This window comes from Miscanthus floridulus, chromosome 8, assembly GCF_019320115.1.
Source record: "Miscanthus floridulus cultivar M001 chromosome 8, ASM1932011v1, whole genome shotgun sequence".
In the NCBI taxonomy this organism is placed as follows: domain Eukaryota; kingdom Viridiplantae; phylum Streptophyta; class Magnoliopsida; order Poales; family Poaceae; genus Miscanthus; species Miscanthus floridulus.
The window spans coordinates 98,959,888-99,031,976 of record NC_089587.1 but is presented as its reverse complement, the minus strand read 5'-3'; the positions used below and the strand labels follow the sequence as shown (position 1 = coordinate 99,031,976).

Here is a 72,089-nt window from a genome sequence, read left to right as displayed (position 1 = left end):
TGCAGCCTCTCATGCCATATTCGTTGCCCGCCCTCTTGCATGTGGCCTCCCAGGTGCGGCCTGTCCCGGCGAGCGGTCCCTCCCTGTGAGGTAGCCTTGTGGGTGACGGCCTCCCCCACCTTCGCCAGTCAGCCTCCCACACGCTAGTCCTCCTGGGTCGAGGTGAGCCGACAAAACTAAGCACCAGAACCCTAATCTATTTGGCTATCAGTATTCACTGTGGATCGATCTGATATAATCCCAATTGTATGCCGTCCCTTTCGCTTATGCTTGCGAGATTCCTGATCGGAGGTTTCCGTGCGTGCGTGCAGTGTGTTCATGGGTGGATCTGCATTGGAACTTCTGGGATTCATGTAATGGAGACGACGTTGTCCGTGGTGGCTCCGGTTTGCTCCTTGGCTCTAGATCTGGAAGGTATACACCCCCTAACTTCCTTTTTCTTTCCTTTTGATGAAAGTCTTTTTTTTGGCCATCTTAGCTATTCGTCCGTTAGGGCAGGAGCCCAAGTACCAGGAGTTCTGTTGAAATCTGGATTCAATTTGAATTTGAATTTGAATATTGAAACTGCTAGATCCTGTATTTTATTTTTTTAAGCAAAAACATTAACCGAGGCGGGCATATAATAACGCCCGCCGTGGTTAATCGGTTAACCACGGTAGTCTCTTTATGCCGCCCGCTGCGGTAAATCTATTAACCGCAGCGGGCACGTTACGCCACCCGCCGCAGTTAATCAATTTACCACAGCGGGCATCGGCGCCCGCCGCTGGTGACGCCACGATTAACCGTGACGTCTTGGCCGCGGTGGACGCGTTTGACCGCCGCGGTAAATCCAAAACAACCGCCGCAGAAAAGATTTCTATAGTAGTAGGAGTTAGAGGGTCTAAAATGTAAAAGGACCACTTGTTTCCAAAGAAATTTGAAATATTCTTCTAAGGATAAGTATCCCCTAGCCCCCAAGCCTACATCTGAGTACTCTGAACATGGTTGAAGGGTCTAGAAATTATCCTCACAATGAATACATACCACCAAACCAGAAGCCGCGATGTAATTCCACTAGCCCCAGGGAAAAAATATTCACCAAACTCAAAAGCCTCACTCAGGATATGGTTCTTTCAAGTTCAACAAATTTTGACACACACATGCATATAAAAACAAATCCTATGGCAAAACAAGTGGGGCGGACTGTCCTTTGGTTTCTAAATTTGCATGTCCAAAATAAAAGAGATAGCCAGAGGGAGTGCATTCGATCATAACATTTGAAACCATGTATCAGTAGTAGTAGTAATCATGAGTGGCTTTGATCTGTGTTGAGCCCAACTCGTGTCTTTGATAGGATTTGTTGAACTTGCAAGAAACATGCACCGAGGAAATTATCTGACCAAGTCTCGCCTCTATCTAATGCAGAGCATAGCTGTTGAATTTTACTCCGAATGCTAGAAAGTCCAGGGGCTGTGTATTTGATCTTGTAGGATAGTGTAAAGTATTGTCAGCTTTCAATGTCGAAGCAATCAGTACGTTTGCCCCTCGAATGTTGTTACTGCTTGGACTAGAGTGAAATAAGTACAGAAAAGACCTATCACGACCGCACCAGGCACTCAAATTTCAAGCGTGACATGGTGATTAAAAGCTCCTTTTCTCGATTCACTTCTTCTCTACTTATTTCATAGAAAAGAACCTATGAAATCTCTAGCTAGCTGCTGACTCTGCAAAACCACACAAGAAAGATTGCTTTACGGAAGCAAGAGCAACTCTGCTATGTCTACCATCTGTTACAACTGAAGGAACTTGTGACGCCTAAGAGGGGGGGGGGTGAATTAGGCAACTTAAAACTCTACTCAAAACTATGGCCTCTAATTCCACCTTAGCAAAACCTATGCAAGAAAGTAATCTATCTAACTGTACAACTACGGTTTTGCTAATGTGTTGCTATCTCTACCGCAAAAGAGTCTTGCAACCTAGGTTCTAATCCTATCAACTAAGCTAGGAAAGTAAAGCACGCAACCTAGATACAGATGTAAATGCAGAAGGTAAAGATGGGGTAGAGATGCAAACTCCCATCGAAGACTCCGGTATTTTTACCGAGGTATCAAGAAGCGCTCGAGTTTCCCCCTAGTCCTCGTTGGAGGCCCTCGCAAGGAATCCCTCGCAAGGGCCAAGCTCGTAGTCGGGTAACTCTATGAATAGCCCCGGGCCTTCCCCATGCGCAAGTGGGTCTCTAGTGTGCCTTCCGGCAAGCCTCTCCTAGACCGCTCCCCGCCGTCTTCACTATCAAGCTTCTGGCCAAACCATTGTGGGCCTTGTTCCCTTTGATACACGGTGGCGGCCAGACCACAAACACGGTTGGTGTGGTCTCGCAAGACTACAAGCCTCGCCAAGTACAACAATGGTGCGCGCAAGCACCGATAGATAAGAGGTGTGCAAACCTCACTAAAATCAAGGCCTAAACCTAGAGCAAGTGCATAAGCGGTGGTCTAATCAACCTAAGCACTTCGCAAAACATCTACGCTAATCATCTAATAAAACACTAAGCACTATGCAAGTGGAGATCACTAAAATGGTGTAGCAACCCCCTTGATATGTTTCCTCAGCTCTCCCTTTCTCAAATGGCCAGGGGGGCCCTATTTATAAGCCCCAAGTCAAAACTAGCCGTTGGAATCAAAGTCAGCAAATTACTACTGACCAGATGCTGATTACGTCCTGACCGGACGTGTCCGGTCACTTCCCAACGGTCGACTGGCCACTGGCGTGCTCCACTGATCTGACGCTCAGCCGAGTCCGGTCACTTGTGATCGGACGCATCCGGTCATGTTGGAGCCACTCTAGAACCTCTCTGGAGTTGATCAGACGCTGCTGCTGGCGTGTCCGGTCACTCTTTTGCCGCTGCGTCCGGTCATCGCTGAGCATGCCGCGCTGGTGAACAGTAACGCCTGTGCATCTGGTCATCTTGCGCCCTCAGCGTCCGATCACTGTGTTGACGCCCATTGCTGCCGGGCAACTAATCGAACGCGTCTGGTCCTTTCGAAAGGCGCGTCTGGTCACCTCTACCAAGCTTGTTTCTTCGTGATCTTGCGTCTGGCTTGGTTCCCATCTTTGTGCTTGGACTTTGCTTGATATCTTGTATCTTCTCTGGTGCTAATTTAGGTCTTACTTGAGGTGTTGATCATCAGATCACCTTGTCGCCTTCGTCCAAGTCACGTCTTGCACCTATTGAACTACAAAACAATTACTTGCAAACACGTTATTCCAATTTGGTCTTGTTGATCATCAAACACCAAAATCCAAAGTAAATGGGCCTAGGGTCCATTTTCCTTACAATCTCCCCCTTTTTGGTGATTGATGACAACACGACCAAAGCAAGCAAATAATAAAAAATTCAGAATTGAAAAACTATCTACTTGCTAGGATGCAATGCAAAGGCAAGTTTATATGATGCAAGAAGATAACACTTGTAGTATTTCTATGAAAACTTATCTTGCCCTTGCAAAATGTCCCCACATGGCATTATGGATTTAAGCCTCCCCCTAACTCCATAATCCACTATTCTCCCTTTCTCGAACCATTACCACTTGTACATTATTATGACTGGGCTTGCTTTTGGTCCTACAAATTCTCCCCCTTTGGAATCAAACACCAAAAAGGAAGACATTAGTAGCACAAGGGAGGGTCAAATTTTGTGATCCTTTGTATGTGGAGTGGAATAGATCATGAAACTTGACTCTCACATTACATAGACTAAGCTCCCCCTAAATGTGTACATACATATGATGGAGGGTGAAATATATGCATAATCAACAAATTAATGCACAAGGGAGTTTAATCTATATAATACACGAAAAAAAGCATATGAAAATCAAATTGAAGTCAATACAATGATATCGGTTGGAATACCACATTTAGAAACCAATTTGATTGACACCACTTGAAATGGGTGGTGGTCATTTGAAGTTTGATGCTTATCTCCAGGGACTCCATTTTCCTTGCAATGAGACTACTACACATATGATAAGCTTGAAATGGTGTTAGTCTCAAAGCATCCAACTTGTAGAGTAACCTCCCCCTAAATTTGTGCACACAAGCATGGAATACTTGTAGGAGACATGCACAATGATTTTGAAGTCAAAAATACCACTTGCAAGATGACATCTCATGAAGGTGAGAATCATTTTGAAGGTGATATTCGGGGGAAATTATTTACTAATTTGGACTTTGGCACATATTAATTGACTACTTGTAAAAGAAGCTATGTGTCCGTGCTCCTAAACAATTTAAACCATGTAGGTTTGCTCCAAGGGTAAGAGTGATACCGAGCAAGTCCTACCATATGAAATACCTAGTGCATGCAAGACAAAGATTTAACATGCAAATGCAAACCTAGGCATGAAAAGGAACTAGATGCTAATTGAAATTACAAGAATTTAAATCTAGTTACTTAACATGGGAAGGGGAATTTGGGTCCATAGTATTCACTAACTCACTTGGCAATTACTTGAACCGATGTGATGCACCCCATGAAATGCACCCAAACTTTGCCAAGTCTCCAAATTCCCCAAACGTCCATTTGACTTCTCATTTCCCCTTAGGGATCCAAACCTTCTTGGTGCTCTTCATATTGGAAATAATCTCATTTGGCACCCAAATGCAGTTTGGCCCCATTGTTGGCTTGCTTGTTCACCTTGATGGCCACCACCTTGTCATTTTTCTTCTTCAAGAGATAAGGTGTGGAGGCCTTCTTGTCCACCTTATTGGTGTAGGTGTTGGAGAGCTTGCTAGTTTGTTTTTTATTTTTCTCTTTCTTCTTTGCTCCTTCCCCATTCTTCACCTTGCACTCATAGGACTTGTGGCCTTCCTTGTGACATACGTAGCAAACCATGATTTGTCCTTCATCAAGCTTCTTCACTCCCTTGATGGTGTTATCTTGATGAAGTTGGGCTTGCTCTGTCATGCCTTTCACTTGAGTCAAGTCCTTGGTGAGGCGAGCCACTTCTTGCTTGAGCTTCTCATTCTCCATTGCTGACCTCTTGTGTACATGTTTCTATAACATCTTTCTCAACACAAGCTTGGTTGCACAAGGGTGAGTTTAGACAGAAATAATTGCAAGAAGTGGAGGCATCCCTTTTAGGCATGTCAAAAATTGAACTATTCTTCTTAGATGCCTCGGTGGGGGTTGTACCAATGGCTTCGAGATTAGCAACTTTATTAGTTAGCTCATCACAATGTTTGCACATGGTTTCCATTTTAGCAAGCAAACTTTTATAAGCATCTTGTGAGCAAGCTAACTTTTCTTTTAACTTTTTATTTTTCTTTACAAGTTGCTCATCATTGATTGTGAAATTATTTGTGTTTGCACTAGCCTCAAGTTGCTCAATTTTAGTAGATAGCTCCACATTAAAATTGGCAAATGTTTCATATTGTTCAAGCAAGGTAGCATAAGCTTGTTGAGAGCTATCTAATTTTTCTTCCAACAAAGTAAGCTTCTTTTGTTGGCTAGTGCAAACCTTAGCATATTTAAGATTTTCTTGCACAATTTCATCATAAGAAGGTAGCTCATCATCACTATCACTATCATTGTCACTATCACTAGGGATAGGCTTTTTGTTACCTCGTGCCATAAGGCACACATGTGAAGTGCTTGATGATGAAAGCTTGTGCCCATGCCTCTTGTGATGGTCTTCTTCTTCAGTTGAAGAATCATCCTATGACCTTATTGATGTTAGGGCTTGGTCCTTGCACGCCTTCTTCTTTGTCTTGGATGTGGGCTTGTTTGGACAAATTTCTGCAAAGTACCCCAACTCGCCGCATCCATAGCATCCTTTCTTTCTTTGCTCATTTCTTTGATTGGTGAAATTGAAATCTTGAATTTGGATGGGCACACCCTTGACATTGAGCCTTTGGATCATCTTCTCCACCTTGTTGATAAGTTTGATTGATTCTTCATCAAGGTCGGAGGTGGAGGAGGAAGATTGATCATCATCACTTGACTCTTCATCATCTTCATCTTCTTCTTCATCTTTACTCGAGGAGCTTGAGCTTGAGCTTGTATCTACTTGCTTGCCCTTCATCTTCTTTTTCTCACTACATGCAAGAGCTTTGCCTTTGCTTGATGAATAGGCTTCTTCTTGACCCATTTTGCATGACATCTCAAATGCCACAATTTTACCAATCACAATGGCCGGGGTCATGGTGCTCAAGTCCTCTAAGTTATGGAGGATGGTGATGATGCTTGCATATTTCTTTTGAGGTAGCACGGAGATGATCTTCCTCACGATGTCCGCATCGCCTAGCTTTGTTAATCCTATAGAATTGAGCTCATTGATAATTAGATTCAAACAAGAATACATATCTCGAACAAGCTCATCATCATTCATTTCAAAAGAATCATAACTTTGTTGAGCTAGGCAATGTTTTTGCTCACGGACATTACTTGTGCCATCATGGAGCTCTTGTAATTTTAACCAAATTTCATGAGCCGTATTTAGAGTGAACACTTGGTTAAATACATCCATGCTAAAAGATTCAAACAAGCAATTTTTAGCTCTAGCATTGAAATGAATTTCTTTTTCTTCACTCTTTGTGGGTTTATCGGGATTCTTAATAGGGTTTCATCCCGTCATGAGTGACTCTCCAAACACCTAAGTCAACCGCCTCAAGGTGACAAGCCATTCTAGCTTTGTAGTAGGGGAAGTTAGTGCCAGTCAAAGTGCGGAGGCCTAGAGGTATCCATCCCTACCAGTCTTAGTAGCGTCGGCTCAATGGCGGTTAGGCCAAAAGTCCAAATTGAGGCCAACCAGGCTATGATACCACTTGAAGAAACTTGTGACACCTAAGAGGGGGGGGGGGTGAATTAGGCAACTTAAAACTCTACTCAAAACTATGGCCTCTAATTCCACCTTAGCAAAACCTATGCAAGAAAGTAATCTATCTAACTGTGCAACTATGGTTTTGCTAATGTATTACTATCTCTACCGCAAAAGAGTCTTGCAACCTAGGTTCTAATCCTATCAACTAGCCTATCAACTAAGCTAGGAAAGTAAAGCATGCAACCTAGATACAGATGTAAATGCGGAAGGTAAAGATGGGGTAGAGATGCAAACTCCCGTCGAAGACTCCGGTATTTTTACCGAGGTATCGAGAAGCGCTTGAGTTTCCGCCTAGTCCTCAGTTGGAGCCCCTCACAAGGAATCCCTCACAAGGGCCAAGCTCCTAGTCAGGTAACTCCGTGAATAGCCCTAGGCCTTCCCCATGCGCAAGTGGGTCTCTAGTGTGCCTTCTGACAAGCCTCTCCCGGACCGCTCTCCGCTGTCTTCACTATCAAGCTTCCGGCCAAACCGCTGTGGGCCTTGTTCCCTTCGCTACATGGTGGCGGCCAGACCACAAACGCGGTTGGTGTGGTCTTGCAAGACTACAAGCCCCGCCGAGTACAACAATGGTGTGCGCAAGCACTGATAGATAAGAGGTGTGCAAACCTCACTACAATCTAGGCCTAAACCTAGAGCAAGTGCATAAGCGATGGTCTAATCAACCTAAGCACTTCGCAAAACACCTACGCTAATCACCTAATAAAACACTAAGCACTATGCAAGTGGAGATCACTAAAATGGTGTAGCAACCCCCTTGATATGTTTTCCTCAGCTCTCCCTTTCTCAAATGGCCAGGGGGGCCTATTTATAAGCCCCAAGTCGAAACTAGCCATTGGAATCAAAGTCAGCAAATTACTACTGACCGGACGCTGATTACGTCCTGACCAGACGCGTCCGGTCACTTCCCAACGGTCGACTGGCCACTGGCATGCTCCACTAATTGGACGCTCAGCCGAGTCTAGCCATTTGCTGATCGGACGCGTCCGGTCGTGCTGGAGCCGCTTTGGAACCTCTCTAGAGTTGATAGAGTGCTGCTGCTGGCGCGTCCGGTCACTCTTTTGCCGCTGTGTCTGGTCATTGCTGAGCATGCCGCGCTGGTGAACAGTAACACCTGTGTGTCCGGTCATCTTGCGCCCTCAGCGTCCGGTCACTGCGTTGACGCCTGTTGCTGCCAGGCAACTGATCGGACATGGTCCGGTCCTTTTGAAAGGCGCAGTCCAGTCACCTCTACCAAGCTTGTTTCTTCGTGATCTTGCATCCTGGCTTGGTTCCCATCTTCGTTCTTGGACTTTTCTTGATATCTTGGATCTTCTCTTGTGCTAATTTAGGTCTTACTTGAGGTGTTGATAATCGGATCACCTTGTCGCCTTTCGTCCAAGTCACGTCTTGCACCTATTGAACTATAAAACAATTACTTGCAAACACGTTAGTCCAATTTGGTCTTGTTGATCATCAAACACCAAAATCCAAAGTAAATGGGCCTAGGGTCCATTTTCCTTACAACAATAGTTCATAAGTAGCTTAAAGTAGCTTTCATACATCGGAGTTCAAATAAAATATTACAAACCAAGTTTAAGTAGCAGGAAGCAACATAGTTTCGAAACATAACTTTAGGAGTTCAAATACATTGCCACTTCAGAGTCACATCCCACAAAAGCATCTTAGATAAGAACATCTAAAGAGACCGCGCCCATCGGTCTAATCCTTGTCCCCAGCAGGGAGAGGACAATACTTGCAACAACCGTAGTAGAGAAGGTCATCTGCAACAAGAGGGAATAAACCCTGAGTACGTGAAGGTACTCAGCTAGACTTACCCGTCAAAAACCAAAAATAAATGACACCAAGGAGTGTGCAAGGTTGATATAAAGTGGAGCTCACTTGACAACATTTTGCATAAAAGCTTAGTACAACTAAGTATTCATTTACTGCTTAAGCATCAAGTTAATAATCATTACCGGTCATCTAGATTAGCACCTATACTATAGCACTCACTTGATTAGGATCAAACAATAATAACCATATCTGTTATAATAAGGCTGTCATCATCATATCATCATTCCTGAACCATCATCATATTTATTAGAGATAAACCCATCAAGTTCTCACTAACCAGGGAGAGACGGTGACTCGAATTGAATTACAACTCAGCTGGTGGGGTATTCCTAACTCTCACCCTTGATTTCCCCTTGTCGGGGAGCATTGGGTCACCTTAGGGACAACTCAGGAACCAACTTTGTAGGTTCGGTCAGCGCTAGCACTCTCAGGGATTACCCTTCTGCTAGGATGTTTAGGACTTTTAAACCACCTGCCCTTGGACTCACGCCTATGGCTCCCTTCCGAGGCATACTTTATACTTTTCGGAGCCCGGCCTGAGTTGAGCTACTCAAATTCACAGTCAAACACTCGAGTCCGGCCAGCCAAGAGAGAGGCATGTGTTCAACATGATTAGGTAAGGCTCCATGAATCTATGGCAGAACCACCCAAATTATATGGCCCACATGCACCTGTCATTGCCCTTAAGGCCTTTGACTGCTGCACACGAGAGCCACATAACTTGAATAGTATGTCGGGTGTCCTTGGGAAACCCGAATCATCCACATTTTACAACTCATATAGGATCAACGAAGGAGTTGCTACAACATTACAACATTTGATACAAAATATCTTTACATCAGAGTGTGGAATAATTATAACATTAGTTTATAAAATATGTATAAGTTAAATTCCTCACTTAAGCTTCAAAAGATGAGTAAACTGTGGAAGCATCTGAGAAGAAACATCTAAGGTAGAAGAGGTAGCCAGACCATGTCGAGCCCACTGACATGACCTTACTAAGCTGCTCAAGACAGTATCTGCAATAGGGGTTAACAAACCCTAAGTACTTGAGGGTACTTAACAAGTCTTACCCGACTAAACTAAAAAGACTCCAAGGATATGTAGGCTTTAAGGTAAGGTAGAAGTAAGAAGTAACTTTCACAGAAAAGCTTACTATAAGTGAATCCTTACTTTCAATGTTCCAGCTTAAGCTTAATAAACATAAGTATCATATTAGCACCTGATCTAAACCAATCACTTCTTAAACCATCTCATCATATGATCATGAGCTCCAAGGTTAAAGTTGTTAACTATGATGATGGTGCGAGTCTCAAGTCTCCTTTTACCATAGATCAAACAATGATTCGAACTAATTAAAACCCTAGCTGGGGATTCCCAAATCACACGACAAGTGTAGGTTGCAAGCCTACACTTATCAGGCCCTCACTCGGATCCTCCAAAATGTGAACCAGGTCCAGCGCTACCTGAGAGACAGTATCCACTCCACTGCGTCGTTCAGTCCCTGACGGATTCACAGGAATGTGTACACGATACTCTCACAATCTCCACACTCCTAGTGTGCGGTTGTCATTTCAAATAATGGAATAGCCAAGGTGTTAGGCTTACCGGAGTATATGGCTGGTACTACAAAATCTTGATCCAAGGGCCAACAACTGGTACGGTCCTTAATCGACATAGGTGGGGTCACTACGTCACGCCCTAAACTTGATGCAAGCCAAGATTCCTCCTGGTCTCATATTAAAAACATGATCATTCTCATATATCCGGTTTATCAAAGTTTTAGGATAACTTGCTTCATCATTCTTATCATCTAAGCAAGGCTAAGGATTTAACAACTATCATATTAAACTGTGTGACATGGGATAAGTAATTTGTAGTGAAGGAAGATATGCAGCAACGGTATATCACTCAAATCCTATTTTACATAATGCAGCAAAACATAGACTTATGTGAATAACATTTTTATAAAATACAAGGGAATGGTTTATGCTCCGGGGCTTGCTTGCATTGCAGAGAAGGTTAGTTTCCTCAGAGAGGTCCAATAGACACCAACACCTCTAGTGGATGGACCTACTCCGAGACTTGATCAACACGAGTCTTCTCACTCTCATACATACTACACATAATAAATGATGCTTTGCTTAACATGATGGAATGCATGTCATGATGCATGATGTAAGATAAAGGCCAAGTAATGTATGATAGAACTCTAATAAAGTTAAAAAAGTTGAGTACAACTTTCCTTCACCAATCAACTAGGGTTATCATCACTAAAGCATTTTAATTATTAACTAATCAAGTTAATTAGTTGTTATCATGAAAGGATTAACTTAACATGGACCAGCAAGGGATTAACATGCAAAGCATCTATAAAGCATGATTAGTTACTCAAATATAACATACAAAGAACAATCAAGACTATCATGCATTCACTAATTAAATATTTAATAGAACCATTTATTTAATTACTAGCAAGTTAAACATGAGCCTAACATGAAAAACATTAAGATGCCAAGGAACAGCAAGGGATTATTGTTCCAAGGTCCACAATGAATCCCAAAATCACACAAAAGTTATTTAATGATTTATAGAAATCATTTTGATATTTTTATTAATCCATAAAAGGCATTTAAATTAAGTGCACAGTTTATATTTATCCAAATAGTACCAAACATTTTGTGAAGGTAGGTATTAGCATGTAAAGCATACTCACAAATTTTCATGGTCACAGGATTAATATTTTTATTTATAAAAATCATGCAAGGTACATTTATTAATTAAAAGAGGTAATTTTTAATCATAGCAAAAGTACTGTAAATTACAAATTCATATTTTTCCATGGTAGAACATAATATAGAAAGCATACATAATAAATTTCATAATTTTATCATGCTCACACAATTAGATATGAAATTTAGAAGAAACTGCTCAGTTAAACATTTTCTGGAAATCAAAAACACTTGAAATTCATTTTTCACACATCCTCACCCTAGACCCAGTCGCTGACCCGCGGGGGCCCTGGTCAGCGGCTCGATCTAGCCCTGCCTTGATGGAAGCGCTCGCTGGTAGGTAAGTCGCGAACCTCACCGCCGGGAGATCTCCAGCGAAGGTACCTCCGATGTGACCCCCACAACCTGGCACATCATTTTACGGTAACAAACAAGCGAGTTAGGGCACGAACTGGGCACGGCCGTAGCCATGGCGGCTCAGCGGCGCACACCTCGTTGGCGCGATGACGGACCAGCCGCTAGGACGCAGTAGGGGGTCAAGAGATGATCCAGTCGGCATTAGGAGCTCACCACGACCTCGCCAAGATACTAGGAATGAGGCAGGGGCGGAGCAGGGGTGCGTTATCATCATCGAGGATGGCTATGGAGGATCGATCGAGCCACGAACTCGTGTTCTAGTGGCTCTGGTGCACTGGTGGCCAAAAAGGGAAAGTAGATGAGCATCAAGGAGCCATAGCAGAGTTGAAACAGAAGATGGAGTGGTAAGCGGGGCTCCTGAGGGTGCTGGACCACTGGTGAGGTGGTGATCAGCGGTGATGGTGGACAGCCGTGGCTGGAATCTGCATGCACGACCGATTTGGTCGGCGAGAAGTGGGGTGAGTGGGCGCAGGCGGGGTCACTATGTCATGCCCAAACTTGACGCAAGCCAAGATTCCGCCCGATCTCATATTAAAAACATGATCATTCTCATATATCAGGTTTATCAAAGTTTTAGGATAACTTGCTTCATCATTCTTAGCGTCTAAGCAAGGCTAAGCATCTAACAACTATCATATTAAACTGTGTGACATGGGATAAGTAATTTGTAGTGAAGGAAGATATGCAGCAATGGTATATCACTCAACTTCTATTTTACTTAATGCAGTGTTGACAGTGGATAACGTCAACATTTTGTATATGAATAAACAAGAGAAATGGAACAAATACAAGAATATACATAGGTCTAGGGTTTAGACTGACAAATTCCATGAGTTTTGGTGAATCTCTGTTCTCTGCAGGATTATTCCACAAAACATAAGAAGGGGGACCTATTCGAGAAAAAGGACGAAACTTGATCGCAACGACGTATACACTAGAAGACTATAGAAGACACCAGAAGTCACGAGAATGAAGCGGAGCATGAGAGGCTGCCAAGTGGGGCTGCCCGGCCCCACCTACATGCCGCTCAGCCCACTGTGAAGGGATCCCTCCACGAGCTTCTAGAGTATTCTTCCACCGCCTCCTTGGATGCATCTCAGCCATACGTCAAAGTCGGTTTGATCCATGGGCTCGCGTTCAATCCCCTGGGCTATATAAAGAGACCCCAGGCCCCCCTAAAGCATCAAGTCATCAAGTCATTTGGAGATGAAGCCATCCAAAGCCAAACCCTAATTCCTCATAGTTCCTCTAGTCTAGGGCTTTAGCTAGTTAGATTAGGTCTAGAGGGAGGCAAGCAATGCTTGGATTCCCAACATTGGCAAGAGCGTGGTTCGGTATAATTCTTGTACCCCTTTCTCTTTGTATTTCTTTCATTGAGTTTGTGTCTTTGCTACTATGTTTATGTCAACATTAAACTTGATCTTATTTATGTTCTTGAAAGCAATGTTCATTGTTTACTTTAGTTATATGTCTAGTATAGTTAGATTATTTTCATGCATAAGATCGTATAGCGCTCACCCTACTGGACCATGGGTGAGTGGTAGACATTATGTGAGCGTGGTGCTTAGATATTGTTTATCTATGGATGCCTCTTATATGCCAGGATGTGTGGTAGATCGCATGTGTGACAGGCCTAGTTGAGTCCTATGTAGTCCATCCCCCGTATATATTGTTCGGTAGAACCCGGTCTCGAAGGAGAGGAGGACTTTGTTTCTGATTCTCCCTAGCTGATGTTCCTTATGCGGTATAATTTCGCAATGATTACTGGATGTAACTAATTGGAGTAAATCTTGACATGTTAGTATAAACTACCTAGGAATTATTCTTCTAATATTCTAATTGGACTTCAACTATTGCTATAGCTAGGGTGCTCTGAGTTATCATTATTATTTATCATGATGATTGATCAAGTACTTATCATATTTATATCTTTATTTATCTTGTGATTTATCCCTGTTTTGAGTGGAGTATATGATATTGGTTCATTCTCTCATGCATAATCATAAATTATCAATACTGCATTGCATATTCATACCTTCCTAGTGGTAAAATTATAAATCGACAACCTGGTAATACTCTAGGTATAATGCTACAATAGTATAATTATCTGTCCACTTGTAGAATTCTTTTCATTCATATCTTTATATTCCTTCTAGTCACATGAAATAATAGATTCATGTTTAGTGTTATTCTTGTAGTAATGCTAGATAGTACCAACAAACATTTCTAAGTTCATCACTAGGGATGACAACCTAGTTTAATACTAGAGATGAAGGTTAATTAATAGGTGGCTATTGTAATAGTGACAAGTTAATAATTACCATATCATTTCTAGTATCATTGTTGAGAGTAGGATTAATTCTATTTTTAGTAGTGGTGCTAAGAAATGCCAACATGCAGCAAAGCATAGACTTATGTGAATAACATTTTTATAAAATACAAGGGAATGGTTTATGCTCCGGGGCTTGCCTGCGTTGCAGAGAAGGTTAGTTTCCTCAGAGAGGTCCAATAGACACAAACACCTCTGGTGGATGGACCTACTCCAAGACTTGATCAACATGAGTCTTCTCACTCTCGTACAAACTACACGTAATAAATGATGCTTTGCTTAACATGATGGAATGCATGCCATGATGCATGATGGAAGATAAAGGGCAAGTAATGTATGATAGAACTCTAATAAAGTTAAGAAAGTTGAGTACAACTTTCCTTCACCAATCAACTAGGGTCATCATCATAGAAGCATTTTAATTATTAACAAATCAAGTTAATTAGCTGTTATCATGAAAGGATTAACTTAACATGGACCACAAGGGATTAACATGCAAAGCATCTATAAAGCATGATTGGTTACTGTTGGCATTTCTTAGCGTCACCACCTAGGGCAAGCACGAATGTCCACCCTCGGCAGCGGCGCTAGAAATGCCTATGGAGCTGACATCCCATAACACAAGCGCTAGGACCCCGGAGGACCCTAACGATAGCACTATGGAATGCCAACCCCCGATAGGTCTTATGTTCATAGATGGAATCTGCAAGCGCATGGATCTATCATTGTAGTATTTCACCCAGAAGTATTCAGGGTATCGTTATATATATTTCCCAAAGGAAGGCATGGATAACAAATGGTCTGACATGAGTATGAGCAAAGCAGCCATGTATGCATAATATCCAAATGATCATAATAGGAGTAAACATTTGTAGTTTTAAGATAGTGGACACACACACATATACTAGTCAAGAGATTCCTACACTCAAGAATAAAGAATAAAAGAATATCCGAGTCAGGAGTAGAGGGTTCTATATAGTTAGATTGCTATGAGCTAAGTTATCATACATGTACACAAAATAGTGCTAGGTATGTGTGAGTTGGATCGGGAGGCCATCGAGTACTGGTCTGCTGGCAACCTCATGTGACAATTTACGTACTCCTACACCATGGCCGAACAGTGGGGGAATTCAAGAGACGGGCAGGGCTGTCACGACCTGCTTCCTACCCCTCGACTGTGGGACATGAAATGCATTCAACCGCCACTATATACCCGAGCACCATGCCCACATACATAATGACCACTCAAGTCCCCTCGAGTCCCTGACCCTACAGATCGATAGGTAAGAGACTTGGGCATACCCGAAAGCATGATGAACCACCCCCTCAACACACAAATACTCTACTCATGAACATGATATGAGAGTGAAGCACCTAAGCGAACTTAGCATATACATGATATGTAAACTATAGACTAGTCTAAATACCACCTATAAGCTAGGTAGACTATACATAGCCAAGTGTACAATGCACATAACATATGAACTATAGACTAGTACACATATCATGAACATGTCAACATGACTATACTCTAGTTCATAGCATCTACTACTATGAATATAAGAACAAGTCTATATGGAATAACATCATGAATATAAGAATGAAATTATTCATCTTTATTCTCACCAAATTCCACCAAGGAGCCAAGCTCTCCTTGTAGGTTCTCTACTCCTCTTTTCTAGTTTCCTAATCTAACCTAAGCTAAGTGAGAAGAGGTGGAGGGAGTGAGGAGCTCACTTGAGCTAGTGTGAGTGAGGTGTGGTGTGCGTGTGTAAGGGGGGAGCCTCCCCCTCTTTATATAGGAGCGTGGAGGGGGCATCCCGGGGGGATATTCCCCAAGCGCACCCCGCACTGCCAGCCTCCTCTTAATGACCTGCACCGCCAGCCGAAAGCTGGCCCCACTTGGCATAGGGGAGGGCGCGACCGCACCCTAGGCGCGTGCATGCCTGGGGTGGCTCGGCCCCCCTCCTCCTTTGCCTGGCTGGCTTCTGGATAGGCCTAGGCCATGGTGCTGGGGTGGGCTTGGCCTGTTTCTGCGTTGAGTTGGCCTTTCCCTCCTCTTGCTCCTTTGTGCTTTCCAAAAAAGCGCATTTCTAACGTGTTTCACCTGTTTCCGGCTTTGTTTCTGCATTCACATCAATTCTACCGGTACAAGTGGAAATAGGTCAGAAGCACATGTATATGTGTGTATTAATGTAGATTTTCCTCCTTTATGGGCTTATGTTGGTGGTAAAAATCTGTCTATAATGATCGCCAACAAACTCTTCCAAGCTTACCCTTTGCTCATCCTCGAGCAAAAGCTAAGACGTTGGTTGTTGATCAAGAGTTGCTACAATGCCAATTACATTTCAAATATGCCAAATTTATAACAAAGATTTCTACCAGCAATTTAAATGAATTGGCTTTCTTGCTTACCCATTATTACCCTATAACTTGTGGAGCTTTTTGGCCTTCTCCAGTCTCAGTTAGTTGCAAGACAGAATAGATGAATAGATCTGCTTATCATTTGTTCTTTTGATTGACTATCATTCCGGAGGTTTTGAGTTTTTATAAGATAAATGTAGTTCCTCAAATGATACACTCAATCGCTCAAAAGTGTATGTGTATTCCTCACCAAAGGCTTTTGACTTTAGCCTTTCTTTCATCCTACCATCTATATAGGATTTTTGTGGAGCTTGGTAAGGATAAAAGTGCCCTACTTGCATCATGTCATGTTGCTAAGTCAAAAACCTGGACCATAGCAGAGACTAGTCATACACTTTGATCAAGATTGTGCAAGTGTGAAATATTTTTGTGTTTTTGAACTCAGATGTCATACTTCTCTCCTTTTGAAATCTTTGAAAGCTTGGGCTATACTTTATTCTCTCTAGCGGGTGTCTTTGCACCCATTGTTTTCTCTCTTTTTGGCGGGCATCTAAGTACCCATTGTTTTCTCTCTCTTTTTTTGGCTCATGCTTTCACTTAGCATGGCATCTTTTATTCATATATCTTTTTTTCTTTTTCATAGCCCAAAACTCTCTAGATATCTTCTAGAGGGAAATATTTGACATAGAGTTTTATTTATAAAGTGTACGTGAATCTTGATCATAGGTGCATGAAAAGAATCTCAACATTGGTCACAACAATTTGACAAAGCTCACCATGAATACTAGTAGCATATGACTAAGGTTTTGTATATGAGTTTGTCATATGGCTTTGGTAGGAATTTTGAATCATTGAGGAACTTTTGATTTTGGATTTTGAAAATGAAATCTCCAAATGTCAAGTCTTTCTTAGAACAAAGTCATAGCAAGGTCTATTTCTCTATGTCATGTCAGGCAACTACTTAGACTAGATTAATCATTTTGCTACCCACAAGTTTCTGGTTTTTCAGGATAAACATTTTTAAGCCAATAAACTCAAACATTGGAGAAGACAAAACTATAAGCTAGGCATAGTATGAAACATAAGATAGGGAAACTATTCATCATTTCAACAAGGATGGAATCAACATTTCTACATCACATATGTATGGAGTGGAATTGTTTTATTTATTTTATTTTATTTTATTACCACTAATATTTTTATTATTATTTTAGTTTTCTGATGCATGAATAAGCAAATATGCAAATAGAAAATAAATGTAAGGAAATAAATATGTAATGCAATCATACTTGAGCGGGGCCCTCCCCCAAGCTAGCTCAATGCTAGAGGTATGAGGTTGCTTGATGAAGACTCCGAGGCAGGTACTTTATTTGTTTTTGAATTTTTATATTTTTATTCTTGTCTTATACTTAGTAATTTTGGAACAATGATCAAATTAAGCAAATTGTTTAATTTGACCAAGGTAGACTAGTTAACCTAACACTATGCTTAATTTGAAAAGTCTATGAAAACATGATCATATACATAACCATATTTTCAAACCAAAGTTTACTAGTATGAACAAGAGTTTATTCAAAACAGTAAATATTTTTGGTTTCGTTTATCATTCAAAGTTTATATTTAGCAAGTTTCAGGACAACGATCAAATTCAAAATTTAATCAAGGTAGGCATTTTAACCATAGCATCATGCTAGTTTAAAAAGCCTATGAAGACATGATCTCAAACAAATCTAACTCTAGCATCAAACTAAAACATGCTTCATATATGACTTAGAAGATTAACCAAATTTTATCTAGTTATGAAATATTTTTGTTTTCATTTCATATGCAAACAATTCTAACTCTATGACCAAACTAAGAATCTTAGTATGACCAGAGTAGGTTGAATAATCCAAGCACCATGCTTGCATTATAGAGCCTATGGGGTGATGATGGATCACGCATCACTCCCCCAAGCTAGATAGTTTGTATAGGAATGAAATTTTTGTTTTGAAAATAGAGAATGTTTTGTTGTTTTCATTTTTATCATTACTACTATACTAGCAATGTTTATTTAGAATATTAACATGAAAATATAAAAGGATAAGTACTTGTTTACCTGACGGACGAGGGTCCATGGTTTAGAGTCCTATGAACAGGACTGTCTCCCCTCTTCATTGATTGCTCGATGAAGGGATGTTCATACCCTGGGGGAGTGAGTACGGGCGTCTTCTTCTTCTTGGGCTCTTTTGGTACCCACTTTGGCTATTTTGCCTTTTTATGTTTCTTCTGTGGTTTGTGGGTACCTTTTCCAGGATCTTCCTTCTTGCCTTTCGGTATTATTTGGGAGCAGCTGAAGATAAGGTGGGGTTGAATTTCCACCTCTCAGTATGCCTTGTTGGTTTGGCCCATACTTGATGCGGATCATTTTGTAGTCTTCTTGTTGTCTAGGCCTGAAACTCAAACTTCTCCTCCTTTCCATTGATATTGAAGTGGATTACTCTAGCTCCAACATCAATGGGAGCTCCCATAGTGTTGAGGAATGGCCAGCCCGAGAATGAGCGGCGATTCTTTGGTGAACTCCATGTCAAGCACTACAAAATCGACGGGGATGAAGTAGTCCTAGATTTTCACCGGTATATCCTCCGCAATCCCCGCCTGGGTAGCAGACTGATGAATCGACTAGCTAGAGCGTCATGGTGGTAGGAGTCAGATGTGTATAGCTCAGCTTGTCGAAGGTGACCTTAGGCATCACGCTCATGCTAGCCCCAAGGTCACACAAGGCATGATTGAAGACCTGGGTCCTAATTGAGCAGGGGATGGTGGGACACCCTAGATCTTTCTTCTTTTCTAGCAGACGGTTGAGTATAGCTGCGCTACACTCTTCCGTCAGTTTCACCATCAATGCACTTTCTCCACCATCTCAACAAAGCATGCGAATTGCTCATCCATAGCCCGCTTTCTGGTTCTTGTGGGGAACGGTAGGTATGTTGTGTCCGTGTACTCAAGCAGTATCGGTTCCCCTTTCGGACTCTTTTTGAGTTGATGTAGAAGGTTCTTCTTCTTGCCGCTCTTTCTGTCTCCCTGCTGCATGGTTAGGGTTTGGTGGATCACGAGTGGACTTACCACCCCTCGTGGTCACCACCTTAACAATTTCTAAAGTATCCCTAATTTGCCCTAGGATTTCTCCATTATCAGGAATTGCAGTAGCAACTTGAGCTATCTGAGTTTCTATCATTTTATTAAAGCTTAGTTGATTCTTAACTAGCGGAAGATAAACCTTCCATTTTTGAATTGATACTTTCTAGTATTCTATCATTATTCATCAACTTTTTGGTGAGATTTTCGTTTATTTTAGCCTGGCCTAGTACCAAATCCTTAAGTGAAGGTTGATTCGAATTGTAATTTGAATTGAAATTCGAATTACCTTGGAATGGTTGTCGAGGTTGGTTACTCCAGCCACTATTGCCTCCTCCTTGTTGGCGAAACCCATTGTGGATGTATGAAGCTTCTTCGTGGGTCTCCGGGCAATCATTGGCTGAATGGCCAACATTCCCACTAGACCTCGCATGTCATCTACGAGTCCAGGGCTTTGACAGTGCCTAGTGTTGATGTCGGCAGGCACGCTCGTCAAATCTCTTGAGGAGTAGGTCTATTTTTGTGGCAAGCATATCCGCCTCCTTCATGGTATGCATGCCTTTTTGTTTTTTAGCTAGGGTTCTGTCCTCCCCCAACCTTGGTTGGTCACCATCTTATCGATCAAGGCCGTAGCCTCATTGATAGTGAGTGATAGGAACGTGCCTCTAGCAGCGGCATCGAGGTGCCCCTTCGACATGGGAGTTAACCCATTGTAGAAGTTCTAGAGCACCAGCTAGTTCTCCATCCCATGGTGGGGATAGGCTTGGATGTACTCCTACAGCCTTTCCCACGCCTCCGGTATGGGTTCCATTTGTGTTTGCTAGAAATTGGTGCAATCCTTCCCCGCAAAGCATTGGTTTTGCCCACGGGGAAGAATTTGATGAGGAACGCAGCGGAGCATTTGCTCCATGTGTTAATAGCCTCCTTGTCCTTGTAGAACCACTATTTCGCCTTTCCCACAAGGGAAAAGGGAAACAGATGGAGCTTGATAGCCTCAGGTGCGACACCCTTGATGATGATGGTGTCGCACAGTTCAAGGAACTATTGTAGATGAGCATTGGTGTCCTCACTTGGTAGTCCACAGAATGGACTCACCTGCACCATAGTGATAAGCCCAGGTTTGGAGTTTGAAGTTCTTATCCCCGAGGTTGATAGTAGGGACCGGTAGGCACGCTGGCAACAGCCGAAATAGAGAACTCACAGGAGTGACTTCTGGGCCATGGTAGTGGTAGTAACTGGTACAGACTGTGAGTGGTTCAGGTTGTAGGTGGCAGTAGTAGAAGAAGCAGAGGCACGAGTCCCCTTCTTCCTTAGGAGTGCTTCCGGATTGGGAGTGAAGTTGTCTGGCAAGTCGAATCCACTCATACACTATCCTGTTTTCATCCACAACAAGGAAGAAAACATAGCAGATTAGCCTGTATGAGCAAATGGCTACCATACATGCATGCATACTTTGAACATATCATGCTAGACATTTGTTATCTTTTGCCTTCCCCAGCAACGACGCCAGAAATGCTTGTTGGCATTTCTTAGCGTCACCACCTAGGGCAGGCATGAATGTCCATCCCTGGCAACGGCACCAGAAATGCTTGTTGGCATTTCTTAGCATCATCACCTAGGGCAGGCATGAATGTCTAGCCTCAGCAGCGATGCTAGAAATGCTGGTGGAGCTGGCATCCCATAACACCACCGCTAGGACCCTAGAGGACCCTAACGATAACAGTATGGAACGCCAACCCCCGATAGGTCTTACATTTACAGACAGAATCCGCAAGCGCACGGATCTATCGTTGTAGCATTTCACCCGAAAGTATTCAGGGTATCGTTATTTATATTTTCCCAAAGGAAGGCAGGGATAACAAATGGTCTAACATGAGTATGAGCAAAGCAATCATGTATGCATAATATCCACATGATCATAACCGGGGTAAACATTTGTAGTTTTAAGATAGTGGACACACACACATATACTAGTCAAGAGATTCCTACACTCAAGAATAAAGAATAAAAGAATGTCCTAGTCAGGAGTAGAGGGTTATTTATAGTTAGATTGCTATGAGCTAAGTTATCATACATGTACACAAAATAGTGCTAGGTATGTGTGAGTTGGATCGGGAGGCCACCGAGTACTGGTACACCATGGCCGAACATGGGGGAATTCAAGGGACGGATAGGGCTATCACCACCTGCTGCCTACCCCTCGACCTGTGGGACATGAAATGCATTCACCTGCCACTATATACCCAGGCACCACGCCCTCATACATAATGACCACCCAAGCCCCCCCGGGTCCCTGACCCTATGGATCGATAGGTAAGAGACTTGGGCTGTACCCGAAAGCATGATGAACCACCCCCTCAATACACAAATAGCTCTACTGATGAACATGATATGAGAGTGAAGCACCTAAGCCAACTTAGCATATACATGATATGTGAACTATAGACTAGTCTAAATACCTACATATAAGCTAGGTAGACTATACATAACCAAGTATGAAATGCACATAACATATGAACTATATACTAGTACACATATCATGAACATGTCAACTTGACTATACTCTAGTTCATAGCATCTACTATATGAATATAAGAACAAGGCTATATGGAAGAACATGATGAATATAAGAATGAAATGATTCATCTTTATTCTCACCAAATTCCACTAAGGAGCCAAGCTCTCCTTGTAGCTTCTCTACTCCTCTTTTCTACTTTCCTAATCTAACCTAAGCTAAGTGAGAAGAGGTGGAGGGAGTGAGGAGCTCACTTGAGCTAGTGTGAGTGAGGTGTGGTGTGTGTGTCTAAGGCGGGAGCCTCCCCCTCTTTATATAGGAGTGTTGAGGGGGCATCCTAGGGGAATATTCCCTCGAGAGCACCCCTGCACCGCCAGCCTCCTCTTAATGACCGCACCGCCAGCCGAAGATGGCCCCACTTGGTAGAAAGGAGGGCGCGGCCGTGCCCTGGGCGCGCGCACGCCTGGGGTGGCTCGGCCCCCCTCCTCCTTTGTCTGGCTGGCTTCTAGGCTAGGGCCTGGGCCTACGGTTGCTAGGGTAGGGTTGGACTGTTTCTACATGTTGGTTGGCCTTTCCCTCCTCTTTCTCCTTTGCGCTTTCCAGAAAAGCGCATTTCTGACATGTTTCACCTGTTTCCGGCTTTGTTTCTGCATTCACATCAATTCTACTAGGTACAAGTGGAAATAGGTCAGAAGCACATGTATATGTGTGTATTAATGTATATTTTCCTCCTTTTTGGGCTTATGTTAGCGGTAAAAATCTGTCGATAATGACCGCCAATAGTTAGTCAACTATAGCATACAAAGAACAATCAAGACTATTATCCATGCATTCACTAATTAAATATTTAATAGAACCATTTATTTACTTACTAGCAAGTTAAACATGAGCCTAAGATGAAAAACATTAAGATGCCAAGGAACAGCAAGGGATTAGTGTTCCAAGGTCAACAATGAATCCCAAAATCACACCAAAGTTATTTAATGATTTATAGCAATCATTTTGATATTTTTATTAATCCATAAAAGGCATTTAAATTAAGTGGACAGTTTATATTTATCCAAATAGTACCAAACTTTTTGTGATGGCAGGTCTTACCAAACTGTAGTATGTCATCGTAGACCGACAATGGGATGACATTCATGCCGTCCCCCATGTCGCAGATCGCCTTGAGCTTATGATTGCTGATGACAATTGGGATCATCGGACTGGCCGGGATCGCCTCGCTTAATGGGCTAGTTGTCGTCTTGCCGCCTATTTGGGGGATGCTGGATGATGTACTCTAGTGAAGCGAATGTCGATGACCGACAAGTCATTGCCCCTCTTACTGGCGTCTGCGTTGAGGAGAAGGCGTAGGCGATGCTATCAGATCTTCTTCCGGCAGAGTGACTGGCGGCCTAGGTGACGTCGGATCACGTTGGTGGGGCATTGCAGCCATCGTTGATGATCGTCATGATCGGTCTTCACATAGGATTCCCCTACCTGGCGTGCCTCTATCGGTGTTTTTTACCGACAGCTATTTGGATCTTGGCGAACCCTGCTCGGTGCGAAGAACAATCACGGTAGGAACATAGGAGACACGAGATTTATACTGGTTCAGGCACCCCCCGGGAAGCGGGTAAAAGGTCCTATGTCTAGTTGCTACTCTTGCTTTGCTTTATTTCGGTGAGATCGAGATTACAATGAGGCTATGCCTATGTAGATTCGAATGGATACAACAGAGGGGATGGCTAGCTATTTATATCCATGGTCATCTTGCCCTGCACGCCAGGTGATCGTGCCCTTCATGGAGTCTTAGCGTATCTTGAGATATCCTTTCCCAAATTAGGGTCGCCGCCTTCCTTAGTCGTAGCATCTCAGGGGGTCCGGACTCTAGGATATGATAGCCGATGATACGATAGTCGGGATACCCAGGGATATAGCATTGACACATAGTTATGGTACTAGTGAACCTATTTGACCCACACTTGCATTAACTACACATGACCATAAGCATACACACAAGAAACATGAAAGGAACAAGCAATGTTTCACTAGTTTCAAACAAGTGTTTCATAAGTAAAACTTATGCATGGAATGAATGATGCTTATGCAAGTGCAAATGAGGCAAGATAACACCTGGGGTGTTCCAAGCATTATTCAAAGACTTCACTCACCGTGTTAGTGATGATGCATGTTCCCTATTTTTACCTTTTGATGTTGGTTTGTGTCCCAATCTTTGTCTTCCTTCTTTTTTGCATGTTTGTGTCCTTTCGTTAGGCATGGTCTTTGATATTCTATCTTGTTTTACGCCTACATATGCTTTTATCTAGATAGGATGGCCTATATAGTCCAAAATGAGGTGGTTTCCGTGAACTGTGTTGGGATGGGATGGGATGGGATGGGATGGGATGATATATGGTTATTTACACCTACATATGCTCCATTGTATATACCCAGCTCTGCTCTACCAACTCTACTCTAAAAGCAGCTCTACTATGAATTTAGCATTCCGGAGGCCCAGGGAGAAGGGCATGGGAGGGCCAAGCACACAAAATTTTTTAGTTGCAAGAGAATATGTCATCTAAGTATTATGCCTGGAAGGACTGTAGCATCTAAGAGATGGTAAATTTCTCGTTGTAAAAAATAAACATGGCATCTAATTCCAGCTTACCAAAACCGATGCAATAAATCTATCTAAAATTGCAATTAGGTTTTGCTAAGTGTTACAATATGTACCAGAACAGAGCTTGCCAACCTAGATTACAGTCCTATCACTAACCAAGCAATCTGGACTTGGAATATAAAGCACACAACCAAGGAAGCAATTAGGTTCAGAAGCTTGGCAAGTAGAGAATGCAAATTCCAGTTGATGACGTTATTTTCCCAAGATATCAAGAAGATCACGCTTTGCCCTAGTAGTCACTAGGAGCCCCTCGGAAGGATGCCCTCACTAGGGCCAAGCTCCAAGTGTCCATGCATTGCCCATGGTCCTTCCCGTGCACATGTGTGTCTCCATGATGGCTTTCTCTCGGACCTCTTCGCTCTGTCATCGCTATTGTGTTTTGGACAAAAACGTCACAAGTCACACATTCCTGAAATACATCCTAGGTGGCCATGCCAAAAATGCGGTTGGTGTGGTCCTCACAAGACGGCTGTCAGAGGTATTTGCTCTGACAATGGAGATCAACGTATCATGCATAGGGAATCAGAAGGTTAGCATACAGGGACATAGGTTTATACTAGTTCATGTATGGGGTACCCTATGTCTAGTTGAGAACATCTCTTCCCTTGTATGCTCGAGTTTACGAGGGGCGTTGATGACTATATGCCAATGCAATGTAGTCTAGAATATTGTGGATACTGATTGTTGGGCGCTCTCTTCTCCTAATATAGTCTAGGGGTAGCGTTACAAGGATCCCGATTGGTTTTACAAATATGTTTCCTAGTCGGCTACATGGAAATCATAACAAAATTACTACCGTATCCTTAGAAGTTGGGATCTAAGCTCTATACAATAGATTACACGTCCACCTATACCACGTGTGGTGATGCATCCCGATTCAGCTGAGCCTCATCTTCATTAGATTTGGCCCCACCTTGATGGTAATAAGATCTTATTTAGCCTCATCTCTTGCGACTCTAGGCGCCACCATGCCCTAGGACTCCCACCCAATGCTATCTGTGCTCGTCATCGCATATCTTACTTTCATTGTCGTGGCATGGAGTACTACCCCCATCAGATCCGATTAAGCCCCCTGACAGCGGTGACAGTAAAGAATGAGGGAGGAGGCCAGGGATGGGAGGGGGCTCATTCGTACAAGTGAGTAATATCTCAATTTTTTCTCTTCTTCACATGGAAATATACTTTAGTCCTTAGGTGAAGGAGCTATAAATAAAATGATTGAACACATCCACTGTGAATTTGTTGCTAGATGGACCAGCAGGTTGCTTGTCTAAAACAAAAAAAATGATCCAAACTCTATTGTCATAGGAAATAATAACATGACGATGGTCATGCACTAAGACCTTTAGTTTTTAGCTAATGAATGCCAAAACCACGATGTCCTTTGTTGACGTGAGGTCAGGTTCTTCTAAACCTTCAAGGTTGGCAACAAGCATACATCGCGCAAGATAAATAATCACCTCACACACTACTCATTGGCCAATGCTATTACAAGCCTAGCCGGGGGCGACTTTGGGGCCATTTGGGATAGCTCTAGCTTTAGTTTCTCCGAAGAGAATCACTTCCAACCAGCCAAACGCTTAGAATGCCAACTGATTCAGGTGAGCATCAGCAGAGAATCACTCCTCCATTTACACTACAAGCTAGGAGCTGAAAAACTAGTTTCATTCTGCTCCCTGTTATATTCAGAGAATCCATTCTCATCAGCTCTCCACCCTGCCCTCCTAGGAATCCAATTGGAATTACTTCATCGAAGAATCAAAAGGAGCAGAGCTGAAGAACCAGGGAGCGGAGCTCCCCTAGACAGGACCTCCAGTTGCTTCTCAAATAGCAATTGTCGGCCAAACTATGTCAAACACCATCATATATCTCTAATAATAAAAAGGCAAAATTTCAGCCTCTTTTTTTTGGTCTGGACCATTTTTTCGTTTGGCCCATTCTATTTAGTCCCACTCGGCCACCCTACTGGCCTTCTAGGCTTCTACCCGCACGGCCTACTCGCCTGCTCGCCTAGTCGGGCTCCGGTCATTCCCCGCATCCTTCACTCGCCCACTCCACCCGAGCCTGACGAGCAACCCCGATAGCCACTAGTAGAAAAGAGCTCATAGTTGGTGCCCCCAAAACATACCACAGGTGGTTTTAGTTATCACGCGCCTATGGTATGAAAGGGGCCCGTCCAGAGCTATCAACCACCAGCGTAAATCCATTACCACAGGCGGTTGACTTAACTCAACCTCCTGTGTAAATCGTTCATTTACACAGCCGGTTGAGTTAAGTCAACCGCCAGTGCTAATGAATTTACACTGGCGGTTGACTTAACTCAACCGCCTGTGTAAATGAACGATTTACATAGGCGGTTGAGTTAAGTCAACCGCCAGTGATATATCTTGTATAAATACCCCTTCTTCCTCCCCGACCATGTTTCTCGCAGCCACCTTCCATTGGAGGTCTAGATTTGTCAAAATACAAGGGGGAGGTTTTGATCTTCATTTCTTGGAAGGAGATTGCTAAGAAAGGTTAGTTTATGTCCCTTTTGCCTCATTTTGCTCATTTTTGCTCAATTTGAGCCACTTTTTGAATCTAGGGTTTCACCATGAGTGAGAGAGAAGAATACCTAGGTTATTGTCTTTATTTCTTCAAGTGAGGTTGCTTAAGATGGTTATATAATATCTCTCCTCTCTCCCTTTTCATGTTTGCTTCTTAATTTAGTTTATGCAAGATATATTTCCTTGTTTCCATGCATCAATGGTGTGTTAAAGAGTATTTATGTAGAGAGGGAAGTGTAGGTTTTTTTGTTAGTTTTTTTTAATTATGCTACTTAGGTTTTTTTATTATGATCTTTATTTCTCAATTTATTTCATCCACTATGCATTTATGTTTCATGAATGGTGTGTTTTTAATAATGATACTTAGGTTTTTTTTAATTATGCTACTTAGTTTTTTTACTTTAAACCCTACATAAACCCTAAACCCTAGCTAATAATCCCTAGCTAAATCCTCTCTATACCCTAGCTAAATCCTAAATCCTAGCTAATATAATCCCTAGATATGGTTACTTGTTTTACATTGATTACAATCAATTCATTGTATTTTTTTACAGGTAATGATGGAGAGGTCATTCTGGATGTATAAGTTATCAAGACTAGATCCATCATACATACCCGAGGTCCTTAGGTTTATTGGTGCCGCTAAGAACCATGCTTGGAGAACAAAGAAGACGCACATACATTGTCCATGCATGGACTGCAGGAATGTTGTTGTATTTGATGACCATCAACAAATCCTTCCTCATCTGGTCCGCTGAGGATTTATGAAGGATTACTTGATTTGGACAAAGCATGGAGAGGGTAGCTCTACGCCTTATACAACTAGAAACCCTACGAACATCGATGCCGATGGTCTAGATATGCTTGTTGATGGGTTTCAGTTCGTACACGAGACACAACAACTTGTCACCGATGGTCCTGATCATGGTTTCGCTGGAGGAAATGAAGGCGTCAGAACTCATGTGATGCCAAATAATATGGCTACGGAAGACGCAGAATTCCTGGAGGCAATATTGCGTCATCATGCGGAAGATCCATCAATGTTCTTCATGAAAGGTATGGAGGCCCTGATGAAGGCAGCAGAAGAGCCTTTGTACGATGAGTCTAAGGGTTGTACCAAAGAGTTCACGACGCTGCGGTCTGTGCTAAAGTTGTTGGTGTGTAAATCTAGGTATGGTCTTTCTGATGCTGGCTTCGATGCGTTCTTGAGTATTATCACAGACATGCTTCCAAAGGAGAACAAAGTGCCTACTAACACGTACTATGCAAAGAAGCTAATCAGTCCACTGACGATGGGTGTTGAGAAGATCCACGCGTGTAGAAATCATTGTATCCTATATCGAGGTGCTGATTATAAGGACTTGGACATCTGTCCAAAGTGTGGTGCAAGTAGGTACAAGACGAATAAAGACTATAGAGAAGAAGAGTGTGCTGCTTTTGTGTGTAAAGGAAAGAGGAATAGGACCCAACAGAAGACCCAGAAGAGTAGTTCAAAACCCACCTGCAAAGAAAAAGAAGAAGTAGACTATTATGCGCAGAAAAAGATTCCTGCTTTGGTGATGTGGTACCTGCCTGTGGTCGATTGATTGAGGTGTTTGTTTGCTAACCCAGAGGATGCCAAACTTATGAGCTAGCATGCTTCTGATGAGCACAAAGACGATGGGAAGCTTCGGCACCCAGCCGATGGCCAGCAGTGGAAAGATTTCAATGAAAACTACAAGGACTTTGCAAAGGAACCAAGAAATGTTAGGTTCGCACTGAGTACTGATGGAATGAATCCATTTGCTGAGAGGAGCAGCAAGCACAGCACATGGCCGGTGATCCTCACCATCTACAACCTCCCGCCATGGTTGATGTAGAAGCGAAAGTACCTCTTGCTAACCATCCTTATCTCTGGACCTACACAGCCTGGAGTTGACATGGATGTTTTCTTGGAGCCCTTAATGGAGGACATGAAGATATTGTGGGAAATAGGTGTTAAAATGTTGGACGAGTACCGCAAAGATTCATTCACACTGAGAGCAATTATCTTTGTTACGATCAATGATTACCCTGCTCTCTTCACATTATCAGGGCAGTTCAAGGGAAAGGTTGGTTGCGTGGTATGCATAGATGGAACTGCTTACGTGTCCCTTACTACATCTAAGAAGATAGTGTACATGAGGCACATACGCTTCTTATCGAAAGGACACAGGTACCGCTAGAAAAAGATGGATAAGTACTTCGACAATAACGTTGAACTACGGTCTACTGCTCCATCAGGTAACAGTAAAGGCAAAAGAGTTTTCAACATAGTCAGCAAACTCAAATTTGTTTTCGGGAAGAAGACAAAAGACGGAAAACCAAGAAAGGATGTCAAACCAACTCTAGGGGCTACATTCAAGAAGAAGTCTATTTTCTTCGAGTATTTGTCATACTGGCCAGAGTTAGACGTCCACCACGCGATCGATGGTATGCACATTCAGAAGAACGTGTTTGAAAGCCTAATTGGAACCTTGCTAGATATGAAGGGCAAGACAAAGGAAGGACTAAATTCACGCATGGACATGGTACAGTTAGACATAAAAAAAGAACTTCACCCTATTCTTCAAGAAAATGGGAAGTACCACCTCCCGGCAGCAAGCTACAACCTCAACAATGATGAGAAACATGCGATGTGTGTGTGGTTGAAGAATTTGAAAGTCCCATCTGAATTCTGCTCTAGCATATGGAGTATTGTGTCAATAAAAGACCTTACACTCACCAACTACAACTCACATGATTGTTATGTCATGCTGACTACTTTCCTCCCTATTGCCATCAGGGCTATAAATCTAGTGTGGATAAAGATTGCAATCACACGGTTGTGCTACTTCTTCAACAGGATCTCACAGAAGGTGATTGACCGTGATGAGTTGGCATCTCTTAAGGAATTCACAGTGGAGATAGTGTCATAGTTTGAGATGTGTTTGCCCCCAGCATTCTTCGATATTATGGTTCACCTTGTGGTGCACTTGGTTCCACAGATAGAGGCACTGGGTCCCATGTACTTGCATGAGATGTGGACGTATGAGCGTTTCATGTCAATACTAAATGGCTATGTATCAACTTGTGCTCATCCTGAGGCGTCCATGGTAGAGGGGTACTTAACCGAAGAGGCAATTGAGTCCGAAGGTCCATTCTGCAACAGGGTCCTAAAAGACCAGGTTGCAATAGGTTTGCCTCCGTCACGACACGAGGGTAGGCTAAATGGAAGAGGGAGGATGGAAAAGAAATCATTCGTCCCACAAGATTACAATACAGTCCTCGAGGCACATCACAGCATCCTACATCAACTCTCGATAATGGAGCCTTTGATCGAGCAACACATTGGTGAGCTTCGTGAACATAAGCATGGGCACACAGATGAATGGTTAATGAAGGAACACAAGAATCAGTTCACCTCATGGCTAAGGGAGCATGACATTCCAGATGGGGAAACAATTGAGGAACGCATCATCAAGGTGTTGGCTTCTGGACCATCACGCTAGGTCACGACATGGCAAACCTATGACATTAGTGGCTTCACATACTGTACCAAGTCCAAGGACAAAAAGAGCATGGCACAAAACAGTGGAGTTCGATGTGAGGCCTTAGACTCTGAAACTGGTGAGGAAACTACATACTTTGGATTCGTTGAGGACATATGGGAACTAGACTATGGTACATTTTAGATCCCTGTGTTTCGATGTCAATGGGTTGAAGACAAACATGTCACAGTGGACAACTATGGGGTCAGAGTTCTTGATCTAAGTAAGGTAGGCTACAAAGATGATCCGTGGATAATGGCTAACCATGCTGCACAGGTCTCCTAATGAGAAGAAAAGTACTAACAAGCCGAAGCATGTAGTTTTTCCTGGAAAGCAACAAGCTATAGGAGTTGATAGTGTATCTGACCTGGATGAATTTAATGAGTTCAGCGACATGTCTCTCTTTGTAGACGACCATCCAGTAAAAATAAGGAATGTTGAGCAAAGCATCCCACAGAAATCGTTACTCTGGGTGCGCCACGATAGACAAGGAAGAACAGTAGCTGCCTAGATTATTTTTGCTATTTGCCATGTAATCCATTTTTGTTACAATGTGTAACTTATGCTATGTACCCTTCCATGTTTCTACATGTGATACCCTATGCTTATTTCACCTTCATGCAATCTATTTCTATAATCCGAGCTGATGAACCCTAGGCTAAACCCGAATGAACCCTAGCTAATCCCTAGTCCCTAATCTACCCTAGCTAAACTCTAGCTTAATTAACCCCAAACCCTAGCATTTAATTAGGAAAAACACAAACCCTAGCATTTTATTTATGTATTAAACGAGATGTGAGACATATATTCAATTTAAATCATTTTAAATATAGCTACATATAAAAGTATCTCAAACATGACATTTCATATTTTTAACATGTATATCTTCTCAAGACAAACACCACAAAATTTATTTCACTAATTTTGGAAGAATATTTCTCAAGATATGAATTTTTGAAGCTTTTAAACTATTTCTGCAAATTCCTTACTACAAGCGGCGGTCAATGCCACCCGCCTGTAGAAATAGATTTCTACAAGCGGTGGTCAATGCCAACCGCCTGTAGAAATCTATTTCTACAGGCGGTGGCCAATGCCAACCGCCTGTAGAAACCATTTCTACAGGCGGTGGTCAATACTGACCGCCAGTAGAAATACGTTCTGTATTTATATCCCGCGCACTCGCCTGAAATTTTTGTAAGTCCGAGGCGCCAGTCGATTCGTTTCTATGTCGTCAGGCTGCTGAAAAATTCTACGTCGCCGTCTCATCGCCGCGCCGCCCTCCCTACGCTTCATCTCCGCACGCGGTAAGTGCTCGTGCTCTCTCTTCTTCTCTCTCTGTGCGCACGGCTGCCATAGCTGTGGCGGTGGCAGAGGCCGGGAGGCTAGGGGCCAGCGATGGCGGTGGCGGTGGCGGTGGCAGAGGCCGTAGCGGTGGCCGGATGCAGGGGTCCGAGCGCGGGGTCGCGTGGGGGCAGATGAAGGCAGCGGGCACGGTGGCCGTGGCGGCCAGTTGCCGGCGGCGGCGGGGCATGCCCAACAACGTGGGCAGTTGGGCCGGCCTGCAAGCCAGTGGGCCGGCCCAATTTGCTTGGACTCACTTTTTTTTGTTTTTTTCATTTGATTTAGTTGATGTATGTAATGATGTAATTATTATTTCTTTTTATGTATGAAAATTAATGAATGTATCTTTATAATACATGTAGCTTTATTTATGTAGCTTTATTTAAAATGATTTAAATGGAATATATGCCTCAAATCTTGTTTAATACATAAATAATTCTAGGAATACCAGAAAAATGTGAATCCTTTTTTGTTAGCTTTATTGTACTGTGTAGATGCTGTGAAAATGATGTAATGATGAAATGATGTAATCTTGTGAAATATATGTATGGAAATATCTATAAGTGTATGTCCTTAATATATGTCAGATTTTCACGATGAGTTCTCCGCGCAAGCACCAAGCACAAGGGTCCGAACACACGGAACAAGCCCCAGGGCCCGACCCCACGGTACAAGGGACCCACCAAACGGGTCAAGCCCTAGGGTCGTCTAACCCCACGGAGCAAGTACAAGGGACCCACCAAACGGGTCAAGCCCTGGGGTCGTCCGACCCCACGGAGCAAGTACAAGGGACCCACCAAATGGGCCAAGCCCTAGGGTCGTCCGACCCCACGGAGCAAGTACAAGGGACCCACCAAACGGGCCAAGCCCTGGGGTCGTCTGACCCCACGGAGCAAGTATAAGGGACCCACCAAGCATCAGGGGCCTCTACTCTAGAATATGAAAGCGTTATCGACGACATGGAACCTCCCAAAGTGAGGAAGGCTCGTCTTGAATTGGAACGGGACCCTGATTATAATCCACAAGCCGACGAGGTAATTATTCCGTGTCTATTACTACATGATTTCATGTTTTCATGTTTGTATGTAATTACATGATTTCGATCCATAATGTCTATATATAAACCCATCCATACGATTCACAATGTCTATATTCAGGAGGCGTTGCCTCAGATGCAAGAGCTGATTTGGCAACACGAAGTGGCACATGCCGAAGACGCACCGGAACCGACCGCGATGACGAGCACTGAGAGATCAAGGAAAAGGAAGCGGAGCGGTTTGAAATGAGGCGAGAGAGGATTGAACAGGTTTCCAGATGACGTATATGCCATCTCAGAAGTTAGCCCGATCGGACAGCCCCTAGCTCCAGAGGAGGCCCTACCCAAGTACCGGAACGCAATTGGTTTCTATGTTAGGGACCTTTTTGACATCACTATTCGGCAGTGGTCCAGTGTGTTGGACGATGACAAGACAAAAATTTGGGATAAAATCAAGATGAGGTTCCAGTTTCCTCGAAACACACCAGATGCACTAATAAAGGAATATACAGTGAAGCAGTGTGCGATCAGTTTCCGAAACTGGAGGTCCGAGATGAATACCAACTTTGCGAAGAGAGGGTTGGACCCTACAACAAGATACAAGATTTCTAAAGGGCAGTGGGCGGTCTTTCTAGAGCAGAGGAGAGAGCCAGACTTCTTAACTCTGAGCGAAGCCAACTCCGCTCTTGCTAAGAAGAACAAGTACCACCACCGTCTAGGCATAGGTGGTTACCAGCGCCAGGTTCCTAAATGGAGGCAAGAAGAGGCTGCGAAGAAGGTGGCAGGGTTGCCGGCGCTATCCGAGCAAGTTGGTGAAAGGTCCGCGAATTGGATTCTTGCTCGGAATCCAAAGGAAACTGAGAGCGGTGTGTCCTTTGATGACCCAATGGTTGAACAAGTAGCAAAGAGCATCTTTGTGGTGGCATCCAAGCAGCAGGAAGGTAAATTCAAGCCACGAAGGGAGAGGGACATCCTTAGTGTGGGCCTGGGTAACCCCGAGCATCCTGGCCGTGTTCGAGGCATCTCATCCAAAGAAGGATGTAAGGATGGATTCGGCCCTCAGTGGCAAGGTGAGTACAAGAAACGTGATCGATACAAGGAAGAAATGGCAAGATATTTAAAGGAGGAGGCTAAGAAAGAGTTCAGAGAGATGATGGGGAAATTGCTACAAGATCCTCCTCCTGAGTTGATGCAGAAACTGGCGAGTGCGGTGTCAAATCAACAGATGAGCGCTCAGGCACCCCAGATGCAGCTAGTCCCAGTTGTGTCACAGTGTCCAACCGACATTCCAAGCAGTGTCACGTCTACAACGAACAAGGTTCACTATCCGGTTGACGACATTGTTGCTCCCATGCCTTGCTCCCTAGTCATAAGATATGGCATTAATAATCATCGTACAAGGGAAGTAGCCACGGGCAAAGCGATCCCTAGGAGGATGCAAATACCATGGTGCTGACATTCCTGAAGACTACTATAGAGTAGAAGTATCGACCGTGGTCCAAGGATATGAGGATGAGATTTTAGACATCCCCGGTCCCGAGGACATTGAGAAACTCGGACAGGCTATAAACAATTTCATCCTTTGGCCTCAGCAGGACGTCCAGCTGAGGGAGCCACCACCATCCTCTCAAGAGATACCACCAGTTGAGGAGTCATCAGCGCCTACCGATCCTCTTCCTAACCCACCACCATCACCTCCCCATTCTCTTCCTGACCCTCAATCATCACCTCCGCCACAATCATCACCTCCGCCACAGTCAGCACCATCTCCGCCACCATTCAATTCCCCACCTTCCCCACAACCCAAAGATCCTGAACAAACAAGGGAACCACCAGTCCACCACCGCGGCCAAAGAAGAAATTAATTTGCGGTACCCAAGTTGGTTTCCACCTACGAGCCAAAGAAAAAAATAGCTGGCACGGCCAAATTTTTGTCAGGAATTGGACGGAAACGCACTACAGAAGTCGTCGAGTTGTCTGAGCTCGAGAAGTCAGCGAAGCCAGTGCCTAAGGTAATTCCCTGCACAATCAAGGTGCCAACTGCAGAAGATTACAAGTATATCCCTAAAAAATTTTGTGGTGGGAAGGACTCTACTAAAGCGGGAGCAACTATTAAAGGTCCCAAACATTATAAAAAGGCTGCATGACTGATACATGAGAGCCTCTTCTGCTGGCATCGACACCTTCAACGTGTGTATACCACAAAAGGCATTTCTCAGTGAAAATAATAAGTGCATGATTAACTTTGAAGACATTTGGTTGATGATGAACCTCGAGAGACTGGACGTACAGATCATAACGACGTTTGCATTGTAAGTGTTACATAGTTACACATGCATTGTAGTTGCATCAATGTTCAATATCTGACATGCATGTGCCTTGCAGAATGCTATATGATCAGCAGGAGCTGTATTATGGTCTGGATTTTAATTATTGTGCTAATGAAAGGATTGGCTATCTGAACCCAATTGATATATGCGAAGAACGGCACACATTCAGAATCGGGGATGACAACATAGAGTTATTGGGCTTAGACGGTGAAGAACGAGTCAAGAAAATCGCAAAGTTGAAGATGGAGTTTGAAGCTAAATACGCCTTCTACATTAGAATGGCATTGCTCAAGTATCAAAACAGGGAATCGGTAGTGGTCCCGTACAACTTTGGGTAAGTGTGAGTTTGCATAGATCAAACTAAATAATTTCAATGTACAAATGCATCATGAATTTGATCGTGCAGGGACCACTGGATCTGCTTCGTCATTTATCCAAGGGACGGAAGGGTGCTGGTACTAGACTCCGCAAATTACCCGCCATCAAGCTATGCACATTTCATTGAGATGTTAGAGCTGTAAGTCGAGATATGCATGTATACTTTTGCATTATGAGATTTTGAGAATGACATGGTGATTCTATTCGAGATCATTGGGTATATAGGTTTTATAAGATAAAAGGTGGAAAGTGCGAGTCCAATATAGAAGGGCAGCCATTGCGAGTTTTATATGACTGGCCGGTAAGTATGAAAATTTACCCTTATGAATAGAAATCATACATGTACTATACATAGGACCATGGTTGCATCAAATAACCACTTTCCCGTTATATAGTGCCACAAGCAACCACCCGGATCTGTCCTCTGTGGATACTACGTGTGCGAGCATATGAGAGAAGAGACCGGACGATACGTCAGCAACCCTTCCAAGGTAATATAAGTAATAGTCATGTATGTAGTTCTGACATTAAAGGTGCAAACTATAACTATATGATGTTTATAAACTTTTTTTGCAGGATTTTAAGGAACCCAAGGCGACGCGCATCAACGAACGTACTTTGTACAACATAGTTGAGGACCTGTGCCTTTTCCTCTTGAAACAAGTCATTTCAATGGAAGGGAAATATCATGATCATGAAAGTGAATTATCCAAGCCAGAGTTCCGAGTGCTAACAGAGATTTATAGGCTAAACCTTACTCGGAAAGGTTATTAGAGCACAGGTGCAAACTTTGATGTATATAAAGTATGATACACTTGTAACTTTATGTTTGTGAGCACGAAACTTTGATGTATATAAATGTATGTATGGAATATTTAAATTACATGTTGCTATATTTGAACACCATCCAATAGGGTTTAGTAGTTTCAATATCAATGTATATGTATATATTTAATATATAATATAAAAATATCAAAAATATATATAAATATGGTCGGCATACATCACATGCGATCGCTTGTGAACCGCATGTGAAAATACATTTCCACAGACGGCTCACTTAGTGAACCGCCATTTACACAGGCGGTTCACTAAGTGAGCCGCCTTCCACAGGTGGTTCACAAGCAATCGCCTGTGCTGTGGTCCCATTTCCACTGACCTCCAGCACAGGCGGTGTTGGAAAACGCCAGTGAAAATGGGTTTTGAACCGCCTGTATACTATGTCTCTGTAGGGGCGCGAGCATCGCCAGCGATCCTCTTCTCCGTGACTCCAGCCAGTGAAGTAGCCGCGAGTGGCGCCGGAGCAGAACAGTCACCATCGAGAGGCCCAGAGGCCAAAGCCCATGCGGCAACGCGCACTGCACAGGCATCGAATCCATTGCGGCCTGGCCTTTCCTCTTTCTCACATCATGAGTCGCGAAGCCGATGTAGGATCATCGCTTGCCGTTCAACTTTTCTCAAATCACGCCTGTAACACTTCCGGAGGTTGGATCGGCGCTCGCGCTGAAGCCCTGGCGGCGGGGAACGGCCGTCCGCCGGCCCTGTGCCGCAACAGGCGGAGCCACAGGCACACGGAGACGGTCCAGCTGCCGACCGATGGAAAGCGGCCAGGGACAGCCGACCAGCGCGGCGTGGCTCGCCTTCTCCCCACATGGCATATGCTCGAACCCCGCCCGCCTGCTCCCAGTCCCAGCTCCCGTCCGCCCTAGCTCGGCCGCTCCCTTGCTCCTGCAGCACAGGATCTCGGCTGGGGCAGCGTCGTACTGGAGGTGGCCACGGTGGCGCCCCCTCGACCTGCGTCTGCCTCTCTCCCCAAGTCAATAGCCTCGCCACCATGTTGGCCACGGGGCGGCAACACGCCATTGTGGATTGGTGGAAGTACGCTCCTGCCGACCAAACCGGCGGTGACGCGCACCAGCCGACGAAGAGGTCCGCCCCGCTGACTGCTCCTTCTGGCTTCGCACATCCGGTCTGGTGCCACGCCGCTACATTTGGAGTCCGTCTCCTCGCCGCCATGTGTCATACTGTCATTGGCATGGTATTAATTGAAATTCAATCCAAAGCGAAGTTCATGGTGTGTCCGTTATGGACTCCTTCCCTTTTCTCTATTTTGTATTACCCGACCCGAGGGCCACACGCTCGCTTCAATCCGCAATCCGCCTGATCCGCCGAGGTGCCAATGGTGCAGAGGCGGTACCGTGGTTGGTGAGCCGCTTCTTCTTCTGATTTCTGCCGTTCATCCTCATCCTGAGGAACAGTAGCTCCATATCTGCAACATCCGCGAGGAGGAGGCCGCCGCCACACTGCGCATGTGCGAAGATGCACGCGGCCGGCTTGGATTAAGTTGTGGTGGTGCAGTATTTTCTTTAGTTTACTCTTGACGGAGACTGTTTTCTGATTCGGGGGAAGGGATGAATAGTTATGGGAGAGAGAGTGTGCGTCTGCTGAGTTGCTGTCTTTTGGTGCAGATGAGATGGTGCTGGGAAATTTTAAAAGCAAATTTGCAGTTGGGCATGAGTTGGGTGGGGGAGAACAGAGAACAGAGAGAGGAGCTGAACCTGATGGGTGCCTGGGTTGCAGTGGTCAGTGGAAGAATACTGAGAGGTACGAGAGGCTGAACTAACAATCGAAGATTGATTTCATGGTGTAGCCGTGGTGTTATAGGTTAGATTGAGGGACTGCGGCTGCTTTGAGTTTTGGCGATAAGAGGCGCGATTATGCTGACAACTTTTATATTTTAACTTCTTTGCATTGTACACACGGTGTGCTCTTTGTGCTTTCACTTTCTGATAATGTGTTTTCTAATAACTGGTAGTTCAGTTTGGTTCTTAAATTTATTCGTCATGAAATATAATCATACGGAACTATGGATATATGACATATTCAGTAGCGGAAGCGGGCTCTTTGCCGAGTGCCTGGTGATTTGCCGAGTGCAGTTTATCGGGCACTCGGCAAAGAGACCCTTTGCCGAGTGTCTCCAGAGAAACACTCGGCAAAAGACGCCTTTGCCAAGTGTCCCTGAGTAGACACTCAGCAAAGGGCAACTCTTTGCCAAGTGTCTCACGGTTCGCACTCGGCAAAGACAAAACACTCGGCAAAGAGGCCTTTGCCGAGTGTCCTTGAATAGGCACTCGGCAAAGAGCCGCCGCCGTTAATAACCATCTGCCGCCGTTATTTCTTTGTCGAGTGCCAAACTCTGACACTCGGCAAAGAAGTTAGTTTGCCGAGTGTCTGTCGTTGACACTCGGCAAACCATTTTTATTTTTTTTTCTTCTTGCCTCCAAACTTGGACACTCAGCAAAGATGATTGCTTTGCGGAGTGCCTTGGCCCTGGCACTCGGCAAAGCCGCCGTTACCGTCTTCCTCGCCGTTTGGCAACCTTTCTTTACCGAGTGTCAACGCAGTGCCCGACAAAAGACACTCGGCAAAGAGCTCTTTGCCGAGTGTGGCACTCGGCAAAGCCTTTGCCAAGTGCATTTATGGCTTTGCTCGATTCCAGTAGTGATTCTGTTTTTTAAATGCGTGCTTAATTGGCTGCACTTACTGTGGAGTTGACATCAGAGTTCAGAGCAAAGCCCCAATGTTCTCTACTTGCTAGAATTATTCGTGGTCGTGGGTTCCTTATCGGCATGGAAAATGTTCCAGATGTGTTGTGCATGGATCAGTTGAACTTTACATCTTGAACATTTTATTTTCTGGCATTTGGAGCTGTGCTGCTTTGTGGGTTGGCACCATGCCTGTAGCAAGTGGGTTGTGCAACTCCAATCTCCGATCTACGTAGCATATTAAAATTTTTTTAGTGCCAAAATTGTTTGGGGTAGTAATTAATTATGCTTACTTCATTAACACGGCCTGCTATGACGAGCTAAACTGATATGAGCAGTGCATTAGTGATTGAAAGTTTTTGTGAGCATTGTGATTTATATTGGTTTTTTCATTCTTATATTATCATTACAGTTTTGAATCATGGTAAATGTTATGTTGTGCATCGTTAACTTTATTCACACTACAGTCATAATATTAGTGCATCTGCTATACATTCATACCTCAAAAACTTTAGGCACAAACATGAGCCATGCTATTTTTTTCTCATTTGAGCACTAGGATTTGTGATAGTAGGATACCCGTAGCAAAGCACGGGCATATTTCCTAGTGCTAGACTTGACAATGTGGGCAGACATGGGCCTTGGGATGTGGGCTGCAGCCCGGGGCGCGGCCCAAATTTTCTAGGAGTAGGTCTTTAGCTGCCCACGAAAGCCTCCCAATGCCAAGGCAAGGCAACTCTACCCCATGGGCCACGCCCAGCCAACAGAGTCACAGATGAAGCCCATGACCACCCCACCCCACTCTTTCCCCCTGCCTGGCCAGCGGCCACCTCTCGAGTCCCGTCCGCATCGTGCTCGCGTTTCGCAACTCTCCGATTCCCTTCCTGTTCCCGGCGATGGCCTCAGGGCGAGGCTGCCCAGGCGCCCAAGATCCACAACTCCATGCCCGCCTCGACCTCCGCCTCCAGCCCTACACGCTCCAACCGGCAGAGAGCGGTAGAGAATTAGAGGAATAGCAATGTAAGTTTAGGATTCAAGAGGAAGGATGAAGAAGAACAGTAGAGAGGAGAGGAAGATATTCCCGGAGGAAGGGGATAAACTGTTGGGTTGTTTGTTGTTCGATCCTCCCTCCTGCTGCCCCTGTGTTCTCTTATAGATGATGCCCAGAGATCCGTCAGACACTTGCTCGAGCAGGCCCAAGGAGATAGCCCATGTGGAGGTACAACCATGAGTAGTCCCTGACATTCCCCCCTTCTTAAGCTTCGGCTTGCCCCCAAGCCGAGGGAACCACCGGGATCCCAAGGAAACTGGATGATCCTTTGTGTCTTCAATTCCTTCATGGAAAGTTGTCTTCCATTATCTTTGGCTAGTGCAGGTGGAGCTGCAGGATTCTTCACAGTTGGCTCACCAGTCTGCATAGCTTCTTTGTCTAAACTTTCAACTGGAAATCTGTGCCTCTTCTTTGAATGAGAACAATACACTATAAGGCTACAGTCTGTCTTGAGGGAGAAAGATACCAGAAAAGATTTTCCACCACTTTCAAAAGGCCTAATGCTGTCACAGGTGGTAAATATCTGACAGCACAGAGTTGCCTCGCATAAACGTACTCAAGCAAGTAATTAAACTGAGCTAGCAGGTAGCAAGAATGGTCCAAAATTTTCCTTATCCATGAACCTAAATTGAACGACACTGTGCAAGATTCAGTCAGTAACCTCACATTATATCTTGGTCTGAAATGAGCAGTCAATAGTTGCCATTCAGTTGGTAAAGCTGCAGTGTGAGAGACCTTGAAGGCATCAAATGAATTAGTGCACCAAAATTGCATAAGGTTGGCTCCTGGATCCCATATGATTCTTGACAGGTTAAGCCCAAGTGCTAACATGCTATCTCCAATGTTGTTGTCCTTGTTAGAGTGCGCAGTGGAATTCCGGCCTAGCTCGCTATACCACGAGCCGACAGCCCGTCGTGCCCAGGTCCACCGGAGCCCACAACATATCCTGGCATTCGGCCTAACTCAATCCAAAAGATTAGCCTAATAGGTGAGGACTCCCCTGCCTTCTATGTTGTTCTCCCCCACCATCCATTACCGATGTGAGACTAAACCTATCAATCTCCCCCGTCACACATCAAACCCAACTCTTCACATCCCACTACACCATGTGATCTCCAGAAGACATTCTCTAGGTCCCAAGTCCAACACCTCATCACACATAACCCGTGTGACCTCCAAGACGTTAACGGGCTCCCCTATCGCATGTGACCCTTGAGATTTTCTAGGTTTTTCTGAACATGGGCTCCAATACCACTTGTTAGAGTGCGCAGCGGAATTCGGCCTAGCTCGCTATGTACCACGAGCCAACAGCCCTTCGCGCCTAGGTCCACCGGGGCCCACAACATATCCAGGCATTGGGTCTAACTCAATCCAAAAGACTAGCCTAATAGGTGAGGACTGCCCCACCTTATATGTTTTGCTTCCCCACCATCTATTACCGATGTGGGACTAAACCTAATAGTCCTTTGCTTCCATAGTAATCAACAGTGGAGTACCAAAAACCTCATGATACATACACTCGAGAACTCGGCTCATGTGCATGTTCCAACTTCCAAATCAAGTAGCCAAGCCCCACCTCCTTATCAAAAGTTACAGGCCAGTACAAGCTGAATAATGCCAGAATGCACTGCAAGTTCCAGTACCCAAAGACAGAAGCAATAGCCAAAAAGAGAACCCAGGAAATTCCATGTCTTGGTGATCTTTTAACCAACAACCCCCATATTCTCACTAGACTCCCACCAATCAATTTTACTATGATGAGTTCAGTAGCATGAAGAAGACGAGGAACATGTTTAGAAGATTGATTGGCTGGTTTCAACTACTAATTTTTGACCCTGTTGCACCAGAAATTTTTTTATGTAATAGGGCCAAATTTGATGCGATAGCTTGGTATCGCATCAATTTCGTGCGAGCCGATGCAATAGCTCTAGATGCAATAGCCTTGTCGCATCGGTTTGCTGTGACCGATGCAAGAGTTCACTATTGCATCGTCCATCCGTTGTCTCTTACATCAAAATAGAGAGATGCAAAAGGGTTATTGCATCAAAATCGTTTTGATACAAGGTCTCTATTGCATCAGCCTTGAATGAATATTGCATCAAGATAGAGAGATGTGAAAAGGTCTTTGCATCAAAATCATATTGATGTAATACACCTAATAAATTTGATGCAATAAGAATTTCTATTGCAACGGCTAACATTCGATGCAATAGACCATATTGCATCGACATTAGCTTCGATGCAATACAACCTATTGCATCAACATTTAGGTTCGATGCAATTCAACCTATTGCATCGACAATATGTTCGATGCAACATAAACAATTGCATCAACATTAGATTTGATGCAATACAAACATTGCATTAATATTAGGTTCACTGCCATTTTATATCGCATCCCTCAAATAATAAAGATTTGCGGCACAGAAATTCACAAAATTACAAAATCCGATGGCACAAAAGGGCAATGCTATTAATAATTTTGATCATCCACATTCAATAACATGTACAGTAATAAAATAAAAAAGCTCCATAATTCAAGAATGTAATAGCAAGGTCATCAGAACTGCATTCTAGACATGTAGAACTAAACAATTAAACTAAGGACTCTTAGCACAAATAATGGAAGGTTCATTGTCATTTCAGAATTCTTGATTCAATTCATCCTTCCAAAGAGTTTGAGTGCTCTTCTCAAAGTGCATCCTCATGCGCAATGGAAACAGTCCAAATGGCATATGCATCAATCTCGTACAACTAAAAAGAATAAAAGATGAACACTTTTTTTGGTGCGACAAACGTTTGGTACTTACATCTGCCGCCTCATGCGAAACCGCGCCCATCGTAATAGTAGGAGGTGGAAGGGTGCGAATGAAAATAAAGAATAAGAAAGGATTCTAGATGCAAATGTAAAAGAGAGAATAACATATAAATATGGAGGTGGAAGGGTGCGAAAGAAAATAAACAATAAAAAAGGATTCCTGATGTGGAAAGCCTTCATCGTGAGCCTGCTGCGTTCAAATATCCGGCAAATTGAAGGAAGGTGAATCACGGATAAAAGGAAGGAATCTAATCACAGAAGGTAACGAGAACCAATCACCATCATCCTGCGTTCCAATCCCGCCTCCGCTCCGCCTCTCCTGATCATCGCAGCCTCCGCCTCGCCCGGCCACGGCACGGTCAAAAGCGATTGCGGGTGGCGTGGCCACGATCCAGGTCCGGATTTGGGCGCCGCGATGGAGAATGCCGGCTAGGAGGGCGCCAGAATGGGATCGAGGGGAGGGATCGTCGTCAAGGTGGACGCCGCGGATGGGGAGGGGGATCCAGCCTTCCCCCCTGGCGATCTCAGGTATCTCGACCAATTTGAGGACGCCTCCGCCCCGACTGTGAAGGCAGACGAGGCCGAACAACGAACGGAGGTAGCCATGGAGGAGGGGGGAGCGCCGATCCGGAGAGGGAACCGCGGGGCAGCGCGTCGCAACACCAGACGGAGGCAGCCACGGAGGAGGCTGGAGCGCTGATCCGGCGAGGGAAGCACTAATCTACCGTGCGGAGGACCTCAAGGCCAAGCTAGGTACTCTTCTCCCTCTCCTCACTCCCCACTCATAACCTGGCCTCCGACGCCGACCTTGACCCGTGGCTCATTGTCGTGCTGTGCGGTGTGCTCATGTAACTTACGTAGGCCACGGCACAACCTACGCGCTGCCCTAACGGATTTGCGTAATGCCCCCACCACGCGCCACTGGCGATGGCTGCCGTCCTGCGCTGCTGCCGAAACCTTCTCGTGCCCTCGCTCTGGTATATGTGTGTGACGATGCACGATAAACCGTTTCCTCATCAGTAATAAGTAACTGTTCGTATGAGCCACTTATCATATTTGCATATGACGTGCTGTTGACATCTGTGCTCCACTATTTCAGGAAGTTTGCCAAACATTTCTACTTGACTAAATTGTTTTTTCAGGCCAGAAATTTCACAGTAGAACCGCCTGGATTGTTCAGGGCATGTGGACAGCAGGGAAAGGTGCATATTCAATATCATGTAAATACACATGTTTTTCTTTATGTTTCAAGTGAGTGCCATCTTTTTTAGGCTCTTTGTTACATACGTTGTAGATGGGAAAACTGAAGCGACACATTCAACCAAGCGATATCACAATAAATATCAGAAAAGGAGCTCCGGTCCCTGAGTTCCTGATACATGAAGAAAGGTATCATTTTCGTGGATCCTTCATTCATAAACTATGTATGCAGATAGGTTCCTTGCATGTAAGCAGTGTTTCATTGTGCAGGTGGGTTGCAGCTGGAAGGAGGTGAAACAAGATAATACTGTTACATGCTTGGCCTTTGGAATGATCCAATTACCTAAAAGGATTCAAGTATATATGTTTTCCTAGCAGCAAGCAGTGCACTGAAGGGGCAAAGTGATAAAGGGAAATATGTGAAGTCTAGAAAATTGAAGGTGGGAAAGTTCAGTTTCTATGTATGGGGATTTTTGAGTCACCGCGTACGGACGTACCTTATAGATAAACTAGCCCTTCAGGCAGGCAATGAAAAGGTACATCCAATTGGAACCTGTGTTCAGTAGCTATTTTAGTGATGTTCCAGTTTATTCTAAAGTGTTAGCATATGCCAGATGTCTGCAAAACCAAATTGTGGATGGTGTTCGTACAGGAATCTCATGCAGTCATTCTTTAAGCTGGCAGGACATGTACTAACTATGCATGGTGAAACTTCGTTTTCATTTAGATATTTCTTTAGCATGCTCCATGCTCTCTTCTCTATCGAACTGGCATAGATAAACACCAGATGATTTTCTGGGTGTGTTTTTGAAAGGGTTTATGATTCTCTGTGTCGCCTTGTCAATTTGGGATTTCTGGAACGTAGGATTATTTTTATTTAACACATACAAGCTTTGACATATCCTTTACCATGCTAAATTTTTTTTTATATGGCCAATCACTCATGGTTCAGATTAATCAGCATGGCACTTTTTTTTGTTACTTCACATTGATCTATGCAATAGTGATGGATGCAGCAGGTTCATATTAGGCCAGCTATGTTTACCATGCTTACATACCTCAGTGTTTTTTTTATGTTCTTCCTATATTCCTGTTTTTCCTGGCTTTTGTCCTTTGTCTATAGCTACTCCTTCTGTTCGTTGGCACCCAGGAGCGGTAGTAAACTTCATTTGCTTCATGTAAATATAGATAGAGATAGACTAGAAAAAAATATGTTTGTAGATTAAAAAAAGAAAAAGAAAAATCTGTTTGTGCCTGAGAATCTGAAACTTCATAGGTATGCCTCCAGCCCACCTCCTTTCACTACTGGAAACAGAGACTTTGCCGAGTGCAAAATTCTTTGCCGAGTGTCAAAAATCGAACACTCGGCAAAGACCTTCTTTGCCGAGTGCTACACTCGGCAAAGAATTACACTCGGCAAAGATTTCTTTGCCGAGTGCCGGGCACTCGGCAAAGACGGACACTCGGCAAAGGACATCTTTGCCGAGCGCCAGGCTCTCGGTAAAATCTCTACACTCGGCATAGGCTGCCCGTGAAAACGGCGTCCGGTCACGGCCTTCTTTGCCGAGCGCCTGCAGTTAGGCACTCGGCAAAGATTTGTTTTTTTTTAAAAATTTCTTTGCCGAGTGCCCCAGATCTGGCACTCGGCAAAGATTTAAATTTTTTTTAAAAAAAAATTCTTTGCCGAGCGTTTCAGATCTGGCGCTCGGCAAAGAAAATTTTTTTATTTTTAAAATACTTTGCCGAGTGCCCCTTGGACGGCACTCGGCAAAGATTTAATTTTTTTTTATTATTTCTTTGCCGAGTGCTCCTGTGTATGCACTCGGCAAAGAGAAAATTTTAAAAAAAAATTAAAACATTCTTTGCCGAGTGCCTGATGGCTGGCACTCGGCAAAGACACCCTTTGCCGAGTGCCATGTCCCGGCACTCGGCAAAGTTTTTTTTGTTTTTTTGTTTTTGGCCTCCAATTTTTTTGTGCAGCTCTTTTAAAGCACCAGGAACTCCTAGTTACAATTTGAGGATTTTTTATGGCTTTTTGTTATATTTGGTTACTTTATTTCGTTTACTTGAATTTTTCCGGAAATTAGAAATTTGAACTGCACGTGGTACGAATAATGGAGTTTAATGATTCAAAAATTGATAGTCATGTTAGTGAGTGTTGTGAGAGGCCGTATCTAGGAACGGACCCGAAATTTCAGACATCTTGTTCACGAAATATGTCCGCGAAATTGTGTGTGCAGTGTTTTTAAATTCTATAAAAAGCAAACGAAGTCCGAAAATCATGAAACTTGTTGAGATGTCGTGATATCATATGTGGAGGCTATTATAAAAATTTCAGAAGATTTCGTGCACGTTGTCACGTACGATACTTACAAACCAGGACATCTCTACATGTGATATTTGTAGTGATATCCTGGTTTGTAAGCATCGTATGTGATAATGTGCACGAAATCTTCTGAAATTTTTATCATAGCCTCCACATACGATATCACGACATTTCGACAAGTTTCATGATTTTCGGACTTCGTTTGCATTTTATAAATTTTAAAAACAATTCATCCGCAAGTTCGCGGTCATGTTTCGTGAACAAAATGTCCGAAATTTCGGGTCCGTCCCTGGATACGGCCTCACACTACACTCAGTAATATGGCTATCATTTTTTGAATCATTTAATTTCATTATTCGTACCACGTGCAGTTCAAATTTATATTTTTCGAAAAAATTCAAGTAAACGAAATAAAGTAACTAAATATATCAAAAAGCCACAAAAAAATCCCCAAATTCTAACGAGGAGTTCCTGGTACTTAAAAAGGGCTGCATAAAAAATTTGAAGGTCAAAAACAAAAAAAATAAAAAAACTTTGCCGAGCGCCGGGCCATGGCACTCGGCAAAGGGGATCTTTGCCAAGTGCCTACACAGGGGCACTTGGCAAAGACATTTTAATTTTTTTTTAATTTCTCTCTTTGCCGAGTGCCGAATCGGTGGCACTCGATAAAGACATTTAAAAAAATTAATATTTATTTGCCGAGTGCCTCCCGATCCAGCGCTCGGCAAAGGGGCGGGTGGGGGCACTTAGACAGTGCCCCCGCGCTGCGCGCCGCACAGACAGACAGAGGCACACAGAGCCCCCCCGCGCCCCCGCTCCTGGCCGTCCCCGCGCCGCCGCCCGCCAACGCCGGCCCGCCCCCGCGCCGCGCGCCGCCCTCCGCCAACCGCCGCCCTTCCTCGCTGTGTCGCTCCTCAATCCCTGCCCACGGCCAATCCGCCGCGCTTCCTCGCTGTGTTGCCGGAATAGACGACCTCACGCATGGGGAACCCGGCGGGCGGACACGCCTGCCGGCACGGACGAGGACGACGGTGCTGTTCTCAATCAGACCGCGGGGCCAGCGCGCGCTCCGGCGCTTCGAGTGTGTTTGCATCTACCCTACCCTTTCGGTTGTTCCATTGCCCCCAGTGTGGGTGCTTTCTCTCCCATCTCTCTCTCTCGCGGAGGGACGTTGCCGCTGCTGGCTGGAGGCCACGCGCACGGAGGCGCGGGACGCTGCCGCTGCTGTCCAGTCGCGGAGCCACAGCGGTCGCTGGACGCGAGGCTGGATGTCACCGCTGCTGGCCGGTCGTGGAGGAGCCACGACGTTCATGCCGAACGCCAGGAAGGAGGTGACCGCCGGCGATGTGCAGTGCAGCACCCTCACACCGCCCGTCAGCTCCTAGAGAAATTGCCTGCAAGGTTTGTGCTCATTCCTTGTCTCCTCTTTTGATCTGCATCCACAAGTTCCTGCTTCAAAATTCCTATTTTCCCCACATCCAATCCAACCACGACACCATAAACTGAATTTATCGATGAACAGATCTCGATTCAGAACTAAAGTGTGCTACTGTTAGTAGGTCTAGTTTATGCAGAACCCATGTCTTCAAGTTCATGATCAGAAAAGTGTGCTACTATTATTCAGACTTAATTCGCATTGTACTTCCATCCAGGGCTGAGTAAATTAGTTGAGCAAGTTAGTTCCGGTTTCAAGATTCAGTCTCTTGGGTATCTATATTTCATATTATTGTCGTTTACATGATGTAATTGTAATGTATTTAGCGTTGCGTAAGGATTTCTCTTGTGTTCTGCCAATCGACATTAACCTGTTTATTATACTGTACAATTGTCTGGAGAAATAGTTATCGCTGTTGAGCAAGGCTAGCGCAGGATACTGAAGTTTGTCAGTTTGATAATTGCTCGAAAAGGTTGTTTCAGAGGCCTGCCTGAATATTGTGATGCATATGAACAATAACCACAAGTGAAACAATGTTTCTTTGGGCATCTCTTTAATTCCATTCTAATGTTTGAAATTATGGCTTATCTATCTGCCAGGGATGAACAGGGATTTGATATATATTAGACTATTAATAATTTTTATATTCTAATGTCTGCTATGGAGAGTAGCCTACTAATAGCATGAGCACATACTGGCAGTTCACTTTGATGTAACCTTGCCTAAATGCAACACTCTGGGGCAACATATTGGCTAAATAGAACATTTCAAATGATGCTTTCTCTATCCCTCCCTCCTCTCTGTATGATTGGCACGGTTAGATGCAACGCTCATGGTAAATTGTATTCTGTTAGAAGGGTCTTATGTAGCATGCATGCCATGTTGTGGATGGAACGGGACATCAGATCGCCAGTTTAACAAGGGTAACATGACATAATATTAGTGGTTGCTTCCTTGCTTCTCTCGTTTAATTTCTACATTATTGGCTCTCACCAGGAGGATGACGTAGGGCTTCTATTATTTGTAATTATATGCTAATTGGTTCAGCATATTAATTATTCAGAGCTGATTTTGTTCAATCTATGCAACCATGTGGTTGCTTCAGATGTGAGTTGTCACATGAGGCTACCGAGTGAAGATTGTGATTTGGCGAAAGCAACAATGCTACAAGTTTTATTAGTCTATATATTTATTATTAGATATAAGTATAATATTGCTATTCTTTTATTTATATTAAATACATAATCGATATCATCTTGAGCCCAGCAACAAATTAAATGGCCCATGCCTTGCATTCATCAGCACGCCTTTGAAGTCTGAACATCTAAACAATGTCTTGCATATTCTCTCTCTAAAGAAAGAACAATGTCCCGTATACACAAATGTATGCGCTTGTATTTGTCATTTCACTTTACTAGAAAATTTAACTTGTTACTATGTTGCTAAAATTTATATTGCATTTACAAGGATTTCCCAAGGTTGGAGAAGTTTCAAGAAAAAAACATTCCCTTTGTATGCTGAGTTGGAGAAGTTGTATGGAGGTAATTTTTTTAATATTCTTTTTCATGTTCAGACTGCTTGCATTGTGTTACTGGTCTGCTTGCTTTTTTGTAATTCAAGTCCACACACACATGTACGTTGCTTTGAAGCTAGCAAGGCCGCCACTTCTCTTAGATTTGGTGAAATTAGAGTTAATGGCTCATTATTCCCGTGAAGTTGTGAGATTGTGATTCAAATCTCTTTCTTAGATTTGAACATCTCAAGGACAGGGTTGCAGCATGTAATACTTGTAGGTCCAGTGGAGTTTTATTGCACGTAACATCACAAAGTCAATTATGTCGCAGTTGGTTGTTTTCATTTGTTCTATGTTATGTGTGCATGTTGAAACCTGAAAGTAGTCATCCTATGCAGTTGCATCACCTCCATGTGACACGGCCAATGATTTCTACATGTACTATTTGATTTGAAAGCTACCATGTTGTCAACTTGCCGCATCCAAAATTTCCTCACTGTTTGAGTGATATAAGGCAGGGACATATGCTTGAGATGCTCAACTTTTTTGTATCTGACATTCTCATATATTTGATGATTTTCAGTTAAATGACCTTTGGATCTTTTGTCATAGTTTTTTGCCAAATGATATACGTGTTGGAGTCTCATGTACCATTTTAACCTCTACCTGCTTCCAGTCATAGTCACCAACAGTCGTAGTTTCTTGCCAAATGATAGCATCTATATATGCTAAACTTGTTATCTTACCATGTTAATCCTGTGACCAAAACTGTTGCTGTTTGACAATGATAGCATGTATATATTGATGTCTGACAATGATGCAACTTAAACCTGTCTGAAATGAAGCCATTTTCTGCATGTTGCCTCAAAAAAAAATTACTTCAGTCCGACTCTAGGATTACGTTAGTCCTTTTAAATTATCTACAAGTAGTCTCTAGATAGAAGTTTATTTGCAATCTATCATGTTTCCTTGCTGGCGAAATTGTTTGTAATACAAGGCAAGAGCTTCTAGATCAGGCAAAACCTAACAGTATTTTGCACTTCATTTTGTTCGGATCTCTTCTTTTTAATTTGTGCCTACAATCTCTATACAGACCAATAATGTTGTAGAGCTGTGTACATAGGCTATTTTCATGCGTAATATATTTTCCAAATTTGCCTAATCCATATACATTTTTCTGTTTCGAAATACGTTGCAACACGCTGCCCTCCGATTCCTTTCTTAAAAAAAACTATCGAGTATTTAACCCAAAATCTAGGGTCTACACTCTCCCCTCTAACATATAAGTACAGTAAGAGCAAGCTAAATAATAAAGTCAAGTATTTGGTTATTATCAAAGTTGTAAGAGTCAAGCTATACAATAGTTGTCTTATTTGTCTATATTGTTACTTTTATGTATGTCTTGTCTTCTCAAATTTGGTTGTGTTAATAGTTTGATCATTTTTAGATGTGGTGCTGTTAATGGGTTTTGCATCTTGTTTGATATTTGACCCATGTTATGCCAATCTGCATCTGTCAGTTTTCGTGGCTGACTTGTTATCTTTTGATTTGTCAAACATTTGACAGATTTGGGGTTGACAAATATGTTGTTAGATGATTAGACACTTCCTATATTAATAGATAATATAAAAGATATATGTGTCCTAACTTCATTTCCTAGTCAAACCTTATTATTATCATGATTTTAATGGAGATTTGTTGATAAATACTCCCTCCGTCCAAAAGAAAATATAACTATGGATTGCGTACAGGTCAAATTAGTTTAGTTTTAACCGAGTTTATAGTGAATAGTATTAACATTTATGTCTATAGCCTGCAGGCGTGGTGCATCGAGAAGCATGGGCCCGTGTTCCTGGCCATGTCCAACCCGCTGGGCCTCCAGCTCACCATCTTCTGGCAGCGTCCTCAGATCCTCGTCGGAGGGCTCTACAGCGTCCTCTGGGGCAAGAGCAAGGACCACCTCCACCACAAGCAGAGTCCAGAGCAGGCACCGAAAACTCTGGCCACAACAAGCAACGACGACGACCATGACGACGAAGAGGAGAAGCAGCAGCAGCAGCCGCCGCAGCAGAACACGGGCGCCGGCGACAAGAAGCCTGCAGCTCAAGGACTTGTTTGCAATGGAGGCATCATCGCCACTGCGCCATCAGTCCGGATGATGAGGAATCGATCATCTACTGAGTTGATGAGGCGTATACATGTGTATGTGTGTTCGTAGGTTCTACGTGCCTATGTCTATGTGGTGGGTGTATCCGATTCCGATGCATATGGATTGCCTTTTGTTCTGCTGATGATCTAGTGAGTGATCCTCCTCTCCATCTGGACTGAACTGATCGACAGCAGTGTGTTTGCATGGGCCAGAAATATAACAGCTACGTGTGGATGTCTATGTGTGGATGGATGAGATATATATGTGATGGATGAGATAAATATGTGATATATGTTCGTATGAATTTATTTGTCACGATGGAATGTAAAAAAAAATTAAAATTGCCGTTTTGGGTCACTTTGTCGAGTGTTGCACTCGGCAAAGGACCCCTTTGCCGAGTGCCATGGTCACAGCACTCGGCAAAGCTGGAAAAATGGGCGCCCAGAATACCATTTTTCTGCTTTGCCGAGTGCTGTGACAATGGCACTCGGCAAAGAATTTTTTTTTTAAAAAAAATCAAACTTTGTCAAGTGCCGGACAGAGGGCACTCGGCAAAGAAAATTTTTAAAAAATAAAAAATCTTTGCCGAGTGCTGTGACCATGGCACTCAGCAAAATTCAAACTTTGCCGAGTGCCGGGAAGAGAGCACTCGGCAAAGAAATTTAAAAAGAAAATTTCAAACTTTGCCGAGTGCCGGCCAGAGGACACTCGGCAAAGAAAATTTTTTAAAAAAATAAAAAAAATCTTTGCCGAGTGCCTGCAGGCTTGGCACTCGGCAAAGAATTTTTTTAAAAAAAATAAAAAATCTTTGCCGAGTGCCTGTAGGGTTGGCACTCGGCAAAGAATTTTTTTTAAAAAAAATAAAAAATCTTTGCCGAGTGCCTGCAGGGTTGGCACTCGGCAAAGTGACCGTCAACGGGACTGGCGCCGTGACGGTCGCTTTTCTTTGCCGAGTGTCCCCGGGGCACTCGGCAAAGCCTTTGCCGAGTGCCCGATAAAAGACACTCGGCAAAGAGGACTTTGCCGATCAATTTTTTGCCGTGTGTTCTTTGCCGAGTGCCGCACTCGGCAAATGCTTTGCCGAGTGCAATTTGGCCTTTGCCGAGTGGCTCAGGCACTCGGCAAAGAACCTGAATCCAGTTGTGTTTGCGGATTTGAAAAGGCCCAGAGAGAGACCGGATGTTGGAGCCTGAATCAAAGAAGCGCCACATCCCTGTGGGCCAGGAACCGTTCCGGCCAGGAACGTTTATTTAAATTGCACGTAGCAGAGTTCAGCGGGAATGGTTCCGGCCAGGAACTACTCTAAACGAACGAGCCCTTATGGACTTGCCCGAGCCACGGCACAGTTGAGAATGTATATCCTCCACCATGTCACTCTCTGGATCCACCTTGCCCGCCCCTGTCACACCAGGAACATGTGAAAAGCCCCCAAGACTCCAAGAAGCATAGGAAGATGAAAGGGATCGATGGAGTCATACAATAGAGTCTGTGAGCGTGCGACGCTGCGTTTTTCATGACTGTGTTAATTTTACAAACTTTTTTTGATTAAATGTCACTTTAACGTTGTTATTTAATTTTTACAGTATTGTTATCTTATCATGCAATCCGTGTGTTTTTAGTACAAATTGTTAGCTATCCCGTAGCAACGCACGGGTATGCTACCTAGTAATTAAAAAATTTTAATGGCTGAAGGGATAGTTTATGAAGATCAATAGAATATACAACATACGATAACTCGCTAACACATTGACATTGTTATTAGGGAGAATACAACACATACCTGTTAAACAATTGAAAACAGTGTGGGGCCACGAGGACTCATCAGCTAAGAGCATATAAGAGGGCCATAGTTGAACAATCAATCCCATCAATTCTGACACCTTTGTGCTTGTTCTTGCCTGATCAATCTTTGAATCTGCTTAACATCTAGTGCTACACTTTCAGAACAATTAAGTTTTGTCGCCACTAGATTAAAAGAGCCGTCATGGTAGATTTATGACCTCATGCCAATATAAATATGTATCTGAAACTCAACAATTGCAACATCATAAAACTGTACCAGCATTAGTAGATAGATGCTCACCTTACTGTTGGTTTCAGGACTCTGGACCTCCTTTCAATATTAATTCATTCAGCTGTCAAATGAACCAATAATAAAATCAGCAAACACATGAAGAAAGGACTGGATAGATGCTGTGTTCAAATATATATTTTCAGTTCCTGCATACACATTGGATAGATCAACTCAGACAAATAGAGGCATGCCACAAATTGTAAATACAATATTGCTTTGTAAGTCCATTGCTCTATAAATATTTCAGCATCTCAAAGTTAACATGGAATGGTACCCCAGGCAGCGTATCATATAAATCCATTGCTTTGTAAATATTTCAGCAGGACTGAGTTCATGGAGTTAATTACAGTGGTATAGATCAGAATAAAGAATAAACCATAGAACATTGCACACTCCTAGCTAACTCAAATTGGCACTGTACCATGGACAACAGCATCTTTAGATTATTGAAAGGCCACGAAACTATTAAATGGGCGTTAAGAAAAAGAGGTTAATACAATATTGCAAATGGACAAAAGCATTCTGAAGCCAATAATATTATTGAAATCGATGATCAAAGTGACTGATTCTGATCTGGATATGTAATGTCCAGAAACTATAAAACAAATGTCAAAGTTGAAAATATATCAGGCAATATTCAGTCAATAGCTCAATATCCTAAAAGCAAACGCTGCAAGTGAAGCAAGTCTGCTATTATGTAAACAGAAAGGCCATGAGGTATTGAGACTTAGGAAATAATTATCACTGCTATTATTGGCATAGGTTACCTTGGTTTGCCAACGTGGATCTGCAACACCTTGTTGGAAAGGCAACACTCAATGCAAGTGATTGAATTTAATGGTATGATTACTTCACTAAGATAATATATAAAATCAGTACAGCAGAGCTCCATATGGCTTTGCCCATCATCAGTGGGGTGGAAGTCAAAGCCCGGGGGCACCTCCTCCATAGGCTGGTGCAACTCCTGCTCCATTGCAGCACTAGCATCCCTGCTCTTGTGCCACCCACAACTGCTATCCTGGAACATTTATACATGGAAGTTCGCATAAAAAAGAATTCACTGAAAATTATGGTTGATCAGAACTGACTGAAAATTAAAGCAACAGGTACTTGTACATCTGAATGTGGGACTGCAGTTCTAGTTCTATTTGACAGCACTACTGTATATGAAAGTCACATAGGAAGATTAGTGGCAACCAACTGAAAGTCACATAGGATGAGGAGTATCAGCTTGTGTAGATCATGCAGTTCTTAGCAGATTAGTGGCAGCAGTGCAGAAGCATATTTAGCATGGCCCCTCTAATGGTAAGCAATGACATTTTGTACTAGTTCAGTCAGTGAGGTCAACAGATATTTACAGGAACGGCCGGCAGTGCTGCACCCTCGTCAATAAGGGCCCATGATGCTGGCATCGTAGTTTAGTTAATAGCTATATTTCAGATTAAATAACAAGTACACTGAAGGTTCAGAGGTGACAGAAAATTAACAGCTTGCAAGTAGTACCAGGCATAGCTGAATGCGAATCCACCTTGCTGTAGCTAGCAACAGTTTACGTTAAGTCTATTTTTCTTATGAAACACAAAAGTTTATATATATGCTATAACATTTCCATTTCATAATTTGCATTCCACATTCCTTCTTAGCTTGTCCTCCTTATGTCTGTTTTCACTTGAGACAAGTAGCTAGCAGCTAGCCAGGTAACCGCTAAAAAGTTAGAGCTAAAAGTGGCCAAAAGTATTCAATTTTACTATTTTAGCTGTGAATGCTTTATTTGGGTTTGACTAATATTTTCATCTGCACTAATTATATCGTAAAGCCTTTAACGTATTCTCCACACTTAACGCCTGTACAGCCTTGAGCATATGTCTACACACAAGCCTAAATTTCAACTAAATTTCATCATGAGAAAGGATGCAAAAACACCATTGTATCCGACCTGCCCAATAAGCAAACAGGAAGCCAACATCATGCTATTAGAGTTCAAATCAACGAATGGATTGAGTGATAAAGGCTTCGATAACTTGTTAGGTATACTACATAAACTGCTCCCGAAGGGTAGCGAGTTACTAGAAAAGACTTACCTGGCCAAGCAAATGATTTGCCCAATCGGCCTCGAGGTTGAGAAAATACACGCGTGTTCCAACGATTGCATATTGTACCGTGGAGAAAAATACAAAGACTTGGATGCGTGTCCCAAGTGTAAAGCTCCCCGATACAAGCAAGGGCCGTCAAATCAGGGAAGCAAGACCAGAGGAGGGCCCATAAAGGTCGTATGGTATTTTCCTATAGCTCCACGAGTGCATAGGTTGTTTGCAAATGCAAAGTCAGCCAAACTGTTGCGTTGGCACGGCGAAGAGCGTAAGAAAGATACAATGTTGAGGCACCTCGCCGACGGGTCGGACTAGAGGACTATCAACACTATGTTCTATAAGAACATCGGTGGAGAGGTAAGGCATCTTTGGATAGGTTTGAGCACAGATGGGATGAATCCGTTTGACCAGGTTAGAAGCAATCATAGCACTTGGCCAGTGACGCTATGTATATACAACCTTCCACCCTGGCTTTGGATGAAACGGTCATACATCCAGATGCCATTACTAATTCAAGGGCCAAAACAACCTGGTAATGATATCGATGTGCTTCTACAACCAGTGATCGATGAACTACTACAGATGTGGGAGACGGGTGTGAAGGATGTTTGGGATGAGTACAAAAAAGAACATGTCACGATAAAGGCTATACTTATCGCTACAATCACCGACCTACTAGGACGAGGTTGCTTGTCTGGAGAGAAGACAAAAGGATACACTGGGTGTGTCGAGTGCTTGGATGAGACTGATGCTATACATCTACCAGAAAACAAGAAGATGGTCTATATGGGACACCGTAGGTTCCTACGAAAGGATCACCCTTACCGCAGGAATAGAAAAGATTTTAATGGGACTACTGAGAAACGTGGACCTCCAAAGTATCGAGATGGGAAACAGATACTTAAACAAGTAAGCAAACTCACAGATGTTGTCCTTGGGAAGGGGAAGGGGCAGTACCAGCGCCAGCCGGTAGTATCTGGAAGAAAAAATCAATCTTCTGGGAACTACCTTATTGGCCACTTTTGAGTGTACGTCACTGTCTTGATCCAATGCACATAACTAAAAACGTGTGCGGTAACACACTTAACACGTTGATGAACACCGGGGGAACAACAAAGGATTCTCTCGCGACACGCTTGGACATGCAACACCTGGGCCTCAGGAAGGAGTTGCACCCAATAACTCTTGAGGATGGCCACTTGAAACTTCCAGTGGCATCATGGACACTGAAAAAGGAAGAAAAGGACATGCTTATTTCTTTCTTCAATGATCTCAAAGTGCCAACTGGCTACTGTGCGAACCCGAAGAGGCTAGTTAACATGAGAGAACTTAAGTTTAACTATGGTTGTATGAAGGCCCATGACTGTCATGTCATTATGACTCAGCTGCTCCCAGTTGCCCTGCGAGGTATCCTCCTTGACAAGGTCCGCGCCCCAATCATAAAGTTGTGTTCGTTCTTCAACGCGATCTTTGAAAAGGTCATTGAAGGGGCCAAGCTAGACCAGCTGAAGCAGGAGATAGCTGAGATTCTATGTAGGCTTGAGATGCATTTCCCACCGACTTACTTTGACATATCAGTGCATCTACTTGTTCATCTTGTGGACCAAATTAAAGCCCTTGGCCCAATGTACCTACACCAGATGTTTCCTTTCGAGAGGTTGATGAAAGTTTTCAGGCGGTATGTTAGGAATAGATTCAGACCAGAAGGGAGCATGGTAGAAGGATGGACAATGGAGGAGGCCATTGAGTTCTGCACATATTATATGGACATCAATCGGGTCGGAGTTCTAGTATCTCATCACGATGGAAGACTAGGGGGCAAAGGAATGATAGGTGAGAAAGCTATCAAAATAGTCAAAGTGGTTTCCTTCAGACAGGCACACTTCACTGTTCTCCAGCAGGCCGACGGTGTGATGGCATACATTGATGAGCACAAGCAGTTACTGCAAAGTAAGCACATCGGTAGGTCACAGGCTTGGCTTGAGAAAAAACATAAGGAGGAATTCGGTGACTGGTTTCGATGCCGCAGGCTAGGAATGGTGACGGGATGTCAGCTAGATCTCTTAGCTCCTGGACCTTCGACTACGGTGATGATGTACCAAGGGTATGATATAAATGGTTTTACATTTTACACAAAAAAACAGGATGGAAAGAGCACCAACCAAAATTGTGCTGTTCGTTTCGACGCCCACGATGAATACGGCACGGTGGAGGCAACATACTATGGTTTCATAGATGAGATATGGGAGCTAGACTATGGACGACAGTTGAAGGTTGCTCTTTTCCGTTGCCAGTGGGTCCGGCTAGATGAAATCAACACCGACAATGATGGGTTCACTACCGTTGATCTATCCAAGACCGCATACAGAGATGACCCCTTCGTCCTTGCAAAGGATGTTTTGCAAATCTTCTATGCAAGGGATAACAATACAAAGGGAAGACTACAAGTAGTCATGCAAGGCAAAAGGAAGATTGTCGGTGTTGAAGGAGTGACGGACGAAGAAGAGTACAAAGGTTATCAAGAAATGGCTCCTTTTGGGGCAGCCATTACCCTACCTATCCTTGAAGAGGGTGACGAACTTGCATACCTCCGGAGTGATCACGATGAGGCCATCATAGTTCCTGCACTGTGAATAGTTAGAATATCATAAACTATGTAATCCTTAATGAAATGTTGTTTTAGTAATTTGCATCGAATTTGAGATCATATGGAGTTGTAGAGATTGATGAGTTCTACCACTATTATTTTGGAACTTTGTTGATTGATCTATGCCATGTTTCCAACAAAGTGACATAACTTTGTGTGAGACAGAGCACTTTATGAGACATGCCTAATAAAACTTTCTCAAATTGAGAAATGACTAAAATAAAAGTTGTAGACATTCATGAGTTCCACAACTTTTCCATTTGAGATCAATTGGGGACCCAAAATGTTTTAAAATATTCAATTTACATATTTTTTTAAGCAAATGAGATATTTAAATTGTTCAAACAAAACATTAACTAAATATAAAACATTAAAGTTGTAGAGATAGTCAAAACAAATTTAATGACACTAGATTTACAATTTTTGGAGTTTTCTATGAATTACTATGAATTTCTAAACTGTATATACAACATTTAAACAATATTAAAAATAATCAATATTACTGCCGGGTCTCATAAACAACCGGCAGTGATGTCCCCTATCACTGCCGGTTCTAATAACCAACCGGCAGTGATGTTCCATATCACTGCCGGTTGCTAATAACCAACCGGCAGTGATAGGGGACATCACTGCCGGTTTGTAGTTCGAACCGGCAGTGATGCGTGGGTTATATAAGGCACTAGCGCGCTCCAACGCCAATGCACGACACTTGCGCGCTCGACGCTGTCCGCTAGTGCACGCCGTCGCCGCCCGACGCGCACTGCACGACGCCGTAGCCCGACACCGCACTTCACGACACCGTCCCCTACCGCTTCCTCAACGCCGCCGTCCCCTATAGCTACGCCGACGCCGCTAGGAGCTCCTCCACATCGCCGTTGAGCGCGCCACCCCTTACTCGGTGAGTGCCCATAAGGTGTTTGATAGAATGCCCATAGAGTGCCCATAAGGTGTTCGATAAATTACTCTTAAAAGTTGAATAATACTTGAAAATCTCCAAAAAGGACTTTTGCTAGACTTAACAAGTTCTACAACTTTGCTTTAAGGCTTAAGTTCAAATTCCAATTATTTCTGAAAGTGCAAGTTTGAATTCAAATTTAAACTTACTTTAAACCTTTCTTTTAACAATTACTTTGATTTTCAAGTAATAACTTCAAAATCTTCAAATATAGAGTTTGTTCACCTTATCAAGATCTACAACTTTCATTTAAGGGTCAAACCCTAATTTTGATTAGTTTTTTATTTGACTATTTGGGTCAAAATATGCCCCCCTTACTAATTAGGGTTTTTGGCGGAATCTTGTTTTTCAAATTTGGTTTCTTGATTACACCTCAAGCCTACACAAGCAATGATAAACACAATCATGTAAACTTGTTTTAGTTGGATGCATTGCAAAGTGATCAAACATATAATGATGCTTTGTATGCTTAGTTTCCATTTTAGTTTTCTAAATTCAAATACAACTTTGACTTAATTCAACCTTGATATTGATATGAGATACTTGATATACTTCTCATATACTATTCATATGCATGTGTTAATGAAATGCTTGAGTCTATCTACCTTGATATTGATACCCTATCCTTGGTTTGCTAATACCAATAATCGAAATGCATGTCCAGAAACATGACTCGTCATCGCCAATTCACCACCTGTCGCCGAACTACTAATACCCCACAAGCAGAGAGCACTGCGACAGGAGCGCCGCAGGATCCAACTAATGGTGGTGGTAACAATCAGGACGATTGGAGCCCTAGCCATTATCTGCAGCTAGCCCAAGGAGATGAGGTAATAACTTAGGTCATACCTAATAACGTGGTAGTAAGAAATCACGCTAGATAAGTTTGATGGGGACTTATTTATGAATTTTGAAGCAGGTTCCGTCGGAAGAGCCAAGTGGTGAGGGTACCAGCAGGACTAAGCGTGGTGCAACAAAGCTTCCTCAAACAAGTAAACATTGCCACATCTCTGAGTTCGACCAAGTAGGGGAGCCGGTGGAGCCTCTTAAAGCATTAGGCCCATACAAGAGTGTCATCGGGGCACTTGTAAGAGACTTTATCCCGATCAAATACAGGAAATGGACTGGTCATGAGGATGACCCATGGAGGGTTCCAGAAAGTGAGAAGGAGCTAGTTTGGAACAAGTTGAAAGGGTATTTCACTTTTCCTAATGACTATGACGAGGCGACAGTCAAGAAGAAGGCCAAGGAAATCATGGGTCGCTCGTTCAAGACTTTCAAGGGAACCTTGTACAAGTTAATCAAGGAGGACAGAGAACCAAATTTTGAGAGAGGTCAATACAACAAGCAGAGAGACTTTTGGGAGGAGTTCAAGGCTTACAAGCTATCCGAAGAGGCCAAGGCATCAAGCGAAAGAAATAGAGAAAACTCGCTTAAGGCAAAGGATCCTCATCGCCTAGGATCACGTGGCTATGTAAGGAAGATTCCGGAATGGGAAATGGAAGTCCAGAAACTAGAGCAGCGCGGCGTTAGGCCTCAGACAAGTGATTGGCAGCCTAGATCAGTAAACTACCTACTCGCAAGGGGGGCACAATACAATACCGACGGGAGCCTTAATGCCAGTAGTGAACCCGTCACCGATCTCCTCCAGAGGATTTCAACGTTAACTGAGGAAGTGAATAGAGGTAACCGCAAGTCCGATAGAGAAAATGATGTGCTCACACAAGCACTTGGAAACAAGGAGCACCCCGGTCGCACTAGAGGAGCCAGGAATGTTCCTTGGGAGAAAGCATTCGAAGGTGAATCTTCATCCTATAGGAGCCAGGCGAGGGCTACAACGCAAAGAGAAGAAGAGCTCCAAAGGTTTTGAAAGGAAATCAAAGATAGCATGGAAGCACGGATAGCTGCTCAAGTTGATGCACGAGTTATGTCAGCTATGCAATCCATGTGTTCGACACAACCGCAGCCTATCCTGAGTTTGAATAGCCCAGTGCCCAAGGGTCGCAGTAGTTGCGGCTCAACCCCTATGCTTGACGAAGAAGAGGTCAATGCTCCTCATCCGGTGGACAACATCACTGGACCTGTTAATGTCAGGTTGTACATCCATCAGCAGTGGACAAAAGACAAGGTGGCGGTCGAACAAGCATTTCCAAGAGGAGGCGGCATCATTCATGGCAAGCCAATGCCACTCGGGTATGCCAGGGTCAGCATTGATAAGATCTTGGATAAGAAGTACAATAAGATACACATTGATTTCCTAGTGGAGGAAGATAGGCCGCGTCTTGTTCACAACTTGGGCACTCATGTGGCTTGGCGCAAACGCTTCATCAAGCTAGATGAGCAGCCATCTTTGGATGATGAGGATGATAGTGAATCATCGGCATCGCCGCCGCCAAGAGGTTTCTCTCCTCTGCAAGATCCTCATTCTCCCTCTCCTGCCTTGAAAGAGAAGACACCTCCTCCACCGCCAAAGGAGAAAACACCTCCTCTACCTCCTCCACCTCCTCCACAGCCAAAGGAGAAGACACCTCCTCCTCCTCCGCCAAAATCCAAAGAAGTGCGATCAGGTTTGACCTCGCAACACAAGAGGTCATCAGTTTCGGTTGGTAATGCTCCCTAGACAAGTAAAAAGAAGAAGGTGGATGCTAGCATTACGGGTAAGATGAAGGACCCGACTGTGGAGCCTCCAAGCAAGAAAGCCGCCGTTGCCTTCTTTAATCGAATAGCCAGTCTACCTAAGTGGAGAGAACAGACCGAATTTGAAAGGCAACACAACAAAGAGAGTAATCAAACCAGAGCTAGAGAAATACACACCAAAGATTTGCTAGAGATATAGAACTTGGCCAACAACATGGGCATATCCGTGGAGAGGGCCACGGAGTTGTATTACGGAACGAGAGATTTTGAAAAAGCCACGGTCGCATACAAGTATTCAAGAGGCAATCCTTTGGTTGCCACCGAACAAGAGTATAGAGATTTGCCAACATACATGCGATAGTTACATGATTATTACTCCCTGGATACTGCCAAAGGAGACTATGTCAGTTTTGAAGTTTGCATCCCTCCCGGACTGGTTTTTAATCATCCTGAAGAAACGGTGCATATTATTTATTATGAAGACCTCTTTCAGCTCTTCCAATGGCGCTCGATCGATACGCAGATTTTGATGTTATGGTCTATGTAAGTACCCTACCCTCACAACGTTATAATAAACTACGTGATCTGCATTTGAATATATCCTATGTTTATTATGCAGGTGTATGGCAAAATGGTGCCTAAAGAAGCGATTGAGCAATATAGACTTCTTGGATCCCATATTTGTAAATGAGACAACATGCACCACCTCTGGTGAAGATGACTATGTACCAACAAGTTTGAAGATTGAGTTTGAAAGGATGTTCAGAAACAACAAAACAAACGTACCCCTACCCTACAACTGCGAGTATGTGTTCTCGACCCTTATTTTAGTGTTTCTTTTCTTGATATGTCATTCAATAACATGGACTTTGTGATTGCAGCAACCATTTCATCCTCGTAGATATCTATCTTCAAGATTCACATATCGAGGTGTGGGACTCAAAGAAAAAGTCACTTTCTCTTATCGACCCCCTAGTCAAAGTGCTGAATAAGTAAGTGAACCCAATATCACAACACTTTCTAATCACATAGGATATTGTAATGTCCTCGGCCTTCACACTTCATTTACAATGTCACATAGAATGAAGGCATTACCTGATTGGAAAAATCTCGATAGCAAGATGCAAAAGCAATGGAGTGCCCCATTCAGTGTAAAGTATATGGAGGATCTCAAAACCCTAGATCAACCAATGGGGAACAACGAATACGGGTTCTATGTGATGTGGGCAATGCTAAAATACTTTGGCGCAAAAACAGATAATGGAGATGACATGGTACGTAGGCATCCCATTTCTATTGTTTTGTCTTACGTTTGTGCATCTCAATATCATCTTGCTTCAATTACAGTGCAAAGCAAACAATCACAACCAGTTGCTAGATTTTGAGATGAGAGGAATTCAAGAGGAGATAGCAAGGTTTGTGATGGATGAGATATTGACCAAGAAAGGATCATTCTCCATTGCGAGGACTAAGAAGTACAAGGCACAGTACGGAAGAGACCACATCGATAGGCTATTGTAATGCGACTCTTAATTCGATACTTAAAGTTTTTTTTGGAACTTTTGTAATATAAATGTTGATGGGTTTGTATTGTCGCTGATCCACAACCACCTCCACATCGATATCAAATTGATCGATAGCAACCACCTCCACCTCCCCGGCCTCCCACCCCACCACCTCCCCTCGAAATGAAAATATAACAATTATTAAAATGCAAATTGTGAAAAGTATATCACTACCGGTTCAAAGAAAACCGGCAGTGATAATATAATCTACACAACCGGTTGGTTAAAACAACCGGCAGTGATGGCTCAAGTATCACTACCGGTTTGTAACACAAATCGGCAGTGATTGCTCAAGTATCACTGCCGGTTTGTAACACGAACTGTCAGTGATACACGAGCTATCACTGCCGGTTTGGCATAACCGGCAGTGATGTGATCAGCTCATCACTGCCGAGTTGGTTATGGCGGTTCAAAATCCGCCAGTGAAGGGGGGTTTTGAACCACCAGTGATGTCCTTCTCTGGTGTAGTGCCTCTAGCACTACTGAAAAACTGGACTTCGCCGAGTGCCTGAGGCTTTGCCGAGTGCTTTTTATCGGGGCACTCGGCAAAGCAATATTTTGCCGAGTGCCGCACTCGGCAAAATAAAGCACTCGACAAAGATGGCTTTGCCGAGTGCCAGGCACTCGGCAAAGCCTGGCTCTCGGCAAAACTGGGCTTTGCCGAGTGCCACGGCACTCGGCAAAGATACCACTCGGCAAAAGGTGGCTGACCCGTGACGGCGGCCACCTGCCGTCAAATTTTGCTGAGTGCCTAACGGCCGGCACTCGGCAAAATTTTTTTTTAAAAAAAAACTTGTTTTGCCGATTGCCAGCCCCAGGCACTCGGCAATTTTTTTTTGAAAATAAACTTTGCCGAGTGCCCCCTGGGCCGGCGCTCGGCAAATTTTTTTTAAAAAAAAACTTGTTTTGCCGAGTGCCAGCCCGAGACACTTGGCAAAAATTTTTTTTTCTTTTTTTAAAACCATATTTTGCCGAGTGCCGGCTCCAGGCACTCGGCAAATTTTTTTTTTGAAAATAAACTTTGCCGAGTGCCCCCTGGGCCGGCACTCGGCAAAATTTATTTTTTAAAAACTTGTTTTACCAAGTGCCAGCCCGAGACACTCAAATTTTTTTTTGAAAATAAACTTTGCCGAGTGCCCCCTGGGCTGGCACTCGGTAAATTTTTTTAAAAAAAAGCTTGTTTTGCCGAGTGCCAGCCCGAGACACTCGGCAAATTTTTTTTTATTTTTTAAAACCATATTTTGCCGAGTGCCAGCCCCAGGCACTCGGCAAATTTTTTTTTTTGAAAATAAACTTTGCCGAGTGCCCCCTGAGCTGGCACTCGGCAATTTTTTTTAAACTTGTTTTGCCGAGTGCCAGCCTGAGACACTCGGCAAATTTTTTTTTTATTTTTTAAAACCATATTTTGCCGAGTGCCAACCCTAGGCACTCGGCAATTTTTTTTTTTAAAATAAACTTTGCCGAGTGCCCCCTGGGCTGGCACTCGGCAAATTTTTTTTAAAAGAAACTTGTTTTGCCGAGTGCCAGCCCGAGACACTCGGCAAATTTTTTTTTTATTTTTTAAAACCATATTTTGCCGAGTGCCAGCCCCAGGCACTCGGCAAATTTTTTTTTTTTTTGAAAATAAACTTTGCCGAGTGCCCCTGGGCCGGCACTCAGCAAAGCCCTCTTTGCCGAGTGCTCCCCATGGCACTCGGCAAAAAAAATTTGATTTTTTTCCAAATTTTTTTATGGGGCCTTGTGACAGTATTTTAAACTGTATTTTAAAATTTGGGGCAATTTTGACTTTTTTATATATTTTATTAGTTTATTTCGTTTCATTGAATTTTTCGGGATATTTCAAATTTGAACTGTAGGTACATGGAATAATGGACTTTGGTCATCCAAAAATTGATACTCATGATATTTAGGGTATGTTTAGGCCGTATCCAGAAACTCACATGAAATCTCGAGCATCTCGTAGATGTAACATGTCGATGTACTTGCCAAAAATGTGATTTTAAATTATATAAAATGTAAACGAAGTCCGAAAATCACGAAACTTATCGAGGCGTCGTGTTATCGCATGTGGAGGCTGTGGTAAAAAATTGAGAATGTTTCGAGCAAGTTGTGACGTCGGATGCCAAAAACCCAGACATCTCCACATGTGATCACATTTGCCGAGTGCCGGCCCAAGGGCACTCGGCAAACCTAGGTTTTAATTTTTTTTTACTTACCCAAGCCCATCAGAGCACCGCACTTGGCCACCCCCATTTTCCCCCCTCCCCACGCGCGCCGCCGCCCGGCTCCGCCGCCGCCCGCCCCGCGCAGGCCACCGCGCACCGCCCGCACGCCGCGCCGCCGCCGGATCCGGCGCTGCGTAGCCCCCCGCGCGCCGCGCCACCGCCCGCGCGCCCGCACGCCGCCCGCACCCACGCCCGCAAGCCGCCCGCACGCCTTCCGCCTATCCACTCCCGACACCGAGCGCCCCGCATCCCTGCTTCCCTGCGCGCGGCACCGCTCCTCCCCCCCCCCGCCGTGGCACTGCGCCCCCGCGCGTGACCCGGCCAGCCCCACCAGGCACGACCTCCGCCTACCCATGACCAGCACCGCACCCCCGCTTCTCCCGCACCGCGCCCCGCGCACGCGACCCCCGCTACCCCCCGCGCGACCCCCTATTGGGCAGCGAGCTCCCTTGTTTGGAAGGAGGAGGAGGAGGAGGTTGGAGGAAGAAGGAAGAAGAAGAAGGAGAAGAAGAAGAAGAAGAAGAAGAAGAAGAAGAAAGAAAAAGGAAGGAGGAAGAAAAAAGAGAAGGAGCAAGAAGGAGAAGGAAAAGGAAGGAGGAGGAGAGGAAGGAGGAGGAGAAGGGTTGAGGGGCCAAAAGCCGAGGAGGGAAGTAGGAGGTGCCTCGACCGTCTTCTCTGCTACAAGCATGCACTAGGTATATCCACTTCGCTGCTTGTCGGCCTTCATGCCGTTATGCATATTGTCCTTCATGCCTTAGTCATTATCGGCCTTCGTGCCTTTGTCATTATCGGCCTTCGTGCCATTGAGATGTTTGGCCTTCATGCCGCTGTGTATGTCGGCCATTGTGCCATTGTTTTTTGCAGGTGTTTGAAACTAGCCCGTGCAGGGGAGGTTCTGCCAAAATTTTCAATTTATAGTATTATTTTTCTTGTTTTGTAGAGAAGAGCCTGTTGGAGCACCTCGGCGACCCCGATCATCTTCGTCGGCATCGCGGGTTTGCCTGCACTGCATCGCCTCACCACTACGTCGACTCGCCACTGCCCCGCTAGCCTTACTCCACCAACACCCTAGGTATAAAGCACCACTCTTTCCGTATGTTTGTCGTAGCCCGCGCGTAACCTAGTTAGGCGTCTCCCGTCCGAAATAGATACAGTTGGAGGTATGCGGATCTTTGCATATCTGCGACCATATCTGTTTTGGATTGTCCATGTTTTTTGGATAGCCCACGGATGCGTAGATGGGTTGGCTTCCATGGTCCTCTCCGGTCCGAGATGGTGTTTTGGCATCACCCCCCTGTTGTTCTCCGGATACACACTCTCCCTTGCAGGACGTGTATCGGGAGAACAGCGGGGAGGTGCTGCCAAAATTCCATCTTGGATAGGAGCAGAGCATGGAAACTAACCTCATCTACGGATCCGTGGGTGGGATTAGGACCTATCATCACCTTTTAGAGAGTAGGGACACCACGTAGATGCAATTGATGGTGACTCATATGTGCTGATACATCTGTTAAAGGATGGAGGACCGTGAGTGGATGTACACGCTTCGGAGAGACGAGCACGATTACGACTTGCTGTTTATAGTCAAGGTCGAAGAATTCTTACATCATGCATTTGGCGAGAGTGCTGGAGGCCATTCTCTAGTGGTTTGTCCGTGCAGCGGTTGTGACAACAGAAGAAGGAAAGATAGGTTAACCATGGGTAAACATATTGTGAAGTTTGGATTTACTCCGGGTTACCACCGGTGGATCCACCATGGTGAAGCCGATCGTATCAGGGAGGAGGTCGTGAGACCACGGCTCGAGGCTTTCGATGATGATGCCAGGGTAGTAGACATGCTGGATGACACGCACCAAGCTCAGTTCGCTGAAGGACGTGACAAGGAGGAGATGGAGGCTACCGCAAATGCCTTCTACCTGATGTTGGACTCGACACAGAGACCCCTTCACGATCATACTAATGTTTCCCAGCTGGATGCCATTGGTCGCGTAATGGGGTTGAAGGCCGAGTTAAACCTAAGTCGAGAAGGCTTCGACAAGATGGTGGCCATGTGGAGCGATATGCTACCGAAGACACACATTATGCCGAAGAACTTGTACGAGTCAGAGAAGCTCCTTCTTGCACTTAAGATGCCGTATGACAAGATACATGTTTGTCCGAAGGGGTGCGTCCTATTTAGGAAAGAACACGCAGATGCAAAGTACTGCCCGAAGTGTAAATACTCTAGGTACGTGGAGGTAGACTCAGGCGATGGCCAGAAGAGGCAGCTTAAGATCCCCATGAGAGTCCTATGACACCTTCTGTTCCTGCCGAGGCTCCAACGGCTATTCATGACCGAGCAATCCGCGAAACAGATGACATGGCACAAAAACGGCACATAGTACAATCCTAAGAAGATGGTACATCCATCCGATGCTGATGCATGGAAGTACTTCAATTCGTGGCATCCTCTCAAAGTAGAGGAGGCTCGTAATGTACGTGTCGCACTGGCAACAGATGGGTTCAATCCATATGGCATGATGGCTGCACCATACACATATTGGCCCGTGTTCGTCATCCCCCTGAATCTCCCCCCCGCGTCTCCTTTCAACGGCATACTGTGTTCCTATCGTTGATAATCCCTGGACACCCGAGGAGTAATATGGGTGTCTTCATGGAGCCTGTGATAGATGAGTTGATCGATGCTTGGGTCAAAGGGGTGTGGACATACGACCGAGCTACGAAGACTAGCTTCAAAATGCATGTCTGGTACCACTACTCCCTGCACGACTTCCTGGCATACGGGTTAATGTGCGCCTGGTGTGTTCAGGGGAAGTTCCCATGCCCAATGTGTAGCCTCCATCGGCAGGTTCAAACAATCCCGCTACCGGGTCACCGGCGGCTGATCGCGTTAACCCTTCACCGCAGTCCGGTCCTTCAACGCGGTTCAGGGGGCCACACCTGCAGTCTCCGTCGCCGCAGTAGGGATGTTGAACTTGTAATAATAAACTTGTGATGTTGAACTTTGGTACTTTTGTGATGGATTTATTAAATATGTGTGTGCTTGTGATTTATTAAATATGCGTGTGCTTGTGATATACTTCTTATGAATGTATATATAATGGTGCCATTGGGAATGTATATATATATATATATATATATGTGATATATAATGGAATGTATATATATAAGTATATATATATGTGTGTGTTGGTATATATATGTGTTGGGAATGTATATATATATGTATATGTATATATATATATATATATATATATATATATATATATATATATATATATATATATATATATATATATATATATATATATATATATATATTGTCGGTTACAATGGAATGTAAAAAAAATTGTAATTCTCGGGGTCTTTGCCAAGTGCCATGGGCAAGGCACTCGGCAAAATAAACGTTAACGGCCGGTGGCCCAACGGCGGAAAAACTTTTGCCGAGTGCCTCCCTAAGCACTCGGCAAAATTTTTATTATTTTGCTGAGTGCCTCGATAAAAAGCACTCGGCAAAGGCCCTTTGCCGAGAAAAATTTTGCGGAGCGGACTTTGCCAAGTGCTACACTCGACAAAGCTTTTGCCGAGTGCAAAGGGCTCTTTGCCGAGTGTAAAAACACTCGGCAAAGCCGCGGCCTCCAGTATTGTAGTGCATATTCAAGCGTCGCCCTCCCCTCGACCCTCCTGTATGTTTTCTTTTTTCCCATTTTTTATTTCTTTATTTCCTTTCCTTGTATCGTTCTTATCCAAAACTGCACCCTCATGAGCCGCTCTTCTCCACCAGCGCGCATCCAAGCACCGCCCTCCCCTCCCGGCTCGCTGCAACTCGGCAGCCACTACTACAGAATGGACTTGTTGTCCCGGGCGGTAACAGCCTTTAGTCCCGGTTACCGCGCCGGGACAACGATCCCGGGATTAAAGGTGGAACCTTCAGTCCTGGGTCGGAACTAAAGGCCCTCCAGCCGAGTAAACCTGGCGCACCCTTTAGTCCCGGTTTGTAACACCAACCGGAACTAACGGTTCACCCTTTAGTCCCGGTTGGTAACCCCAACCGGGACTAAAGGTTCCTTTTCTTTTTCTTTTTTTTGTTTAATTTGTTTTCAGTTCAGTTACACGTATTTGTTTAATATATAATATGTTTTTATGTACGTATTCTACGCTGCTAATATAAATACACGCATGCGTATAATTACATCTAATTCTCATCTTGAGCATTATTATATTCGAATAAAGTATGAAACTATATTATATATATATATATATATATATATATATATATATATATATATATATATATACAACACTTTCATAATCTTGTTCTCGAAAATAACGATATCAATAAACATTTAATTTACATCATTTATTCCTTAGGATCAAAGTAGAACTCGTCGTTGGGATTTAGCACTTTTTCTAGAAGATATCCTGCTATTGACTCTTGAACTGCTTTCAGATGGTCTTTTTGCATGACCCTTCGTTTCAACCATTCAGTCTTGCATTTGAAATAAAAGGAAAAGTATTAATACACATATATGTATATATATTCATTTAAAAATAAATAAAAATTGATATATACGTACTCTGAGGATATCTTCAGGAGTTATTCTTATGTGCGCAGTGATAAATTTACAAACGTAGTATCCACACAAGTTATTACCTGGTTCCTGCCGCAAACACCACTGTACGAGAAGAAGATTATTCTCATCATCTCACACGTAAATTGAAGTACGATATAGTAATTAAACACGTGGGGAAGTGTATATAGTACAACTTACTGGTATTTCAACTACATTAAGTGGTGCCTTGCAATCCTTGCGATGTTGCCGAATAAACTCTTTCCAAACCCTGTGCGACCAATAATGTACGATCGTTAATAAATTATGGCAAAGTCTATTCAATAATAGTTGTGCACGAGAGATCGAAATTACCCCTGGATAATGTCTATCATATCTTGGTATAGTGCCCGTTCTTTTCTCAACGAGTCAAAGATTAGTAACCGACTTGAGTTTAACTCAATGACAATGAGTATCCAGTGAAAACTGCATTGGTTTATACACACACGTACATGCATATAAGTTGTATTGATATTACATAAAATATGTAGACTACATTATTATTAACACTTACTCAAAGTTGTATGGGAAAAGTATTGTTGTCTTGTCGTGCTGCTTCACGAAGAACATCATGATATTCTCCTGTGCTTCAGATACCCATCGCTCATTGACAATAATACCGGTTTTGAATACGATATAAGGATCAATGAAGCCAACACTGGTGTCTTGTATTCTTTGGAGCTCTGACATCTGGAATCTGTATATAAATATAAGTTACATGTGAGGATAATTATATACACGTACGCATGGAAGTGAGTTTATTAAATAAAAGTAAGAATCACTTACAAACAAAAGGAGCTAATGATTGATTTGTCCAGAGCGTCCATGTGGTATAGTTGATGTAATTCTTCGAAACTAATATGTAAGATGTCATCGCCATGGAAGTAATGATGGTCTTTAAATCTGACAAAGATCCACTGTTCACCCCTGCCACACGCCTGCATGTACCACTTGTTGAGCAAGTACATTTGCGTACCCAATTCATTCAGAGTCGCAGCGTTGTACAGACTTTTGCCATATTTATAAGTCTTCCAGGTATCAACTTCCAGGTTCTGGATTGGAGCTTTGCCCGTCAATTGATCCAAGGTTAAACCAGTATCTTGAAAAAAAGCATTAAGGGCTTGAACCAACACTTCTCCAGAGTTGTCTGGTCGATAGACTTCTATGTTGGAACCATATTGATTAGCAACAACAAGATTTTGCATTGGTTGCTTCTGTTGTCCGAGCTGTGGGACATCCTT

At 43.7% G+C, this 72,089-nt stretch overlaps 3 protein-coding genes and 1 long non-coding RNA gene across 7 annotated transcripts; all 4 read left to right on the top strand.

Moving 5' to 3' along the window:
• The first annotated feature begins 28,139 nt into the window (after positions 1 to 28,139).
• On the top strand, positions 28,140 to 29,579 carry LOC136469629 (uncharacterized). The gene is made up of 3 exons (XM_066467745.1): positions 28,140 to 28,952; positions 29,010 to 29,192; positions 29,283 to 29,579. Exons 1-3 carry the CDS (start codon positions 28,140 to 28,142, stop codon positions 29,577 to 29,579), a joined length of 1,293 nt encoding a protein of 430 aa, XP_066323842.1.
• A 14,000-nt stretch (positions 29,580 to 43,579) lies between these two features.
• On the top strand, positions 43,580 to 45,914 carry LOC136473069 (uncharacterized). Of its 4 annotated transcripts, none has more exons than XR_010762481.1 (5): positions 43,580 to 44,175; positions 44,522 to 44,624; positions 44,717 to 44,811; positions 44,893 to 45,158; positions 45,899 to 45,914. It is a non-coding gene; the product is annotated as an uncharacterized lncRNA (long non-coding RNA). The 4 variants fall into 4 exon arrangements; XR_010762480.1 differs by lacking the exon at positions 45,899 to 45,914 and adding an exon at positions 45,237 to 45,488; XR_010762482.1 differs by lacking the exon at positions 45,899 to 45,914 and having other exon boundaries at positions 44,565 to 44,624; positions 44,893 to 45,488.
• Positions 45,915 to 47,197: 1,283 nt separating this feature from the next.
• LOC136469628 (uncharacterized) lies at positions 47,198 to 52,333 on the top strand. Its single transcript, XM_066467744.1, has 4 exons — positions 47,198 to 47,215; positions 47,667 to 48,349; positions 49,851 to 49,924; positions 51,709 to 52,333. The coding sequence occupies exons 1-4, from the start codon at positions 47,198 to 47,200 to the stop codon at positions 52,053 to 52,055; spliced, it is 1,122 nt and encodes a 373-aa protein (XP_066323841.1). The 3' UTR covers positions 52,056 to 52,333.
• Positions 52,334 to 57,303: 4,970 nt separating this feature from the next.
• On the top strand, positions 57,304 to 58,842 carry LOC136469627 (uncharacterized). Its single transcript, XM_066467743.1, has one exon. The coding sequence runs from the start codon at positions 57,304 to 57,306 to the stop codon at positions 58,840 to 58,842; it is 1,539 nt and encodes a 512-aa protein (XP_066323840.1).
• The last annotated feature ends 13,247 nt before the right edge of the window (positions 58,843 to 72,089 follow it).

Bases quoted from the DNA above. Each gene is read 5' to 3' on its own strand.
- LOC136469628 (XM_066467744.1), top strand. The intron at 48,350-49,850 runs GTTTGTGCTCAT...TGCATTTACAAG, and splicing joins CTAGAGAAATTGCCTGCAAG to GATTTCCCAAGGTTGGAGAA. The intron at 49,925-51,708 runs GTAATTTTTTTA...TTATGTCTATAG, and splicing joins GTTGGAGAAGTTGTATGGAG to CCTGCAGGCGTGGTGCATCG.
- LOC136469629 (XM_066467745.1), top strand. From the start codon at position 28,140: ATGAAGGATTACTTGATTTGGACAAAGCATGGAGAGGGTAGCTCTACG. The intron at 28,953-29,009 runs GTCGATTGATTG...CTTATGAGCTAG, and splicing joins TGATGTGGTACCTGCCTGTG to CATGCTTCTGATGAGCACAA. The intron at 29,193-29,282 runs GTGATCCTCACC...GGACCTACACAG, and splicing joins GCAAGCACAGCACATGGCCG to CCTGGAGTTGACATGGATGT.
- LOC136469627 (XM_066467743.1), top strand. From the start codon at position 57,304: ATGAACACCGGGGGAACAACAAAGGATTCTCTCGCGACACGCTTGGAC.